At 39.8% G+C, this 72,089-nt stretch overlaps 2 protein-coding genes across 2 annotated transcripts; both read left to right on the top strand.

The window, feature by feature from the left end:
- The first annotated feature begins 35,929 nt into the window (after positions 1-35,929).
- LOC138899942 (uncharacterized) lies at positions 35,930-36,640 on the top strand. The gene is made up of 2 exons (XM_070186643.1): positions 35,930-36,295; positions 36,380-36,640. The coding sequence occupies exons 1-2, from the start codon at positions 35,930-35,932 to the stop codon at positions 36,638-36,640; spliced, it is 627 nt and encodes a 208-aa protein (XP_070042744.1).
- Positions 36,641-37,336: 696 nt separating this feature from the next.
- On the top strand, positions 37,337-37,819 carry LOC138899941 (uncharacterized). Its single transcript, XM_070186642.1, has one exon. It carries the CDS (start codon positions 37,337-37,339, stop codon positions 37,817-37,819), a length of 483 nt encoding a protein of 160 aa, XP_070042743.1.
- Positions 37,820-72,089: the final 34,270 nt, after the last annotated feature.

The following is a 72,089-nucleotide window of genomic DNA, read 5'->3' as shown; positions in this document are numbered from 1 at the left end:
GGAAATTCATTCACAACAGGCACAGACTCAAGTGTAGGTGCCTCAGCATCCAGAAATACATCCCTTGTTGATCATCTTTGTGGCCTTGAGGTAGGAAATAAACCTACCCTTTGGCACCACATCATCACTCTTCCACTCAATAACTGGCTCACTTGGAAATTTGAACCTAACAGTTCTGGTTCGGCAATCAAGCTTGCCAAAACATGAATAAAGCCAATCCATCCCCATTATCACATCAAAATCGACCATTCTCAATTCAATAAGATCGGCCACGGTGTCTCGACCATGCAATGTGACAACACAATCCGTATAAACCCGCGTGGCTAAAATAGACTCACCAACCGGGGTAGATACAGAGAACGGCTCATAAAGTTGTTCTGGTTCTATCCCAAATTCCATAGCAACATAAGGTGTGACATATGAAAAAGTGGAACCGGGATCAATAAGAGCATATACATCATGAGATTGGACAATTAATATACCTGTGACAACATCTGGAGAAGCCTCTAGCTGCACCACCCCTAGCTGGATAGCATAGCATAGCATAAAATTTGTTGGGTCCTCCCGAATTCTGTGCACCACCCCTAGCTGCACCATGCCCTACGGGTGCTGGGGTGTCTCGAGCTGGAGGTGTTGTGGATGTAGTAGCTGCAGAATTAGCTGGTTGTGCCGCACCTCTGCCCATATTTTGGCGGGACGAGTGGCAATCTCTCTGAATATGGGACGAGCAGCAATCTCTCAAACCACGCCCATAGCATACTGGTAGGTCCATGAAATATGACCCAAAGTGCATCCTCCCACACTTAGGGCATGGAAGCCTCCGCTGCTGAAACCTTATGTCGGGCCGACCCTGCTGGTGGGGTCCATTGTTGCCCTGACTAGGTCCAGATGATTGTGCACCCATCGAAGACTGGGCGAATGATTGGGATGGTCCTAATGACGCTCCCCTGAATGCTGAACTACCACCACTACCACCGGAAGAACCACCAAAGTTGCCCGCAGACCGGGCTTGCTGCTACTCTGACGCTCCATTCTATTCTTTAATTTGTGGGTCTCTGTTGCTTGAGCAAATGCCACCATCTTACCATAGTTCATATCGGAATTCAAGGCAGTTGTAGAGGCCTCATTGATAACCAAGGGGCTAAGGCCCTGTACAAACCGGCGTACTCTAGTCTCCATAGTGGGCAACATGCGAATAGCATACTTGGACAGGCGCACAAACTTCATATGGTACTCCCACACATTCATACTACCCTACTTCAGGCTTTCAAACTCAGCGGCACGAGATGCCTTAGTTTTGGCAGGCAAGAAATGATCCATAATGGCATCTGTGAACTCACCCCACCTTGCCGGAGGGCTTCCCTCCTCACGGGATTCCTCCCACAACTCAAACCAAGAATAGGCCACCCCTTTCAGGCGGTAGGAGGCCAACTCTACTCCCTCCGTCTCTGTAGCATGCATAAACCGGAGAGTTTTGTGCATCTGATCAATGAAGTCCTGGGGGTCCTCCTAGGGATCAGTACCCGTAAACATTGGGGGATCTAACTGAAGAAACTTCTTCACCCTGGAACTAGTAGATTCCCCTGGATGACTAGAAGAAGTAGGCCCAACACTCGATCTCTGGGCCTGAGAAGTCACTATCTGTGTCAACATTTGTATGGCTCCCCTAATATCAATATCAGACACACCAGAATTGGAAGCTGGAGCTGGAGGTGGAACTGGAATATCAATTGGAGGAACCATTGCACCTTCTGTAGGTGTAGGGACAAGTGCGGTCTGATCAGTTGTAGTAGAGTCAGGCAGTGTAGTAATTGGAGGAATATTCTCACTCCTCGGATGCTCACCCGCATCATCAATTATAAGGTCAATTGTCACTCCTGGGTGACATTGACTCTTTGGCCAGTTCTTGCCTTCTTCTTAGGTGACATGTACTGAAAATTAGAGCAACGCATGAGTTAAAGGAGGAACAATCTTACAACCAGCTTTCTCACACGATCAAGAACATAAAAGAAGGGTATTATTCCTAAATGCCCATGTAGCATCCTAATTATAGATGTGGTCGACAACACACCGATAATAAGGACTCTACTAGACACGGCTCTGAGACATCATAAGATACTTTAAAACCTGGCTCTGATACAAAGTTTGTCACGCCCCAAAACCGAGGAGTGCGACCGGCGCTCAACTGAGTGAACCCGGCTGAGCAAGCCTATTAGATTTCCTTCTACCCAAACTCATTCATGAATAAAGAGAATATATATGTTTTCGTTAATCAACCAATAAAGTGATCATGTTGCAATACCAATTTCTTACCATCAGTTACTTTATTTTAAAGTCTCAATTCCTAATACATTTTTTCATAATCTGAAGTGGAAATAATAATTCAAGCACAACACACGAGTTTGACTTTTCCAGCACCATTATACAACCCACACTATGTCTACGGAGCCTCTATAGATAAGGATGAGTGCAATGATAATGCCGGCAACAAGGCCCTGGCTATACCTCAAACAGAATACACAAAGAATAAAAGATACATGACCCCGGGATGAAGTGGGGCTCACCAAGTCAGTTGGGAAGAAGGTGTGCTGCTATCACTGATCAATATCTCCTATTGTGGAACCACCTGCATCCATTAAAAAGATGCAGCACCCCTGGCAAAAGCGATGTTAGTACCGTCGAATAGTACTAGTATGAAACTAAACGCTAATTTAAGAATTCAAAAATACAAGATGGATATGATGAACCAGTGCAGCAATAGAATAATATAGATAACCGTTTAAACCATAGAAAGCTTATTAAAAGCTATAAATAACATCTATAGGATTTAAGATGAGATCCTCTATTACCATCTTCACACAAAGCGGCCTCGGCGCCTCACCCGATATATGCAGGTGGAAGTGTACGTACAATACCATAACTCTAATCAAGCAGCCCTGCCGCCTCACCCCAATATATGCGGGTGCATATATAACCACAATACCAAGAACCTACACAAAGCGGCTATGCCGCCTCACCCCAATGTATGTGGGTGGAAATGCATCAACAATACCAATCCCAACACAAAGCGGCTATGCTGCCTCACCCCAATGTATGCGGGTGGTGGTGCCACAACAATACCAAAACTATACACAAAGCGGTCGTACCACCTCACCCCAATGTAAGCGGGTGGAGGTGCAGTCCCACAATACTATAATCCCTACACAAAGCGGCTATACCACCTCACCCCAATATATATGCGGGTGGAGGTGTATCACAATCACAATCTCAATACCATAATCCCCACACAAAGCGGTCATTCTGCCTCACCCCAATGTATGCGTGTGGAGGTGTATCACAATCACAATCTCTACACAACTTGGTATACTAACTTTCACATAAATCACGACTAGAAATTATAACATGTGGATACATAATCCATAGTTTGGGACACATCCTCAATTTATAGTGTAATATGATAAGAGCATTTGAAACAGGAATTGAACATATATCTTCATCACAAAACTTATCGGAATACTCCATTTATAATCAACATCTCGAAACTTACAAAGATATTGGGAATTCCAATTCTTAAAGAAGAGTTTAGCCAACATACCTCACTTGAGCTTTCTTACACTCTAAATGTTCCGGAATTCTTAGCAACTTCAATCTATTTTAGAAATATAACAAATTGAACCAAAATTAGGAAGATGATCATGGTTCTAGCCCATTTGAGCATTTTATCAAACACAAGGTGTGCATAAGGTTTCAGGGCCCTTTTTATGGAGAATTCCATCATCCCACAACCCAATATTTACCATGCCTAGTTCAAAAATCTTCCTACACCCCTTGATATTACATGCATGTAAATAAACAACACTTCTGCCCAGAAATTATCTTGCTAATTATCCAATTCTACACAAAATTCAAAACTGAGGGTTAGGGTGTAGAATCTTACCTCTAGGATGAAGAACTAGTGAGTTTCCCTTCTTAATCTTCCAAAACTTGGGCAAGAATTGAAGAACAATTATTGAAGAACACCTTTTCACTCTAGGGCACTCTTTCTCACTCTAAAATATCAGATTATAGTTCAAAAATGACCCAAATAGTATATTTAATAAAATAGGGTCGGGTTTTAAAAATCTCAAAATGGAGTTCCAGAACGGTTCTGCGGTCGCATATGCAACCGCATAATGGATATGCGGACCGCATATCGGTCGCATAGTTGCTGACAAAAATGATCAAAAATTTGTCTGTGTATGCAGTCACTATGCGGTCCGCATAACTGTTTTGCGGTCGCATAATGCACCGTATAATAGTTATGCAGTTATATAGTCGACTGCATAGCTGCTTTCAGAATTGCCCTCTCCTGCTTACTTCTGCGGCCATTATGCGGCCTGCGGAGTGATTATGCGGTTGCATAATGGACCGCATAAACGCGGTTTTCTCCCAAATATTTTCCTTTACTTTCCGGTGCATTTTTCAACCCTAAAAGTTCGAGCCGCGGTGAGCAAGCTCGCCGCGAAGAATTTCTACAATCCTTAAACATGTAATCCTAGTCTGGCACCATGAAACATTACTTTCTTTGCAAATTTTACCGGGCTTTACACTTAAGTACTTCAAAATTTTTTGGGGTGTTACAGATCACTCCATAATTCAAAGTACATTGGGAGAAAAGCTCATCTACATTTGACCTAATTCTTAGCATATTTATGAAGAATGAAACTTGTGATGACTTTTGCCAACTTTTGTTCCACAACTCGCTTTACTTCAAAACATAACACACGACTATCATACGACTAAAATAACTCATAAAATAACCTCCTTATCATGTTAAGCACCCTAGTCTCACCCCAAAGTATATGTTATAACATTCCCAACTTGTCGACTTTCGACGAAACTTATTTTCTTCAATTCGTTTAGTTTCTAAGCCTTTCAAACCTCTTGGTACTTGTTATCCATGATCTTTAATATTTGTAACCTCCAATGTAACATTATTAACTTACTTTATGTACTTTAAAATATGATCTCATTTATGAGCTTACATCAATTGACTTACGATGTACTTTTACGTACGAAAATATGGGGTGTACCATTTTTCTCCAATTTGGAACATTCATCCTCGAATGTTGACTGATGCGCTTATCGGTCTCATAGCCGGATTTTATTATTATCGAGGTCTGCTACCCAACTCCAGGTTACTCTCTCACTGCTTATCCTACATGTATAAATCTAAGTCCTTTAATGCTTCCTCGTTTATCTCAAGTATGACAGCCTATTCTTTTCTCATACTTTGAAACTTTTATCCATCTATTGGTGATTCACCTGAATGTTTATCTATAATCTACCAATGATAACTTGAAACCTCTTACGTAACACATTGTCACTAGGGCTCATGTCTTATCGGGGACCATCTGAAGGGATTTGCCTAATCCACCTAGGGGCGATATTATACTTCAATAACCGTATTTCATAGCATCCTAACGTGGTTCAGCTTATGGGGTATTCTAATCCCGTGAAATTCATGAACTCCCTTCTCTCTGAATCATTACTCAATCGAAGGCCTAAATGTCATTCTCTTATCATTTATCACTATTACACTTTCATTATACTACTAGGGAAGCATTCTATCTATTCTAAATGCTCATAGTGTTAGACTCCTCAGAGTTCATGCAGGCTATACTGAGCTTTCTATAACTTACAGAAACCAACAGCTCTCTTGTTTTCATGGGCTTAATCCCAAGGACTTACCAATTCTCGTTACATTCTCACTCTCATTTTCTTATCCTTACTCCTGTCTTCCTAAAACCTTGTCTCTCTACCATACTTTAGCTTGCGAGCTACATATATTATTTTTATAATACTCGTAACCTTCTTTTAACTTGCTTGTACCATAGATTTCCTTATGTTATTCTGGAACCTCAAGCGAGACATCACATCATCTCCAACTCTTCTTTACTCTCTTAACTAAACCTCTTGGTACGTAGAAACCATAGGTTAGAAGACATTCCACTGACGACACTGTTATCATTTCTGGATAATGAATCCCAGCGCTTTGAGCCCTTTATCTAAAGTATGGACTATTCACAATCTTCTGTACTTGAGTATCTCGTGCCTTCTTCACCTTTACCTTACTTACCTTAAAATCTTGCATCTTATCTTATATATATTCCATAAACTTCCTTCCACATACGTATAATTCACATCCACAACTTGAAGCTCTACTATAATACTTGCTCCTCGGGTACATACATAATCTAGTAAGAGCTTCATACTGCCTTCTTATGAGGCTGGTACTCTTCTAACTAGCTTTATCATAGAGTTATTATAGAATATGGTTGTTGTACTATCTCTCTTGTACCTCTGATATTAAGAGTGATTCTGCAATGTTCTAAATCATGATTTCTATAATTATCTGGGTCTAATAATCAGACTCATGATTTACTTAGTTGATGTAACTATTTAGTTTCCTCTTCTCTCTCAGCCTTTATGTAGGCTTAAGTTGTCTTCCATTCTGCGGCTCAGGTTATTAGTTATTACTTTAGCCTTTCATGGACGCTATGGAATATCCATGATATAATCTTCTAACAATTCAATCCTTTGTCTATGACCTAGACTAAATTCTTTCTTTTAACTTATACCAGAGTCTTGTACAGCTGTATGAATTTCAATATATATGCTGCATAAATAATACTCTAAATCTTATGTGCGTTCATAACTTAACTAACTCTGGGTCATTGATCAAATAATTTCTTTCGTTCCTTCTCAACTTTCTTTAAATGTAAGCAATTACCTTTCCTGGCCTTTCTGCAACTTGTTGTGTGAATACTTGGCTTATCTTAGTTCCCACGCATGCCGGAGTTTTTGTGCAAATCACATGATCTCGAATATTACTTTTGATTTTACTTCCCATTCAATAGCCACGATAGGAGCCACTTTCTTATGGAGTGCATATAATGTTGTAGTGAGACTGCTGTTACAAGACCATTTCTTCTTCATGTTACTATGCTTAGGTTGAAGCCTTCTTCCTTATTTTCTTAGCTAGTCTTTTGTTGTTGTACTTAAGGGAGGCCCTCTGACTCTTATAAAGCTACTAGCCTATTACCTCGTATACCCGATGGAATTTTTGATGTTCTTACTCGCCCATAATTATCCTTAGATACTTACGTTCGTGCCTTTTTGCTCGTAGGGTTACTTCTGAACTGAAATTTTTAACTGTCTCCCGAGTGGCATTCTCTGTTATTTTCGTAACACTTATACGGTACCTTTAATTACCCCAACTCCTATTTGAATATTTCTCAAGGATTATGATGTCGTATCTACGAGACTGAATTTCCTATGCTAGGTTTCACTACGTTTATCTTGCATGATCTACTTCTTTATGTGAGACCTCTTGTCTAGCCATAACTAGGCTATTCCTGAATCAACTACTAACTACTCGTCAGTCCATGCTCATATCTATATTCTGCGTAACCTCTTTTGGGTTATGTATTTTGTCTTAACTTACCTTTCACACAAGCTCCTAATGTATTAAGTGTCCATTCACACTTATTTACTAATTAAAATCCTGGCTGGGAACCCTTACTGCCTATTCTCAGCATCGTCCTTACATAACATTCTGCTCTCATAACATATCTGTAGGATCCCAGTAAATGAAATCTCATCCCTTTCGAATTTTTTCTGCATTCTTCCTTTACCACTTCATAGTTACCTGAATGTCACGCCCCAAACTCGGGGAGCGCGACCAGCGCTCAACCGAGTGAACCCGGCCGAGCAAGCCTATTAGATTTCCTTCTACCCAAACTCATTCATGAATAAAGAGAACAATATTTTCGTTAATCAAACAATAAAGTGATTATTTCTACAATACCAATTTCTTACCATTAGTTACTTCATTTTAGAGTCTCAAATTTCACACACATTTTTATGGTCTAAAGTGGAACAAGTAATTCAAACACAACATAACATTGTTTGATTTACCCAACACCAATATACAACCTACACTATGTCTACAGAGCCTTTAATAGATACAGAAGAGTATTATGATAATGCCGGCAACAGGGCCCCGGCTATACCTCAAACACAATACACAAGGAACAAAAGATACATTGACCCCGAAATGGAGTGGGGCTCACCAAGTCTGCTGGGAAGAGAGTGTACTGCTATCACTGATCAGTGTCTCCTGCTGTGGAACCACCTGCATCCATTGAAGATGCAGCGCCTCCGGCAAAAGAGACGTTAGTACATATGGAATAGTACTAGTATGAATGACAAAACACCCTCTCAATAGAATGATAAATAATACGAGAAAGTACAATCATAATATCAGTGAAGCCTCAAACAACATCTAACCTCAAATTAGGATCAAGGCAATGTTCAAATAAATTTCCATATTTTTAGTTGGGAGGTCTTTAGTACCAATATGGAACCATTCACAATTCCAATATTCACAATACCAATACCACCATAATTTTAGCACGGAGTCCGATCACGACCCGATCGGCTAGGCCATCTCATTAGAGACACCAACCATATTCATAATTTCCAGCACAATCACCAGCATGTGTGCGGTATGGCATCCGATCACGACCCGATCGGCTAGGCAGTCTCAATAGAGACATCATCCTTCTTATACCAATCAGCTCATTTCATACGCATCTTTTCATTTTATTGGCACTAGTGGCCACAATTATAAATTCATTATTGGCACGTCGGCCGTATTTAATATTTCATGCTCACCTTTTTCACTTTCAAACATCATCATTATCATCCACAACAAGGCATTTCAAATTAATGTTTCTAGCACACATGTGAACAATTTAGACTCTTAGTCACATAGAGGGTTTTTACAAAATTCGGCATAATAGCCTTCGTTTGAACTTGACTTATAGTCGCAACATTATTAATACACAGCCCATACCTTGAACATACTCTCAAATGATAACATAACATGATAAAAATATTTTGGGGATGCATATTGAACATATATCTTTCAACACAAGCTTATTCGGAATAGCCACTTTTATAATGAACAACTTGGAACTTACATAAATTACATGAATACAGTGGGATTCAATTCTAGGAGAAGAGTTTTGCCAACATACCTCAATGGAGCTTCCTTAAACTCTACAATATTCCAGAATTCTTAGCAACTTCAATCTATTTGAGAAATATAATAAATTAAACCAAAATTAGGAAGAGGATCATGGTTCTAGCTTATTTGAGCATTTTATCAAACACTATGTGTGCATTAAGGTTTCAAGGTCCTTTTATGGAGGATTCCATCATCCTACAACCCATTCTTTACCATTTTTAGTTCAACAATCTTCCTACACCCCTTGATAACATATGCATGCAAAATAACCAACTCCCATACCCAAGAATTATGTTACTAATTACCCATTTCTAGTTAACTTTCGAAATTGAGAGTTAGGGTGTAGAATCTTACCTCTAGGCTGAAGACATTATCAATTTTCCTTGTAAATTTCCCCAAATCTGGAGCAAAGATTGATGAAAATTAGCCTAGGGTTTCCTCTCTTTCTAAAACACTCCCACTTCTCTCTAAAACATCAGATTTTAGCTCAAATGGTTCATTGCATGCATTTAACAAAGTAGGGTCGGGTGATAAAAATCCAAAAATGAACTTCCGGAACAGGATTTGCGGTCGCATATGCGATCGCAGAAGTGATATGCGGTCCGCATATCGGCCGCAAAAATTGGTGCCCAAAAATGGATGTCGCTTGCCTGGGTTTGCGGTCACTATACGGCCCGGAGACCTATTCTGCGGTCGCATAATGAACCGTAGAACAGTTTTGCGGTCTCATAGTCGACTGCAGAATGGCATCCAAAACTGCTCCTTTCCTGCCTCACTCTGCGGCCATTATGCGGTCCGCGGAGTGATTCTGTAGCCGCATAGAGGGCGGCCGCATAAATGCATTTTTCTGCCCAAATTTTTTATTTACTCCCAGTGTATTGTTCAACGTAAAAAGTTCGAGTCGCGGCGAGAAAGCTCGCCGCAAAGAATTTCTACAATCCTCAAATATGTAAGCCTACTTCGGCACAACGAAACCTTAAATTCCTTTGCGAAATTTTACGGGGCCTTACATTGAACCACTTAACTTCGACTTAATACCATATCACATCATCTTTCCATTCTATTGCTGATGGAATATGGTCTCTAAAATTCTCACGATGTCGACTATTATCAAATCCTCTAGTCTCTAAATTGATCCTGTTTACTAGCCCATGCTAATTTTTATTTCTCCAGGGGTCTACTTAGCCTTCTAGTAATGAGTTGGAATCACCAAACTCATTTCTCGAAATAAGGATATAACTTTATGGCTTATACTCTTTTATAGTCTCAAATCATGTCCCTTTTTGTATTTTCTTTCACTTGACTATAGACTCTGTCATCATGTCATATTTTGATTTACCGTTATCACCCATTTATCACATCTTACTCATAATGCTTCATTTACTCTCTTCTTATTCTCCTACTAATATCGCTGTCTATTACCCTATTCTGAAAATTTCAACAAAACATTCTCACTTTTAGCTCCCCTTGCTCCATCTCACTAACTCTTTGGGTCGCCTAACATTCTCTTTTTACTAAGGGCGGGAGTCATACTATGGTAAATATTTATCCCTTTTAGGATTCCACTGCATATCTTCTGAAATTCCTGAACGTTCTAGTATTCATATTTGAATGTACTATTCTAGAGTGCACCATATGGGTGTCAGCTAACACTAACAATTCGTCCACCGTTTTGGGTTACTTTAACCCTAGCTAGATCCAGATATCCCGTCCTTCACTTAAACTATATCGGTTAGCTCCCATAGGGCATAACTGAGATGGGTGTGGCCAATTGTACATAGCTCTATTACTATTGAATGTAACTCATAATGCTTATATTTCTCATGACCCATATTGCGTCAAATTTCTTATAAGTCCGTGGGAGCCCAACAACGAAATCCATGGTAATACGCTCCCACTTCCACTCGGGAATCTCAAGTCTCTGAAGAAAACCGCCAGGCCTCTGATGCTCATACTTTACCTGCTGATAATTCAAACACCGAGCCACATATGCAACTATATCTTTTTTCATTTTTCTCCACCAATAATACTACCTCAAATCCTGATACAGCTTGGCGGCACCTGGATGAATGGAATACCGCAAACTATGGGCCTCTTCAAGAATCAACTCACGAAGCCCATCCATATTGGGCACACAAATCCGAACATGCATCCGCAACAGCCCATCATCTCCAATAGTAACCTGCTTGGCACCATTGTGCCGCACCGTGTCCTTAAGGAAAAGCAAATGGGGGTCGTCATACTGACACTCTCTGATGCGCTCATACAAAGAGGACTGAGAGACCGTGCAATCTAGAACCCGACTAAGCTCCGAAACATATAACCTCACGAACGGATTGGCTAAGGCTTGCACATATGATGCTAGAGGTCTCTTACCAACTGGACTATATGCAAGGCTACCCTTACTCACAGCCTTTCTACTCAAGGCATCAGCCACTATATTGGCCTTCCTAGGATGATACAAAATGGTAATATCATAGTCTTTCAATAGCTCCAACCACCTCCGTTGCCTCAAGTTGAGATCCTTTTGCTTGAACAAATACTGTAGACTCCGATGATATGTGAATACCTCACACGACACGCGGTAAAGGTAATGCCTCCAAATCTTCAATATATGAATAATGGCTACCAACTCTAAGTCATGAACAGGGTAATTCTTCTCATGAACCTTCAATTGCCGCGACACGTATGCAATCATCCTGCTATCTTGCATCAATACTGCACCGAGCCCAACACATGATGCATCACAATACACAGTGTAGGATCTTGAACCTGTGGGCAACACCAACCCGGAGGCTCTAGTCAAAGCAGTCTTGTGCTTTTGAAAGCTCAACTCACACTCATCGGACCACCTAAATGGGGCACCTTTCTGGGTCAATCTAGTCAATGTGGCTGCTATAGATAAAAACCCCTCCACGAACCAGCGATAATAACCCACCAAACCCTAGAAGCTCCGAATCACTATAGCTGGAGTAGGTCTAGGCCAGTTCTAAACTGCCTCAATCTTCTTAGGATCCACTTTAATGCCCTCGGCCTATCCAACATGCCCCAAAAAGCAACCGAGTCCAACCAAAACTCACACTTTGAAAACTTGGCATATAATGGACTATCTCTCAGAGTCTGAAGTTCAACTCGAAGATGCTGCTCATGCTCCTCTCGACTGCGGGAGTAGATCAATGTCGCGCCCCATTTTTTTTGCGAAAGCGGGTTTCGATGTGTGACAACTCTTTTAAATGGGTATTAGAAGAGAAGAGTCACCACCTAACGATTTTAAGGTGTGTTAGGTCACCTATTTGCAAATAATTTTGTTTTAACTAGTCAACGTCACCAAAGATCGGGTAAGAGCTCACGTTACTTCAAAGAGAAGGTGTTAGGCACTCTTCGAGGTCCACAACTGTGGTTCCCGGCCAAAGTTTACACTATACGGATTATAGGATTACAATTATCCTAAGCGATCATATAAGTGAAGGAGGACATGAAATTTAAAGGTTCTATTATGAACATGTGCAAAGAAAATTGGGCAATAATTAGACTATATAGATAATCAATACAAGTCTTTAGAGGTTAAACAATACAACTTGATTAGTATATATTTCTTACCTAAGTGTTAACAACAAACATATAAAGAAAAGGGGGGATCCTAAGTTTTTTAGCCTAAAGGATCACCCCGTGCAACATAAATAATACTTCGTAACTCCCTTGAGGTAAGGGTTGCTCAAATTATTGAATGGGTACATACTATCATCTCCTGCTACCCGATTAATATGTTAAAGTTATTTACCTAAAGTCTCTCTAATTCAATTCTAGGTCGTGTTCTATGTGTGCATTACCCGTCCCATACCTATGGTCCAGGAGGCTTTGGACCTATTATTAGGTGGTTCTAGACTCTACTTAGGATGCTCAAAAATGATAAAACTAGCGCGCATTCAAAACATATAGGACTACACATAAATGCCAGAAAAGGCTCAAGTTAACCTCAACACATAAACAACAAATTGCACGCATGCAGATTCAACAATAGACAGTTCTTAGAATTAAGACGCATTAGAGTCGCTAAGTCCTACAGGCATGGTTTCTATGTGATTCTGATTTCTAGTATTGTACAAGTGGTACTGCATCTTTAGACTAATGCGTAGGCAGATTAAAAGCGTTGCAAGTCCTATAGGCATGATCTCTAATTGTTTGCGCGAGGCAGTGAAACAATCCCAGAATTCTGAATTACCAGTGCTGATTTTTTATAGACATGCTTCTTAGGCAGGTGACAGTATCCTATATGTAGGATTTTTAATATGCAAAAGGGCCAAAAATGCCCTTAACGTATTAGAAATGGCTCAAAAATGCCCTCTTTTTACCTATGGGTTCAAATTTGCTCTTAATATTATTTTTAGGCTTAAAAATGTCCCTCTCTTAACGGAAAGATGACATGGCATTGATGCGTATTTTAATTGAAGATGTGACATTTATTTAGTGGTCCACATAGATTTTTTCTAACCCAACCCAAAAGATTCGACTCATCTTCTAATAACCCGATGGGTCCGATCAATGTCATATTTTTACTTTCTCCTTTTGCAATAATCCATGAAAAGTTTTCACATGCACAATAAAAATATCCTTTCTTGCCGCAATAATGAGTAGATGAACATTCATCTTGTTTTCACCAGCAAAAGTTTCGGTATCCCAACCCAGCATCTCTTGTTTCAAATAAGGTTTTTACTTTGCTTTTCTTTCTTCCTTCATTTTTCATTAGCATAATAGAACACAAATTAAACACAAATCAGTCTATCAATTTTCCATACATTAAATGCAAATTAACCAACACAACAACTGCCACAATTAAGCAACATTAATATTAGAACTAAAAAAGAAAATTATAAGAATTGAAATCACAAAATTAACTTAAATCAGAGAATTAAAAGAACTAAGATAAAGAGTTAGTATCAAAACATTAGAACTAAAATATATAAAACCTGAACTCAGAAAGCATATGGACAAACAAGGAAGGGAGAAGAAGAGGAAAAAACTCTACTTGGAACAAAAGAGACGAAAATAATGCCAATGGTTTTCCAGAAACTTGAGTTAATTTAAAACAAATCGGGTTATTAGAAGATGGGTCGAATCTTTTGGGTTGAGTTAGAAACAATCTATGTGGAGCACTAAATAAATGCCACATATTCAATTAAAATGCCCATCAATGCCATGCCATCTTTCCGTTAAGAGAGGGACATTTTTAAGCCTAAAAATAACATTAAGGGCAAATTAAACCATAGGTGGAAGGAGGGCATTTTTGAGCCATTTCTAATAAGTTAAGGGCATTTCTGGCCCTTAACGTTACATTAAGGGCAAATTTGAACCCATTGGTGGAAGGAGGGCATTTTGAGCCATTTCTAATACGTTAAGGGCATTTCTGGCCCTTTTCCATTTCTAATAACTGAAATTGATTTTATGATACTTTATCCCTATAGGCATATCATCTAAATGTGGCAATACAATGAAGCATGGGCAGTATACTAAAAGCAATAGAAGTGGTTGACCAATTGATTAGTGGGAGTCCTATAGGCATGTTATCTAGATTAACAAAGCATATGCTATTACATCCTATAGGCATGCTGTCTAAATGCACACTCGTAACATGTAAACAAGTATGGCAAATACTTGGACTAACGTGCTTGAACAGTGTACATGTGAGGTGTGCATGATTTCTATAGGCATGATTTCTATGAGTGTGTAGAATAGGAGCATGAACAAAGTAGCAAACAAAGCACGTAAACCCCTATAGGCATGCTCTCTACTCGTTCATGTAGAGATTAAAGGATACCCGTTCCTCATTCCACTAATTACCCAACTGTCTCGTTTATAAATTATTACAGACCCAAAATAATGAATATGAGTATAAATATTACACACTGAACAACTGATGGCCCAAGAGCAGGCTCAAATGAAAATAACCCATCACTGCCTGGGCCTTTAACAGGTTCATTCTTACTTGAATAACAGACCTAGATCAAAACGCATCTCAAACACGAGAGTGTGTCCATTTGCACAACCCAGGGCCACACGTGAACTCATACCAAAACCAGCACCCAACAATTACAGATAAACCACTTAAACATATATAAGTTAACGAACCACACATAGCAATCAATTAAACAGTCCTGAAGCAATACCTTATAGGGACAGGATTACATGACATTTAGCAGGTTCACATAAAAGCATATTGGCACTTGCATTTTAGAAGCTAGGATGACAGGATTGGTCAAACAAGGGCTTAAACATGAAACTAAGAGAACCAATAGAACTTAGTCTCCACATGGTGAGTCTGACATGAAAAACTAACAACATAGTTTCATAACAAGTGAAAGAGTATAACATGCGCAATATTAGCATAATTGGGGAGGCATATTACTTTGATTAACATGGGAAGCACATATACATGCTTAGTTTTTCAGAACAACAAGTTTATAGTAAAGCATGAGCTAGAATTAGCCTAAAAGATACTCAAAAACTAGGAGTCTAAGGCATGAAGGTCTGATAGAGTCATAGTCAGAGGATGACAATTACACATAGTAAATAAACAAGTAGGCATGGTTTACAATAGTCAACAGGCAGCCCAACATGCTGAGTATAACACACACAGATTTCAAGGTCTAAAGAATTCATGGTAGGCATACATATCCACTTAAGGTTGAAAGAAACAGGCAGACCCTAGGGCTTATGCCAGTTAACTATGCATGGTAGAAGAAGCTAAGTATATTGAAAGTCAATTAGAAGTTTTAGGCAACACTAAAGAATACAGTATTGAACAAACACAACATCAGGGAGCAATATGTTTGGCTAAACACTAAGATAGTAATTGGCACATAAGGCTCATGTAACCAGGAAAATAGTAGAACATACATGAAGTATTCATCAGAAAGAAATTCACTCAAGCAAGTTCTGGGCAGGAGATAATCTGCTTAAGAATGCAAGAATCCAGGGCAAGGCATGAGAAAGGGTTCTTGAAGAGTAATAGGTAATCAGAATAGCAGAGCAAGCTGAAAGTAATCAGAAATCATTCAAATTGGACACATATAACAGGCATGCGTCGAAGCTCATAATTCAAGCAAGTTCAGATACTAGAAAACCACAAGGGTACAGGATAATATTAAGGCAAACATGAATACGAACATAGGCAAATAATATCATATTGATTCATAAAGGCCTGAATGACATGAACACAAGCAAAAGAGAATAAAATTACAAGAGTCTCACTACTCACCAAGTTGTAGAATTAGCGAGCTAATAAGGTACAAATTAAGAGACAACAGCTTGCTTATCAATAACAAGGAGAGAACACCAGAAACCCCAAAATTCTCAGTGTGTCAGAGTTTCAAAGGGTCTCAGATGAACCCCGGACAGTGCTCACACTGAGAGAGGTCTAATAGTCAAGTTTTGGTGGCCTTGGCTTTCAGCCGGCCAAAATCAAAGTCTCATTATAATGTAGAATGAGTGAGAGTGAGAGAGTAGTGGTAGTAACAGTAGTCAAGCGATGGTTGTCTAGCCTAAGAAGGGGAACGAGGAAATGAGAGTTTATATAGTAGTAGAAATGGAATGAACAAACATGGAAAGCAATCAATCAAGCACATATAAGGAAAGAAGATATCACATGCAATCAATAATAGAACCGGTAAAGGATAAATAGAAATTCAAACCCTAGTTGGGTCCAATCAACTGTAAATCGAACTAGGAGTGCAAGAATCGCCTCCTTTCAGGTGTATATAGACGTAATACCGTTTGAATCCTCGAAGATCAAAATCAATCGGGCCTGATTTTGAAAGGTAGCTCTTGCCAAAAATAGGGCAATAACTAAGTAATACCACAGACGTATACACAATAGCAAAGTACCACAAAATAGGTAAGTGAATTAATGATTGATTCTATTGTAGGGCCGAATTTGGAGAGGGTGTAGAGATACGACGGCTAGGGTTCGCAAAGAATAAGAAAGGAGTAGGGAGAATGCAAAGGCGACAGGTTTTGGGGGAATGATCTTTAGGGTTTGGGAGGGTGTAAGTAAAAATGGGAGAATACTTGTGGGCCGTTGATCATTTGAGATCAACGACCAGGATTAGAGGAGAAGCGAAGCGAGTCAAATAAACGGGTCGCGTCCGGGTTAGGTTAATGGGGTCATTTGGTTTGGGCCAAGGCAGATAAGCTAAGGTTTGGGTTAGCTTAGAGAGTGGGCTGGTGGATTGAGTCTGAGACTGTGGCCTATTTTGGCCAGATTTTAAATAAAAGAAATTAGGGGGAAAATAATTTAATAAAATATCTAAATAAATATAAAAAATACTATTTATGAAACTTAATGTTTTAAAAATAATAGTTGAAGGTTTTAAAAATATAAAAAAATATTTGGACCCTGAATAAAATGATAAATGCAATTAATTGTAAAATATGGGATATTATTGCAAAAATTGTGTAAATAGCTCAAAACTGCAAATGTAATTATATGAAATGAAGTAAAATGTTATAAAATATAAATGTGTGTGTAAATAATAAATTTAGATGATTAAGTCATCACAATGTAATTTGAAAGGATAATTAATAAATATTTGAACAATTTAAATGCAAGAAAATCAATTTTAAAGCACTAAAAATTATGAAAAACTAGTTATGTTGCCTGCGCTTCACGTGGTCAGACATATCTCTTTGTAAATTTTGTTGATATAGAAAGATAAAAAAACTTATCGAAAAATTCTATAAAACAAATATACTTATAATAGAAGACATACATACGTAATAGTAAAAAAAGCCCAATATGTAAGAAAAAATTACATAGAAAAGAATAAACACAAAAATCCAACTGAAAGTATCACATAGAAATAAGTATTCGACTTATTCTTCTTTTTCTGAGTGTTCTGGTACCAATACATTAGTGTTCGATATAAAAATGAAAATTAATAACCATGCCAAATCAGTTTTACATCAAGTGCATAATAGGATAATATGAGAGTAATTCTTTTTCCTGTATAATATCTGCAAAAGAGAACCCAAGAACACTGTGTAGCTCTAGGCTATTTAGTACAATCATAACCAACTATTATTAGATATAATACCCAAAAAAATATGAAACATGTGTATCTTCAAGCACAACACAATTACACTTTGTCTATTATTTGACCAGTTTAGTAGTGAGCCTTTGTCATTCCAAATCAACAGCATAGACGAAGTTTATATTCCCTTCACTTCCAATATATTGCATTGTGTAACATGGTTCACATTATCCATATTTTGAAATATGCTGAAATCAAAAAAGGAAACTATAGTTAAAGCTTCTCCACACAAATGTCATATATCATTGATAGACATAAACCATGGATCCTTCACACTACTCAGATTTAACCATAGAAGCATTTTTAGTGTCGTTGTACCTCTCTATGCAAATCTTCCCTTGTTCCCTTTGGAGTTGTTAACTTGCATACACCGTTCCCTCTGATATCATAAAAATTATGGCATTTATGACGCTGTGAGAGCTTTAATACTTGAGTACGGGTACTCCTATCCGCTCTTAACGCTTATGTTTTCAAGGCAAAGGCATATGTTAACTCGTCAGCTGTTGCCTGGGATGGATGGGGACTTATAACTCAATTTTCTGAAAAAGTAAGAGAAGACGTGTTATACGGGGGACTTTAAGAAATAGAGCACTAAGAACATTTTTATAATGAAAAGAAGTTGTTACTCATCACCATTATGTTCATAGGTTCTAATAAGATCATAACCGATTTATTTGCTTTGCAAAACATCTTGATCAGAACTTAAACAGTATTCAATAGGAAATAGATGTCAAGTATCTTGATATCGACATTCAGTAATAGACAGGGTACTGATTCATTAACTTCTTCAAGGTTACAAAACTCATGTGCTCCATGAAAACTCATGTGCTCCATTGAATCATGGTGTGGGTAGCACGACAGTTGAATACCAGATGAATGCAAGTTCAAATATTTAAATGAAATGAGGTAAAAATAAACATTTAATAAGATTTAATCTACTTTGCCGATTCACATTAAGGATGAATCATGAATGTAAGATCAAACTGTATTTTGTTACTTCATGCAAGAACACTGGAACTCTGCTTGATAACAGGTTTAATGAAATGATATAGGCAAACGGGACATCATCTGAAACTACGAGATAAGGTGACCTTATTTCATCGTGCTTCTTAATTATGTTTTCGTCATAAAAGTTGCTCAAAATAATGAATCAAATTTGACCTGGTCACATGAAGCATTTTCGCAATCCCTTATGGCGATCAAGTAATTTTAGTACATCTAATAAATTTTATTATCATACATTCAAAGGAAAATAATTGTCTTGAGATTTTCAGGGAAAGAAGTTAAGCCCATAGCAGTAACTTGTTTTTCTCTTTTGATTAAGCCCATGACAGTAAATTAAGACAAAATGATCTTCAAAACAATCCCATACTAAAAATATCAAATGACCCCTTTGGAAAATATATATTGGTGATGTAAAGAAATACAATGATAACTCCCAAGGATCTGATCTAGGCTAAAATGTTAGACTATCATTTTAACCTTCAAAGTCTGAGATGGTGATCGGAGCCTCCGTGAAAGACTCAATACAAACAATACTTTCGCAACCAAACCAAGTAAATACATCAGTTTATAAAGGAATTTAGTTGTTAGAACTTCTGCTTCTTAAAATCATGTCTAAAAGTTTCTGTTTCAAATGTAGGTTTTTTCCTCTATTTAAAATAAATTGTGCCAAACTTGTATTTGTTTTTTAGTTTCTAAAGTTAGGGGAATTTTGTACTATGGTTATTCACAATACACTAACAGAGAAGCATGGTCACTGATCACACAAAAACCTAGGAACTTCCAATTTGCTAAACCATTACATGATTGCCATAAAACCGGAAGAACAAAGACTTCCAATTCATAGACATTAAAAAAATGTCATCAAGGTTATTTCATACGGAAACTAATGATTGTTAAGAGAAGATCATAGTTTTTACTATATTTATTCAGAGAATGTCAATAGCTGATGCCGAGGTAGCAAACGTCTTATGTCTATAAGGTTCTTTAAAGGTAAGAAAAATATGGACTGCTAACAACAATATTGATCATAGAATAATGAAGGAAAAGAATTAAACTTAGTTTATTGCTTACGTGAATGAGTGTCCTGAATCACTTTCCCCTTGTTTTTGTACTACCAACTTCGCTCCAATTAAACCTGTTTGTTTCAACAACACAAATCGAATCAGCATTTATTTAAGTATGTCTACAGAAGATTGGAATATAATCCTAATTAAATGATATACAAAAAGACAGTCAGATGGAGCAAATGTAAAGACCTTAAGATAGTTCAAAGAGGAAAACCTAAGGTTCAGGAAGAAAAGCTTCAGAGAACAGAAGAGGAGAAGTTCCATCTTCTGTATACTTCAAATATTCATTGTTTAGTTATAACAAGTTGTCAGTTCCCTTTACTGTATCCCTTTGATCATTTCCCTTCGATTTGTCATCATTATGTGCAGCATTCCATCATTTATTACCACATGAAAAGGGAATCCTCTTACAAGGAAAATTGATCTTTCGCACATATTTGGAGTTGGTTTTCTACGAAGGGACTTTAGGGCTTTTGATAGCGACTTTTCAACTGCTAAACGATTGTGAATTACTCAAATACATAATGGGTTTTGTAAACGGTGTGACTTTTCACCAGGAGAAGATATATGTTTTTAAAAATTTTAATGCAAAAAAAGGAGGAATTAGATAAATTATCATTCTAATTGAAGAGATGTGCCACGTCCCTTGTCAATGGCCTTCAATATATATATATATATATATATATATATAGAGAGAGAGAGAGAGAGAGAGAGAGAGAGAGAGAGAGAGATTACTGAAAGTCCTTATATTACTCTTGTAAATTGGTGATGATGTATAAACGATATTTTGAAAGTATATATGATATTTATAAAAATGAGTTCAAAATTGGGTATCAACAGGTGCCCCTCTTTACCCGGGAATGATGAAAGAGTTGTCGGGTAAAAAAAATGACGACAAATTTTGTGTGAAATGAGTGGGGATGATGCGTTTTTGAATAAATGGGGGTTGAACCCTGGTTTCTGAGTTGCCTACATATCCCTGGTGTTACGTGAATCAGGCCGTGTGTAGTTCTGGATCCAACAACGAACGAGACCGATGGAGTTGTTATAAGAGTGGTCGTGCGCTTCGAAAAAGGATCTCTTGGATAGGATAGCGTTGTGACTGATAATTTCAGGTGGAGTTACGAATGCGAATTTGAACGTTACGGATGTGTGAGGCAAGTATTTGAGCGGTTATGGGATAAAGGGTAATCAATTGCTGATCGTCGGTTACGTTTGAGATGATCGAAAGATGTGAATGTTGTCAATGGAAACTAGAGCGAGGATTGCTCATGTTCGTAGAACGGTTACCTTCCGAGTTACCTGCAAAACTTAAAAGACGATGCATGCAAATATACGGGTTATTGCAAAAATTTAAACATGACACAAATTCCCTTCGGACCATGAGAGTTGTCTTTGGACGATGAGGATGATGTCCTTAGACCATGACATCCTGGGCCATGAAGCGTATGATAAGGGATTTGCAGGCCATGAAATGGTGTCCTCGGGCCAGGAGGATGGTGCCTCTGGACTATGAGGCCTTTGAATAATGATATGCAATGTCGAGAGATCCTCCGACCATGGCATGATGTCTTCGGGATATGAGGATGATTCCCTCAGACTATGACTTCTTTGGACAATGTGGCGATGTTTCAGCCCATGAAATGCAACGATCCAGAGATATCGGTCATTTGATAGAGGAAATAGGCAATGCTTAGCCACGTGCGAGAATGAAGGAAGGCAGTGCTTAGCCTTGTGTGAGATGAGGTCAATGCTTAGCCCTATGCAGATAATGAGGGCAATGATTAACCCTATGTGAATGAAGACAATGTTTAGCCTTATGCAATGACAGAGGAAGTGCTTAGCCTCATGCAATATATTGAGGGCAGTGATTAGCCCGATGCAGAGAAAGGCAATGCTTAGCCTTATACAATGATGGGGCAATGCTTAGCCCCGTATAATGTGATGGAGATAATTCTTAGTCTCATGCAAGGGGAGGCAGTGCTTAGTCTTATGCAATGATGGAGGCAATGCTTAGCCTCATACAAAGAATGGAGACAATGCTTAGTGTCATACAAGAAAAGGTAGTGCTTAGACTTATGCAATGATGGAGGCGGTGCTTAGCCTCATGCAAAGAATGGAGACAGTGCTTAGTCTCATGTAAGGGAAGACAATGCTTAGACTTATGCAATGATGGAGGCAATGCTTAGCCTCATGCAAAGAGCTGAGACAATGCTTAGTCTCATGCAAGGAAAGGAAGTGCTTATCCTTATGCAATGATGGAGGCGGTGCTTAGCCTCATGCAATGTAGTGGAGATAGTGCTTCATCTCATGCGAGGAATAGAGACAGTGCTTAGTTTCATGTAAGGGAAGGCAGTGCTTAGCCTTATTCAATAATGAGGGCAGTGTTTAGCCCTATGTGGGAAGAGCAATGATTAAATGTGAGAGGGAAAAATGATTCTTTGTTTGACGCATTTAAGCTTGGTGACTTCTGTTAGTGTGAAGATAGTGATCTTATTTGTATGTATATATTTGTGGACATGTTTGTTATGTCGACAATCACCAACCTTAAATTCCAGATCACGGCGTCGGACATCGGAATAAGACTTTTGCCTTCTTTGTGTGATCAGTCGTTCTTGTATCACTTTCACCTTCTCGTACGGGGTCATTTTAATACTAGAATGGTAGCTATCATTATAGGCGAATTCTATGAGTGCTAGATGGTCATCCCAATTCCCCTTTAAATCTAGAACACATGCTCGTAGCATATCTTCAAGTGTCTGAATGGTACGTTCAGCATGTCCGTCAGTATGCGGATGGAATGCAGTGCTGAGATTCACTTGTGTTCCTAAACCCTTCTGAAAAGACCTCCAAAAGTTAGCCATAAATTGAGCTCCTCAGTCTGATATAATAGATACCGGCACACCATGAAGCCTAACAATCTCCTTGATATACAACTTCGCATAATCTTCAGCCGTGTAAGTTGTCTTAACTGGCATATTTTGTAAGTCGATCAACTATCACCTAGATGGAGTCAAACATAGGATAAGAGTGAGGTAATCCAATAATGAAATCCATATTAATCACCTCTCATTTCCAGGTCGGAATCTCTATATTCTTTCATAGATGATAAACTCTTAGCATTTTCATAGAACATAACTTTATAAATACATGGTTATTCAAACAAATGAGGGTATTTCTTCTTCATTTCTTCCTCGGCCTCCCAGGTGGCCTCTTCAATCTATTGGTTCTGCCATAGTACTTTCACAGAGGCAATTTCTTTATTTCTCAACATAAGAACTTGCCTGTCAAGAATGGCAACTGGAATTTCTTCATAAGTCAATTCTTCATTAACCTCAATAGTCTCAACCGAACAATAAGTGACGGATCTCCAACCACCTTCTTCAACATGGATACATAAAATACCGGGTGCACTAAAGACATCTCTGGAGGTAGTTCTAGCCCGTAAGCCACCTGACCAATCCTCTGAATGATTCTGTAAGGTCCGACATACATCAGACTCCATTTCCCTTTCTTACCGAACCGCATTATACCCTTCATAGGGGACACTTAAAGAATACCCAATCATCCTTTTTGAACTCCAAATCCCTACAACGAACATCTGAATAGGACTTCTGATGACTCTGAGTAGTTTCCAACCGTTCTGTAATGATCTTAACCTTTTCCATAGCCTACTGCACGAGGTCTGGCCATTTCTACTCCGCCTCACCAATTTCGAACTACCCAATGGGAGATCTACATCTCCTACCATATAAAGCCTCGAACGGTGCCACCTGAATGCTAGCATGATAACTGTTGTTGTAGGCAAACTCTATGAGCGGCAAATGATCATCCCAACTACCCTTACGGTCAAGAATACCAGTGCCCAACATATCCTCAAGAATTTGAATAGTCCGCTCTGCCTGCCTGTCAGTCTGCGGGTGAAAGGCTGTACTAAGATTCACCTGAGTACCCAAACCTTGCTGAAATGTCTTCCAAATATTAGCCGTGAATTGTTCCCCTCGATCTAAGATAATAAAAACTGGAGTGCCATGCAACCTGACTATTTCCTTGATATACAACTGAGCATAATGTTCTGCTATGTCGGTAGCCTTAACAGGTAAGAAGTGTATTGATTTCATGAGTTGGTCCACAATCAGCCAAATCGAGTCGAACTTGCGAGGCGTACGAGGTAGTCCCACCACGGAGTGCACGTTGATCATCTCCCACTTCCACATTGGACATCTTGCCACAAAGTCTGCTACATTCCTCTTCATATCATTCCACCAGTAGACTTCCCTAAGATCATGATACATCTTTGTAGAGCCCGGGTGTACGGAATACCTAGAAGTGTGAGCCTTGGTCATGATTCTTTCCCGGAGACCATCTACATTTTGAACACATAGTCGCCCTTGGTACCTTAGTTTACCATCATCCCCGCCAAGAGAAAAGGCCATGGTCTTATATTTATGAATCCCCTCCTTCAATTGTACCAACAATGGATCGTTGTATTTCTTCTGCTTGACTTCCACCACAAGCGACGATTCAGCCCTGTTTTGCACAATCACCCCTCCTTCACTAGAGTCCGCAAACCGAACTCCCAAACTAGTCAACCGATGAACCTTCTTGGCCAACCACCTTTGATATGCCTCCAAGAGAGCCAACCTACCCATAGATTTCCAGCTAAGAGCATCCGTCACAATATTTGCCTTCCCTGGATGATGTAAGATATCGATGTCGTAATCCTTGAGTAACTCAAGCCATCTTCTCTGCCTCAGATTCAAGTCCTTCTGCTTGAAAATATATTGAAGGCTCTTATGGTCCGTGAATATATACACGGACCCCATACAAATAACGACGCCAAATCTTCAACGCAAACGCCACCACTACAAGCTCTAAGTCATGTGTTGGATAGTTCTTTTCATGATTTTTGAGTTGCCTAGAAACATAAGCTATCACCTTGCCATGTTGCATTAATACACACCTAGGTCCGATTCTTGAAGCATCATAATATACCACAAACCCATTTGTACCGTCTGGTAGAGCCAATATTGGTGTCGTAGTGAATCTCGATTTCAACTCCTAGAATCTCCTTTCACAAGCATCTGACCATTGGAACTTAATCGCCTTCTGCATCAATTTATTCAACGGAGAGGCAAGGGTAGATAACCCCTCCACAAACTTCTTGTAATATCCAGTTAAGCCCAAGAAACAACGAATCTCAAATAGGGTAGTAAGTCTAGGCCAATTCTTAATAGCTGCAATCTTATGAGGATCAACCTTAATTCCTTCTCTAAAGACAACATGACCCAAAAACGTGACAGATTCAAGCCAAAACTCACATTTTGAAAACTTTGCATATAACTGGTGCTAATACAGGTTTAAGGTCCCGTAAAATTTTTCCTAAAAATCTGATTTCTGTGATGCCAAAGTACGCCACGGTTGGTGTTGTTATGAGTTATGTTACATCATTGGTTTCTATGCATATCAGACTTTTTGGATTGAAAAGTGCGCCGGGATTTGAAGGAAAATGTTGGGCAAAAGTACACATTTTTGTGGCCGCAGAACCACTCTGCGGACCGCAGACTGGTCACAGAGTGGGGCAGATTTCTGGGGCATTTTTGATGCCATTATGCAACCGCATAACCGTTTCTCATGCCGCATTCTTGTCATATATCCCGCCTTGGGATTTTTCGGAGGGAGGTACTACGGTGCATTATGCGACCGCAGAACCGTTCTGCAGTGCATTATGCAACCGCAAAACAGGTCTGCTGGCCGCATAGTGACCGCACACCATGTCAGTTTCTTTCTAGCTCTAGCACCCATGTTTGCGGTCATTTCGCGGACCGCATGAACACTATGCGGTAGCATATGCGACCACAGAACCTATTCCGGAGCTTCATTTTTTGTATTTTTAAACCCGACCCTATTCCGTTAAAACACATCCCTTAAACCATTTTGGTCATATTTTCTGATATTTTTAGAGTGAGAGAGAGAGTCCTTGAGGGAGAATTGCTCTTCAATTCTCACTTAAAACCTTGAAGATTATCAAGAGAGGCACATAGGTCTTCTTCCTAAGAGGTAAGATTCTATCACCCAAACTCTTAATTTCAAAATGTAACTAGAATGGGCCAATAGTAAGGTAATTCATGAGGATGGGAGTGCTTACCTTGCATGCATGTATCCTTGTAGTATGTGGGAAGATTGTGAGCTAAAAATGATAGAGAATGGGTTGGGAAATGATGGAATCTTCCACAAAAAAGCCTTATAACCTTAATGTACACCTAGTGTTTGATAAAATGCCCAAATGATCTATAACCATGATCATCTTCCTAATTTTTAGTTCTACTTGTTATATTTCTAAAATAGATTGAAGTTTCTAAGAATTCTGGATCATTCTATAGTTTGAGAAGCTCAATTGAGGTATGTTGGCTAAACCCCCTTCTTCTTTAGAATCGAATTCCGTGGTGTTCATGTAATTGGAGTAAGTCCTTGATCATTATTGAATTGGCTATTCCTAATATGGTTGTGTTGAAGGGTGTTTGTTCAATGTTTACTCTAAATGCTTCATCATGTCATCTTTCCATTTGAGAATATGTTCAAAATGTGGAATATGTGTTAGGAATGTTAAAACTTCATGTGAAGACCGAAATAAAGGTTGTTATGCCAAATTGTATGAAAGGCCTCTATGTGCCTAAGATTTGCCAAATTGCTCATATGTGAATTAATGTCTTGAATGGGAAGCCTTGTTGATGTTGATAATGATAATGATATTTGACTGTGGAAAAGGGAACTGGAATTATAAAATACGGCCAAGTTCCAAGAATGACTTTGTAATTGTTAAGGAGTACGATGTGAGATAATTGACTGAAAAAGGTAATGTCTCAAATGAGATGGCTTAGCTGATCGGGCCGAGATTGGACTCCGTGTAAGAAGACGGTGGTATTGTGGATGAAATTATGAAAATGGTTGATGTCTCAAATGAGATGGCCTAGCCGATCGGGCTGTGATCGAACGCCATGCCGCACAGATGGTGGTACTGTGCTGGAGGTTATAATGAAATTGTGGTAATGTCTCAAATGAGATGGCCTAGCCGATCGGGCCGAGGTCGGACTCTGTGCAAGAATAGGTATTGTGAATTGTGGAATATCGGTACTAAAGGTCACCCAACCTAATAATACGGAAATTGACATGAAAATGTATATGATCCTTAACATTGTTGCTTCTATATTATTTGAAGCCCTTGTTGAATTCTTGATTGTTCCTCTTGTATTATTATTCATTCTATTGAGTTGGTGGTTAGCTTTATATACTAGTGCTATTCGACGGTACCAATGTCCCTTTTGCCACGGGCGCTACATCTTTAAATGGATGCAGGTGGCTGCATAGCACACTTTGTTTATCATAGATAGTGCTGCATCCTTTTCTCAGCGGACTCGATGAGCCCCATTTAATTCCGGGGTCATGTATTGTACCTTTTGTTTATATTGTGGTCACTTTTGAGGTATAGTCGGGGCCTTGTTGCCGGCACCATCTTGACTCTCTTTTGTATCTTTAGAGGCTCCGTAGACACTATGTGGGTTGTACATGGGTGCTAGAAAGGTCAAACGGATTATGTAGTATTTTGGATTTTTGTTCCACTAAATCACAAAATGTATGCCTTTTGAAACTTAACAAGAAGTAGCAAAATGAAATGGTCTATACATATGGTCCTTCTACTATTTAGCTAATAAAAACATGCCTTCTCTTATCATGGGTAGAAAGTTAACAGGCTTGTTCAGCCGGGTTCACTCGATTGAGTGCCGGTCACGCCTCCCGAGGTTGGGGGTGACAACAGGGTCTGCAAAACTTCCCTAAGATGATCGACATGGTCTTCTCGACTTTGAGAATATACAAGGATATTGTCAATAAACAATATCATGAAGGAGTCAATAAAAGTCTTGAAGACTCGATTCATAAGATCAATGAAAGTTGCGGGGGCATTTGTTAGCCCAAAAGACACTACAAGGAATTCAAAGTGCCCATAGCGGGTCTTGAAAGTTGTTTTCGGAATATCCTGCTTCCTAATCTTCAATTGGTGATACCCGGATCTTAAATCAATGTAGAAGAAATACTTAGCACCTTGCAATTGGTCAAACAAGTCATTTATCCTTGGCAGTGGGTACTTATTTTGGACTGTAACCTTGTTGAGCTGTCGATAGTCAATACACATTCTTAGCGACCCATCCTTCTTTCTTACAAATAGAATCGATGCGCCCCAAGACGACACACTCGCCCCGAATGAAGCCTTTCTCTAGCAAATCCTTCAATTGTTCCTTTAGCTCCTTCAATTATGTCGGTGCCATTCTGTAGGGCGGAATATATATAGGTTGCATGCCCGGCATCACATCAATCCCTAAATTAACCTCCCTATCTAGTGGAATCCCAAGGAGCTCATCCGGAAAGACATCCGGAAATTCACTCACACAGCACGGATTCAAGTGTAGGTGCCTCAACATCAATGTCCGTAAGATGGACCAAATGGTAAATATACCCTTGTTAATCATCTTCGTGGCCTTAAGGTAAGAAATAAACCTAACCTTCGCCACCACATCATCCCACTTACATTCAATCACCGACTCAATTGGAAATTCAAACCTAACAGTTCTGGTTCTACAGTCAAGCTTGGCAAAACATGAATAAAGCTAGTCCATCCTCATTATTACATCAAAATCTACCATCCCCAATTCAATGAGAATGGCCATGGTGCCTCGACCACGCACCGTGATAACACAATCCCTATAAACATGCGTGGCCACAATAGACTCACAAACTAGAGTAGATACATAGAACGGTTCATGAAGCTGTTCCTGTTCTATCCCAAAATTCCATAGCAACATAAGGGGTGACATAGGACAAAGTGGAATCGGGATCAATAAGAGCATACACATCATGAGATTGGACAGTCAATATACTTGTGACAACATCTGGAGAAGCCTCTTAACTCTGGCTACCTTTCATAGCATAGAAACGGCTGGGTCCTCCCGAACTCCGTGTACCACCCCTAGCTAAACCACGCCCTGCAGGTGCTGGATTGCCTCGATCTGGAGGAGGTGCTGCGAATGTAGTAGCTAAAGAACTGGCTGGCCGTGTCGTACCCCTGCCCGCACCCTGGTGGGACGAATGACAATCTCTCTGAGTGTGACCCCTCAATCCACACCCAGAGCATTTGGGTAGGTCCATGTAGTAGATTCCCAAGTGCATCTTTCCACACCTAGGGTATGAGGGCCTCTGCTGCTGCTAGAATCTCCCACCAGGTCGACACTGCTGGTAGGGTCCCTTGTTCCCCTAACCGGGCATATAACGACTCTGCTAATGCTGACTGGGCCCAAATGGCAGTGCACTGACTGAGGACTGAGAAATAGACTAGGATGGCCCTGATGACCCTCCCCTAAATGCCGGCCTACCATCACCACCACCCAACGAACCTCCAAGATTGTTCGCGGACCGGGCCTTGCTTCTACTCTCTCGCTCCATCATATCCATCAATTTACGATTCTCTAAAGCCATCTTCCCATAGTTCATTTAAAAAATCAATGTAGTTGTAGCAGTCTCATTAATAACCAAGGGGCTAAGGCCCTGCTCAAACTGACGCACTCTCGCCTCCATAGTGGGCAGCATGTATACAGCATACTTGGATAGGCACGCGAATCTCATATGGTACTCCTACACAATCATGCTATGTTTCCTTAAGCTCTCAAACTCAGCGGCACAGGCTTCCTTAGTCTTGACAGGCAAGAAATGATCAATGAAAGCATTGGTCAACTCATTCCACCTCGCCAGAGGGCTCCCCTCCTCATGGGACTCCTCCCACAATTCAAACCAAGGATATGCTACCACTTTCAGGTGGTAGGAATCCAACTCCACTGCTTCTGTCTCAGTAGCATGCATAACTTGAAGAGTCTTATGCATCTCATCAATGAAATCCTGGGGGTCCTCCTCGAGACTAGTACCCGTGAACACTGGAGAATCTAACTGAAGAACCTTGTTCACCCTGGAACTAGCAAATTCCCCTGGCTGACTGGAAGAAGTAGGCACAACATTTGATCTCTGGGCCTGAGAAGCCACTATCTTAGCCAACATCTATATGGCTCCCCTAAGATCCTCCTTACAACATCGGGACCGGAAGATGGGGCTGGAGGTGGAATTGGAATATTAGTTGGAGGGATTGTTGCACCCTCAGTAGATGCAGGAACTGGCGCAGTCTGATTTGGTATAGTATAAACAAGCAGCGTAGTAGTCGGGGGGATTTTCTCACCCCTCGGGTGCTCACCCGCATCATCAAGTAAAGAATTAACTGCTACTCCTAGGGTGGCATTGGCTCCTTGGTTAATTCTTGCTTTCTTCCTAGGCGCCATATACTGAAAATTAGAGCAATGCACGAGTTAATAGAGGAACAATCATACAATCAACTTTATTGCACGATCTAGAACATCAAAGATGGTATTATTCTAAATGCCCAAGTAGCCTCCTAATTATAGATGTGGTCGACAACACACCGATAAGAAGGGCTCTACTAGGCACGGCTCCGAGACATCCTAGGAAACTTTAAAATGTTAGGCTCTGATACCATTTTTGACACGCCCCGACCTTGGGGAGCGCGACCAGTGCTCAACCAATATACCCCGATCAAGCAAGCCTTTACAATGCCTTCTACCCATCTCGCCCATGAATAAAGAGAAGATATATTTATATCATTAATTAAACATTGAGTGGATTCCATGAACAATGCCAATTCCATTGCCGTTAGTCACTTCATTTAGTAGCCTAAAAAAACATACACAATCATAGTTAAAGTGCACAAGTGATTCAAATACAATAAGGCTAGTTTGACTTTCCCAACACCCATATACAACCCACACTGTATCTACGGAGCCTTTATGGATACAAAATACTATGATAACTTAGGCAACAAGGCCCCGGCTATACCTCAGAACATAATACACGTGGGACAAAAGATACACGATCCTGAAAAAAGTAGGGCTCACCAAATCTACCGAGAAGATGGTGTACTGCTATCAATGATTGATGCCACCTTCTGTGAAACTATCTGCATCCATTAAACATGCAACGCCCCCGATAAAAGGGACGTTAGTACATATGGAATAGTACTAGTATGAATGACTAAACACCCTCTCAATAGAATGAATGATAACGCAAGGAAGGACAATCATAAAATCAATGGGAGCCACAAACAATACCAAAACATCAAATTAGGAGCAAGACAAGTTTTCAAGTATATTTCCATATTTTAAGTTTGGGAGATCTTAGCACCGATATACCACAGTAATCTTGAGCTCGGAGTCCGATCACGGCCCGATCGGCTAGGCCGTCTAACCAAAGATATCAACCACAATCACAATCATTATCTCAGTCTCAATCGCTGTTTTAATCGTAATCTCAAGCACAATCACCACCGTGTGTGCGGCATGGCATCCGATCACGACCCGACCGGCTAGGCGTCTCACCACAATTCCATGTGGATCGACATCACCCTTTGTTAGCAATCATCTCATCACAATAAAGGGGAATATTTTCATCACATCAATCTCATCCCCATAAAGGGGTACAATCACAGTTCGCTCCTACACCGACACGTGTAGTTTCGGGGTTAGGTTATTTCAACCTACCCTTCCTCGGTGACTTACGATACTCCCAGGGTGTTTATTTATTTAAATAATTGACAACTCATTTCATTATCTTTTGTATATCATTCATTTCATTGGCACCAATGGCCATAACACAATGTCATTTTTGGCTCATCAACCGTATTTCATACTTGATATTCATCTCTTTCACTTTAAAACATTATCATGAATCATCAACAACAGAGCATTACTATTCAATACTTTAAGTCCACATATTGAGAAAATAAGAATGTTAAACACATTGAGATTTCTTACACAATTTGGCATAATAGCCTTCATTTGAATCACGGCTTAAAGATAAAACATTTGGATATGTAACCCATGCTTCGAGCACATTTTCAAATAGAATATAATATAATAAGAATATTATAATACATATTGAACATATTTCTTTTGACACAAGGCTTATTCGGAATAATCAATTCATGATGAATAACTCGGGACTTACAAGGATATTGTGGGGTTCAATTCTAAATTCTAAGAGATGAATTTAGCCAACATACCTCGCCTTGAGCTTTTTAAATTACTACAATGTTCCGGAAACTCTTAGCCTCTTCGATCTATTTAGAAATATAGCAAAATAGAACACAAATTAGGAGAGAATTTATGGTTCCAGCTCATTTGAGCATTTTATCAAACACTGGGTGGGTATTATGATTTCAAGGTCCTCCTATGGTGGATTCCTCCATCCACTACCCAAAATCTACCCAATTTAGCTCACAATTCTTCCCCCAACCCTTGATAGTACATGCATGCATAATGGACAACTCCCTCACCCAAGAATTGCTTTTCTCATTACCTATTTTCAGTAAAATCATGAAATTGAGGGCTAGGGAGTAAAATCTTACCTCTAGGATGAAAACCTAGTGAATTTTCTTGTGAATTCTTCAACTTGGAGCAAGATTTAATTATTAATAAGCTTAGGAGCTTCTCCTCTCACTCTATGGTAATCCCTCTCTCTAGAAATATCATATTTTTGCTTCAAAAGTGGCCCTTTGCTTCAATATATCGAATTAGGGTCACGTCAAAATTAGAAAAAATAAAGCCCCGATGCAGATCTGCAGTCGCATATGCGACTGCATAACATTTCTACGGTCCGCAAAATGGACCGCAAAATGGCCCTCTAGAACTGGGCACTCCTGCCTCAATATGCGACCGGTCTACGGTCCGCTGGAAGTAACGACCCGACTTGTCATTTTGAACATTTATGCTCCTTTCAATTATTGAAGTCTTGAGTAGCTTCATATGATGTATTATGACCAAGTTTGAGTTTGTTATTGTATTCGACCTCGGAATGGAGTTTTGATAATTCTGTTAGGTCTAGATGGTGATTTTGGACTCGGGCGTATGCCCGAAATTTAATTTGGATATTTCTAGGATGTTTCAATGTCGTTTCATCGAGTATAAGTGGTATCACATTAAGAAAATGAGCTACAAATTCAGTTTTGATTAAAGCATTATATCCGTATGGAAATTATGGAGCCATAGCAAAAAGAATCGTCGAATTCAGACATCGTATGAGTGAGTTATGCCCATTTCCGAGCGAAATAGAAATGATTTTCCACCGCCAGTGCCCAGGGTAGCATGGGGCACTATCCCTGGCACCGGGAATCTTGGTGTTCTGGAATCAGCGCCACAGGCAGCTCCCCATGCCACCTGTGGCGCCCGAAACACTATATACTCAATTCAGGGTTCATTTTTCCCCATTTCTCTTGGCTGGGGTTTTCCTCCTCTCTCTCAAGACCTCCAACTCCCCTAATTTGGTGTTTCATTCCATCAATTCCACCCTAAAACTAACTCAAACCTCCATTAAATACATATATTTTCAAGAAATTTCTTCAAGATCTCAAAGGAAGGTTTTGCAAGATTTCTTCCAAAAGCTAATCCTACACCCTTAGACTTACATGCATGGATATATTATGGGAATATGAGTATGAATTAAGTATTGGAACTTATGGTATGGTGATTATAAGTCATAAGTTCCCAATTTAAATATATAACCACTATAGAGATTGAAAGGTGATTATTTGATGGAATTTTGTTGGTTGGGTGTGGATGGATGGTCATGTATGTGATGTTGGAAGTTATGAATTGTTTAAGAATGATGGTGGGATAAATTATTGGTAAATGATAGTAGTTGGATGAACTAATTCTATGGTTAAGAGGTGTAGAGATTTATGCCTACTAGGTGTTTGATAAAATGCCTAAATGGCCTAAATTATTGAATTTGTTACTAATATTGGTCCCATTGGATATTGTTATTGTAGCTTGAAGTTGCTTGGTGTAGTGGATCATTGCAGTATCGTTAGGGGACGAACTTGAGGTATGTTGGCTAAACTCTTCTCTTAAAACCCCCACACTATTCTTGTAAGTTTCAAGTTGCTCACAACAATTCAATTATTCAGAATAAGCATTGTGACAAGAGATATATGTTCCGTACGTGTTCCAAATGTTATTGTTGTGTTGTGTTACTGTCGTGTTCAAAGAATGGATTGAATATCTAAATATTATAACTTTAAGTCGTGTTTCCAATGAAAACTATGATGTTAAATTGTGTAGGGATTGTGATTGGGATTACACCTCCACCACACATATATTGGGGTGAGGCGGCAAGGCCGCTTTGTGTCTAGTCTTGGTATTATGGAATACACCTCCCCCCGTATATATTGGGGTGAGGCGGCAAGGCCGCTTTGTGTAGAGTCTTGGTATTGGGGAATACACCTCCACCCGCATACATTGGGGTGAGGCGGCGGGGCCGCTTTGTGTAAAGTTCTAGTATTGTGATTGCACCTCCACCCGCATATATTGGGGTGAGGCGGCAAAGTCGCTCTGTGTAAAGGTAGTTGTAGAGAATCCCCGACTAGAAAATTATAAATGTTATTGGAAGTTCTTAACAAATCTGTTTAACTTTTATGGCTATCTAAGCCCTATAATTGTACCATAATTCATCATATTCATGTTGTATTTTCAAGTTCTTGAATAGATGTTTAGGTTCGACATGTAATAACGTCCTTTTTTCCCGGAGGCGCTGCATCTTTAATTGATGCAGGTGGTTCCACAACGGAGGATATTGACCAGCAATAGCGATGCTCATTCTTCCCAGCTGACTTGGTGAGCCCCATCTCATTCCGGGGTTGTTCATCTTTTTTTCCATATGTGTTATCGTGTTTTGAGGTATAGCCGGAGCCCTGTTGTCGGCACTATCATTGTACTCTTTGGTATCTTTAGAGGCTCCGTAGACTTAGTGTGGGTTGTATATGGGTGTTGGGAATATTAAACAAGTTGTGTTGCGATTGAATCACTTATTCCACTTGGAACCATGAAGGTGGGTGTGTGTGTGTTTTGAGACTTATTAAATGAAGTAATTAATGGTAATGAATTTGGTATTGTCTACATGATCTCCTTGTCGGTTAATTAAAGAAGTTATGTATACTCTTAAAATCATGGGTGAGTTGGGTAGAAAGTATTCAATAGGCTTGCTTGACCGGGTTCACTCTATTGAGCGTCGGTCGCGCTCCCCGAGTTTGGGGGTGACAAACTTGGTATCAGAGCCTAAGATTTTAAAGTATCCTAGGATGTCTCGGAGCCGTGTCTAGTAGAGTCCTTCTTATTGGTATGTTGTCGACCACATCTGTAATTAGGATGCTACTTGGGCATTTAAGAATAACACCCTTCTTTCATGTTCTCGATCGTGTAATAGAGCTTATTGTAAGATTTTTCCTCCTTTAACTCGTGCTTTGCTCTAGCTTTCAGTACATGGCACCTAAGAAGAAGGCAAGAACTGGCCAAAGAGCTAATGTCACACCAGGAGTGGCAGTGAATTCTATATTTGATGATGCGGGTGAACACCCGAGGGGTGAGGATATCCCTCCAGTTACTACACTGTCTGATTCACCTACAACTGGTCAGACCACACCTGTCCCTACACCTACTAAGGGTGTAACGGTCCCTCCAACTGATATTCCAGTTCCACCTCCAGCTCCAACTTCCGATTCTGGTATTTCTGAAGGGGATTTTAGGGGAGCCATATAGATGTTGGCTCTGATAGTGGCCTCCCAGTCCCGAAGATCAAATGTTGCACCCACTCCTTCCAGTCATCCAGGGGATTCTGCTAGTTCTAGGTTAAATAGATTTCTCCAGTTGGATCCTCCAGTGTTCACAGGTACTGATCCTGAGGAGGACCCCCAGAAATTTATCGATGAGATGCACAAGACTCTCCGAGTTATGCACGCTACTGAGACAAAGGGAGAGGAGTTGCCCTCCTACCGCCTGAAAGGGGTGTCCTATTCTTGGTTTGAAATGTGGGAGGAGTCCCGTGAGGGGGGAAACCCTCCAGCGAGATGGAGTGAGTTTACTGATGCCTTTATGGATCATTTCTTGCATGCCGAGACTAAGGCGGTCTGTGCCGCTGAGTTTGAAAACCTGAAGCAGGGTAGTATGAATGTGTTGGAGTACCATATGGAGTTCACGTGCCTGTCCAAGTATGCTATTCACATGTTGCCCACTATGGAGGCTAGGGTGCGCCGGTTTGTACATGGCCTTAGCCCATTGGTTATTAATGAGGCTGCTACAGCTACCTTGAACTCCGATATGAACTATGGTAAGATGGTGGCATTTGTTCAAGCCATAGAGACACGCAAATTGAAGAATATAATGGAGCGTCAAAGTAGCAGCAAGGCCCAGTCCACGGACAACTTTGGTGTTCTTCTGGTGGTGGTGGTGGTAGGTCGGCATTCAGGATAGGGTCATCAGGACCATCACAATCATTCGCTCAGTCTTCGATGAGTGCACAGTTATCTGGACCCAGTCAGGGCAACAGGGGACCCCACCAGCAGGGTCAGCCCGACGGAAGAATTCAGCAGCAGCGGAGGCTACCATGCCCTAAGTGTGGGAGGATGCACTTCGGGGCCTGCTTTGTGGACCTACCTATATGCTATGGGTGCAGTGTGAGGGGTCACATTCAGAGGGATTGCCGCTCGTCCCGTCGGATCATGGGCAGAGGTACAGCGCAACCAGCTAATTCTGCAGCTACTACATCCACAACACCTCCAGCTCGAGGCACCTCAGCACCCGCAGGGCGTGGTGTAGCTAGCGGTGGTGCACAAAATCCAGGAGGACCTAGGAAATTTTATGATATGTGGAGGCGTCACGATTCAGAGGCTTCTCCAAATATTTTCACAAGTATACTGTCTATCCAATCCCATGGTGTATATGCTCTTATCGATCCCGGTTCCACTTTTTCATATGTCACTCCTTATGTTGCTATGGAATTTGGGATAGAACCGGAACATCTTCATGAGCTGTTCTCTGTATCTACTCTGGTTGGTGAGTCTATTTTGGCCACACGGGTTTATAGGGATTTTGTTGTCACGTTGCGTGGTCAGGACACCATGGCCGATCTCATCGAATTAGGGATGGTCGATTTTGATGTAATTAATAATGGGGATGGACTGGCTTTATTCATATTTTGCCAAGCTTGATTGCCGAACCAGGACCGTTTGGTTTGAAATTCCAAATGAGCCAGTTATTGAGGGGAAGGGGGATGATGTGGTGCCGAAGGGTAGGTTTATTTCTTACCTTAAGGCCACGAAGACGATTAACAAGGGATGTATCTACCATTTGGTCCGAGTTACGGACACCGATGTCGAGGCAGCTACACTTGAGTTTGTGCCTGTTGTGAATGAATTTTTAAGAGTCTTTCCGGATAAGCTCCCTGGGATTCCCCTAGACTGGGAGATCGATTTTAGGATTGATGTGATGTCAGACACACAACCTATATCTATTCCACCCTATAGGATGGCACCAGCAGAATTGAAAGAACTAAAGGAACAATTGAATGATTTATTAGATAAGGGTTTCATCCGGCCGAGTGTGTCGCCTTGGGGTGCACTGGTTCTCTTTGTAAGGAAGAAGGATGGGTGACTACGAATATGTATCGACTATCGGCAGCTTAACAAGGTCACAATCAAGAATAAGTGCCCAGTACCAAGGATAGATGACTTGTTTGACCTGTTGTAGGGTGCTAAGTATTTTTCCAAGATTGATTTACGATCTGGGTATCACCAATTAAATATCAGGAAGCATGTTGTTCGGAAAATAACTTTCAGAACCCGGTATGGGCACTTTGAATTTCTGGTAATGTCTTTTGGGCTAACAAATGCCCCGGAAACTTTCATGGATCTTATGAACCGAGTTTTCAACCCATTCCTCGATTCTTTTGTGGTAGTGTTTATTGATGATATCCTTGTATATTCACGCAATCGAGAGGACCATGCCGATCATCTCAGGGTAATTCTACAAACCATAAATCAACACTAGTTATATGCAAAGTTTTCAAAGTGTGAATTTTGGCTTGAATCTGTCACATTCTTGGGTCATATCGTCTCTAGTGAATGAATTAAGGTTGATCCTCAGAAAATTGCAGCTGTGAAAAATTGGCCGAGGTCTACAACTCCAATAGATATTCGTAGTTTCTTAGGCTTAGCGGGGTATTACAGAAAGTTTATGGAGGGGTTTTCTACTCTTGCCTCTCCGTTGACTAAATTGACGCAGAAGGCAATTAAGTTCCAATGGTTAGATGCTTGTGAAAGGAGTTTCTAAGAGTTGAAATCAAGATTGACTACATCATCGGTGTTGATCCTACCAGTAGATATAGATGGGTTTGTGGTGTATTATGATGCTTCAAGGATCGGGCTTGGATGTGTATTAATGCAACATGGCAAGGTGATAGCTTATGCTTCTACGCAACTCGAGAATCATGAAACGAACTATCCAACACATGATTTAGAACTTGCGTCGCTGGTATTTGCATTGAAAATTTGGCTTCATTATTTATATGGGGTCCATGTGGATATATTCACGGACCATAAGAGCCTTCAATATATTTTCAAGCAGAAGGAATTGAATCTGAGGCAGAGAAGATGGCTTGAGTTACTCAAGGACTATGACATTGATATTCTATATCATCGAGGGAAGGCTAATGTTGTGGCGGATGCTCTTAGTCGGAAATCTATGGGTAGTTTAGCACACTTGGAGGTATATCAAAGGCCATTGGCCAAGGAAGTTCACTGATTGGCTAGTTAATGAGTTCGTCTTGCGGACTCTAGTGAAGGAGGGGTGATTGTGCAAAATAGGGCTGAATCATCACTCGTTGTGAAGGTCAAGGAGAAGCAATACAACGATCAATTGTTGGCACAACTGAAAGAGGGGATTCATAAATATAAGACCATGGCCTTTTCTCTTGGAATGGATAATGGTACACTAAGGTAGTAAGGGCGGTTATGTGTTTCAAATGTAGATGGTCTCCGGGAAAGAATCATCACCGAGGCTCACACTTCTAGGTATTTCGTGCACTCGGGCTCTACAAAGATGTATCATGATCTTAATGAATTCTATTGGTGGAATGACATGAAGAGGAATGTAGCGGACTTTGTGGCGAGTTGTCCGAATTGTCAGCAAGTGAAGGCCGAACAGCAACGGCCTGGTGGGTTGGCACAGAATATAGAAATTCCAATGTGGAAGTGGGAAATGATTAATATGAACTTTGTGGTAGGACTACCTCACACTTCTCATAAGTTTGACTTGATTTGGGTGATTGTGGGTCGTTTCACGAAACCAGTACACTTATTGCCAGTTAAGGCTACCGACATAACGGAACAATACGCTTAGTTGTATATCAAAGAAATAGTCAGGTTGCATGGCACTCCAGTTTCTATCATTTATGATCTGGGGGCAAAGTTCACGTCTAATTTTGGGAAGAAATTTCAGAAAGGTTTGGGTACTCAGGTGAATCCTAGTACAGCCTTTCACCCGCAGACTGGCGGGAGGGCAGAACGGACTATTCAGACACTTGAGGATATGTTGTGCGCTTGCGTTCTAGACTTCAAAGGTAGCTGGGATGATCATTTTCCACTCAAAGAATTTGCCTACAACAATAGCTATCATGCTAGCATTCAGATGGCACCGTTCGAGGCTTTATATGGTAGGAGATGTAGATCTCCCATTGGGTGGTTTGAAATTGGGGAAGCAGAGTTGATAGGGCCAGACCTCGTGCATCAGGCTATAGAAAAAGTTAAGATCATTAAGGAGCAGTTGAAAATTACTCAAAGTCATCAGAAGTCCTATTCGGATGTTCTTCGTATGGATTTGGAGTTCAAAGAAGATGATTGGGTATTCTTGAAGGTTTCCCCCATGAATGGTGTAATGCATTTGGGTAAGAAAGGAAAATTGAGTCCGAGGTATGTTGGTCCGTATAGAATCATTCAGAGGATTGGTGAGGTGGCATACAAGCTTGAGCTACCACATGAGATGTCATTAGTGCACCCGGTATTTCATGTGTCTATGTTGAAGAAAGTAGTTGGAGACCCGACGCTCATTATTCCGGTAGAGACTATTGAGGTTAATGAGGAATTGACCTATGAAGAGATTCCAATTTCTATTATTGATCGGCAAGTCCGAAAGTTGAGAAATAAAGAAATTGCCTCCGTGAAAAGTGTTATGGCGAAACTAGCAGGTTGAAGAGGCCACATGGGAGGCCGATGAAGAAATGAAGAAGAAGTACCCTTATTTGTTTGAATAACTATGTAATCGTTCTACGAAATTGCTCCTTATGAATTACGTATCATTTGTACAACTTATGCTAAGGTTGTTCTTTTTCTGGTAATATATTTTGCCTATGAGGCCACAGTTTGTGTTGTTTTCATGTTATATTCCTTCATCAGATTATATATATGTTGTTAGGATTGGTGTCACGCCCCGAACCTGGGGGGCGAGACCGGCACGTGGTGCCTCACCTATCCCTGCGTACCAACGTGCGACTATGGGACTCTGAACATATAAGGCCATACTTTGGCCATGGGCCACATTGCAAGACAATTGTGGATGCTGACTAAACATCAATATAATGCTGGGCCGACAAGGCCGTCATAACTACTACAACTGCAAACCAACAAAATATACATAAAAGGCCTACAAGCCCAAAATACTGCACTAACTGACAGCATATGTCTACAAGCCTCTACTGATGGATATACTGTAATCGGAACAGGGCCCCGACCTACTCATATCATATGTATATATACACAAGATGTACATAAATCTCTAGACCCGACAACTCTGAAGGGCATGGAGCTTACCGATCAAGCCGAACTCGGGCAATACCTAATGAGGAGGTCTACCCGTCTGTCTGTTTGAACCTGCACACATGAAATGCAGCGCCCCATGAAAAGAGACGTCATTACGAAATAATGTACCAATTTTAGGCAATATACTAAAAGCTAAAACTGAGCTGATAATATAATAACTGAAAGTAACTTGTTGTCCGGCCTTATAAGACACAGTATAGTAGTTGACTCAACTCTCTCAATATAGTAAGTAAAATAGTTGTCCGGCCTTATAAGACACAGTATATATAACTTCTCTGCCATAGTAGGCTCGCTCATAGTCACTCGGCCATACTAGGCTGTGTATCTCGACCATGCTGGGTTCGCTCATAGGCGTTCGGCCATAGTAGGCTTGGTATATGACTTACCATCTGATCAGATGTTGCCAAATAGGGGCCTGCCCATTGATTATAGCTCGATGGTAATGAAAATACTGTAATACTGTATATATAGGCTCTCTGCTCTCTTGACTGGTAGAAGACAATACTCAATTAAATATGAAGTCCCGATAAGGAGAATACTGTAATTTTTGAGACTAGGATGATGTATATAAATTTGGGAGTATGAACTTCTCTTTATGCCTCGTTATCAAACACCTGTAATTACGAGATCATGCCAAAATGAAGGAATGACTTAGCCTTAACATACCTAAGCCTCTTCTCTTGACAATCCCTTTAATACACGTCAATTGCAACAATATGTAATCGGCAAGATCAGAGTAGGGAAGAATCCGTATGATATTCTTGAGAAAGATTGCACCGTACTCCCTTAAAATTACAACACCTCACGTTGCTAAGATGCTAAGAGATCTTGTTTTGAATTTTGTTTCAAGAACATTACGTTATTAAGATGCAAACGATTTGTTTTAATTTGCTGAAGCCTTCATTTCTCACGTTATAGAGACATCAACATCGAACTTACTAACTTAGGAAGATCTCTTATAATTTTGTGGGTTGTGGGCCCCACTTATGCATGACTTGGCCACTAATAATTCTTCCAATTTTGCCACCTTTCAATGTGACTTAAGAGTCACTTAAATGATCATATGTTGCTTCCACGTTTGGGATTCTTAAGCTTATCCACTCATTTTCTTAATTAACTAGTTAATTCCCCACTAATCCAATAATTACCCAATTATCCACATAATTAATAATTATCACAAATTACTTAAAATACTACTCACTTTTAACACACTTTGTACACCTTACTATTATGGTCATGTGGTACCTTGTATGGCACTAGTCCATAAATATCAGGTATTATAGCTCGGACCGTATTTTATCCCAAATTGTCAAATTTCAACGAAAATCATTTTCCTCGATTTTCTTACCCTCTCACCTTCACGAATTTACTTATCCCTTGTTTGAAATAGCATAATACTTATAATCCCAAAATAATCTCATTCCCGAGCTTACATCGATTAACTTATAACGAAACTTTAACGTACAAAAATGCGGGATGTAACATCTCATTTCCGAGCTTTCATTAATTTATTTATGGCGTACTTTCACGTACAAAAAATATGGAGTGTAACATTACTCCCCCCTTTTGAAAATTTCGTCTTCGAATGTTGATTGATGCACTTATCATTCTCATAACCCATAGTTATTGCAAATACTTTAATATTCTCCTTGTCATTTAGGCAACTGTTCTTTGAATAAATCCAAAGCCAGGGCATTCCCCCTTTTAGTCCTCTTTCTTATACCACGACTTTCCTCTAGCTCTTAGCCAATCTCTAGGCCTCACTTTGTGAACATATACAAAATTATGTCAAGCTGTCCCTCTTGGTGTCATTAGCTTTACTACATCTAAGTAGGCCATACTATACCATAACTCTTACTTCGATTTATTGTTACTGAGGTCTGCGACCAAACTCCAAGTTTCTCTCGTTGCTTATCCTATATGTATAAAGCTAAGTCTTTTAATGCTTCCTCATTACTGTTCATCTTAAGAATGACGACCTAATCTCAGCTCATACTTTGTGACTTTTGTCTATCCATTATGATTCGCCTCAATATTGATCTACAATATACCACTGATAACTTGAAACTTCTTACGTAATACATTGCCACTAGGACTTATGTTGCATCGAAGAATATTTGAAGTGATTTTCCTGATCCACTTAGGGGCGATACTGTACTTCAATAATCATATTTTATAGCATCCCAATGTGATTCACCTTACGTGGGTATTTTAATTCCGTACAATCCATGAAATCCTCTTCAAATCATTACTCAATCGAAGGCTCAACCGTCATCCTTTATCTATCACAATTACACCTTTATTCTACTACCAGGTAAGCATTCCATCTCTTCCAAATGCTATTAGTCTTAGATTCCTTTGAGTTCATTCAGGCTATACTGAGCTTTCTATAACTTAGAGAAGCTATCAGCTATCTTGTTTTCATGGGCTTAATCTCGAGGACTCATCCGTTTCTCGTTGCCTTCCCACTTACCCTTTTTTTTGTCCGTACTCTTGTCTTCCTAAAACCTTGTCGCTCTATCATACTTTAGCTTGCGACCCATACATATCCATTTATACTACTCGCAACCTTTCTTCAACTTCCTTGCACCATAGATTTTCTTGTGGTATTCTGGAACATCAAGCAAGACATCGTATCGTCTCCAATTCTTCTTTACTCTCTTGAATAGATCTCTCGGTGCCTAGAAACCATAGGCTGGAAGATATGCCACTAATGACACCGCTATCATTCCTGGATACTGAATCCCAACGCTTCTAGCCCTCTATCTGAAGTATGGATTAATCACAACCTTCTGCACCTGAGTATCTCATACGTTGTTCATCTTAAACCTTGCTTACCTTAAAATCTCGCATCATATCTTCTATCTCTTTCATAACCCCACTTCCACATAGGTATGATTTACATCAACAACTCGAAACTCTATTATAATACTTGAACCTCTGGCGCATACGCAATCCGGTGGGAGCTTCATACTGACTTCTCATAAGGCTGGTACATTTTTAATTGGCTTTATCGTAGAGCCGTTATAGAATATGGTTGTTGTGCTATCTCTCTTGCACATCTGATATTAAGATTGATTCTGCTATGTTCTCAATCATGATTTCTATAATTCTCTGGGTCTAGTAATCAGACTCCTGATTTACTTAGTTGATTAAACTCTTTAGTTTCCTCTTCCTTCTGATCAGCCTTCATGTAGGACTAATCTATCTTCCGATCTGCGGCTCCTGGTATTAGTTATTACTTTAGCCTTTCATTGGCGCTATGGAATATCCATGATACAATCTTCTAACAATTCAATCCTTTGTCTATGCCCTGGGCTCAATTCTTTCTTTTAACTTATACTGGAGTCTTCTATGAATGTCAACATATATGCTGCATAGATAATACTCCGAACTCTTAAGTGTGTTCATAGCGTAACTAAATTTGGATCATTAATTGAATAATTCTTTTCGTTCCTTCTCAACTTTCTTTGCAAGCAATTGCTTTTCCTGGTTGTTCTGCCACTTGTTGCGTGCATACTTAACTTATCTTAGTGACCATACATCTTGGAATTCCATACAACTCATATAATTTTGAATATCACTTCTGATTTTTACTTTCTGTCCATTAGCCACGGTAGGTGCCACTTTCTTATGGAGTGCATACAACGTTGTTGTGAGAATATTGTTATAAGATCACTTCCTCTTTAGGTCACTAAGCTTAGGTTGAAGCCTAGGTTGAAGCCTTCCTCCATACTTCCTCAGTTAGTCTTTCATTGTAGTACTTAGGGAGGACCCTCTGACTTTTGTAATGTTGCGAGCTTGTTATATTGTATACCCGAAGAAGTTTTCAATGTTCTTACTCGTCTATAAATATCCGTAGTTACATACCTCTGTGCACTTGTGCTCGTGCGGTTGCTTCTGAACTGAAGTTTTGACTATCTTCCTAGTGGCATTCTCTTTTATTTTCATAATACTCATACGATACCTTTAACTACCCCAACTCTTATCTGAATATTTCTCAAGGGTTCCGATGTCATATCTGCGAGCCTGAATTCCCCATGTTGGGGTTCACTATGTTCATCTTGCATGATCTGCTCATTTGTCGGTAACCTCTTCTCTAGCCATGACTAGGCTCTTCCTGAATCAATTACTAATTACTCGCTGACCCATTCTCATATCAATATCCCGCAAAATCTTTCTTGGTTTATTTCCTTTTTCTTAACTTACCTCTCACACTGACTCCTTATTTATCAATAATATCCCAGGCAGGAACCTTTACTTTCTTTCCTTGATGTCGTGTTTGCATAATGTTCTGGAATCGTAGCATATCTGTAGGATTTGAATAAGTGCAATTTCATCCCTTTCTCATTTTTATCGCATTCATTCTAGACCATTCCATACTGATTTCGATTACTCTGGGGTCTAACGTTTACTTTTGGTAATCACGTTAGAGTCACAAATGTTTTTCTCAAAATGAGGATATGATTGTATGGCCTATACTCTTTTGTTGTCTTAAGGCCTATCACCTCTCGTCTCTTCCTTCACCTGACTATGGACCTTGTAATACAGTCATCTTTTTGATCATCCGTTGTCATCCATGCATCACATTTTACTCATAATGCTTCGTTATCTCTCTTATCATTTCCCTGCTAATATTTCTGCCTATCCATTTCTTGTGAAAACTTCAACAAGACATTCTTTTGCTTTCAGCTCCCCTTGCTTCATTCATCGGCTTTTCGGGTTACTCAACGTCCTCGCTCTACTAGGGACGGGATCCATACTAAGGTAATATTTATCCCTTCCAGCCTTTCAGTGCCTATCTTCTGAATTTTTTTGATCATGCTAGTATTCACATCTAATTGCAATATTCTACAGTGCACCATCTGGGTAGCTCGCAAGGAGATCTATTAGCATATTTGTAATATCCTTCGAAAATGTCAACTAACACAAACAATCTATTCACCATTTTGGATTACTCTAACCCCAGTCAGATCCTGATGTCCTGTCCCTTTCTTAAACTACACCTATTAGCCCCCATAGGGCATAACTGAGATGGGTGTGGCCAATTATACATAACTCTGTTACAATTGAAGGTAACTCAAAATGCTTATCTTTCTCTGCTTGAATTGTAAATATTAATAATCTTCATTAACTGGGCGCCTCCTACCCTTATTTATCTTGCTTCTATTACTTGTTTAAACATGTACCTATCTTCTGAATATCACATTATTATTTTTTTAATCATAAAAGTGGATATTCTTACCTTAAGGCTCCTTATCAAGAAGCTTACACACATGTTCGACTGAAAACTTTACATTTACTCATCATAAGCATGATACAAAATCGAGTTCCTCCGACTCAATTATTCCACAGCTATCTCTCTTACCAACCGTCTTTCTGGATGTAGGTATCGTTGTATTACGAATAAGATAGAGTTTAGGAAATTGAGTTCTTACAACTTAGCTCTACCAAATGATCTAGAGTAAGAAGAAAGAGTGACGGTCCTAAATTCCCTGTAGCTTCCTGCTTTTAAGTGTGGTACACAACACACCCATAAACAAGACTCTACTAGACACGGCTTGTAGACTTCCTAGGACAGAACTGCTTTGATACCACTTTTGTTACGCCTCGAACCTGGGGGGCGAGACCGGCACCCGGTGCCTCACCTATCCTTGCATACCAACTTGCGACTAAGGGACTCTGAACATATAATGTCATACTTTGGCCATGGGCTATATTGCAAGAGAATTGCGAATACTAACTAAATGATAGCATCAAGGACAAGGATAGAGTTTTGGAAGCTCCAAGGCCATTTACAAGATCTCAAACTAAAGAGTTGCACTCTAAGGTTGCTGGACTTCAATGGCAAATGAAGAAGCTTTTAATTGTAGAGGAAGAGCTCAAGCCCAAAGTAGATGAATTATCTAAGTTTTATAATTATTTGGTGATCCAAATTGAAGTCCAAGAGGAGGAAGATTGGACCACCAAATCAACCCTTGAAGTCCACCAAAGGGGCTCAAAATGAGCTTAAAAGAGGTCTAAAATGGGGTGTTTCAAAGGGAGCCCAATTGGAGTCCAAATCAATGGCCCAAACTAGTAGTTTTAAGGTCCAAATCTGCCCCAAAGGGATTTGGCCGCCCCCCACCTAATTGTAATAACTTTTCTTACTCCTTAGCAATCACCCTACCTAATTGTAATGACTTTTTATGCCTTAGAAACCACCCTACCTAATTTTAAGGACTTTTTGTGCCTTAGTACTCCTATAAATAAGGAGTTCTTCTCATTCATTGAGACACTTCATTATTGATTAAGTATATCATACTTTGAGAGTTCTTTTGAACCTTTGTTACTTGTGCTTTGAGATTTATCATTCAACCTTTACTAGTTCATAGTTCAAGGTAGTAAGATTACTTCTCTATTGTGGTATCTTTGAATCCTTTGTAGTATTCTTAGAAGGCGATTAATACTAGTTATTAATTGTTGTCTCAAGTTATTCGTAAAGCGGTCAAGATCTGAATCTATTATTTTGATTTGCTTTTAAGTAAAGGCGTTTGATTTCTTCAATAAATCAAGACGTTGTTGCTTTGATCTTGTCAAGGCTATAGAACTTGCGTTCTTGGAAGTTCTTGGAATTCTTTCCTTGAATCTTCCCATATCCTTTATTTTCTGCCCTTTAGTTCTAGTTGCTCAATTCCTTATTGTTATTGCTTCCGCATTTACTTTTTAAATTCTTACTCTAGTTTGGATTCCCGACCTTGTCGTTATCAAGTGGTATCAGAGCGGTTCTATCAAAGTTTCGTTCTTGATAATTCTGGGGATTTCTTGAATACTAAGAGCGGAAAAAAAAAGTTAAAAAAAAAACAAAAAAAAAAAACGAAAATAAATTTTTTTTTAAAAAAATTGCTTGCTCTCTAGGAACTTTCTTTTGTATCTAATTTGTTTCCAAAAACTATCAAAGGAAACAAGAAGAGGGGATCCCAGATTTCAAAGATAAGACAAAAATTCAATTCTTCTTACTCTTTCTAATCTAAATATATAATCATTTCCTTTTTGTTTCCTCTTAACAGACTAACACAAGAGAATATATATTACTTTTGACACTAAGTAAAGAATACATATCAAGCAAACCTAAAGGGCTGATTTCAGAACATATGTAGATGGAAAATGAAAGTTTCATATCATACTGTTGTAGATATGAAACTTGCAATATTTAATCATCAACACATAGGCGGGGTAAGTTAGGTAGTGACCTCATATAAGCAGGGAAACTTTGCAAATTATAGAACTAATTACAGAATCAAATCAACATGTTAGTGAAGAGAGGAAATGGAAAATATTGTATCAAAACAAATTCAACTCAAACATAAGTTTAGCTTAGTATATAAGTACGAAGTGACCATGTTTCAGCTCCTAAATTCATTATAATAGTATGTCTGAGTCCTACTTTCATGAAAGACAAGTTGATGATAGATGCATGCAAGCTTTATAGAATCAGCAGTGGCTCAAAGATATTGAGGACAATGATATACTGTACAAGTTTTGAATTACACATGTATATGAACATCTCAACTACATGGACAAGCAAGCTGTGTTATACAGTAATTACTTGTTGACTTTATTCAAACAAGATCATGACCTATTATATGAAAATGAAAGAAGCTTATCCTTAACATAATGTGTACAATAAAGGTTCATGAAAAAAAGCAGGCAATTTAGTTCAAACAGGATAGTTTCCAACAAATTCATTTAATAGTTTGGTGTGATCATGAGAATATCATGGTGACAGTCCAAAAATTACCCCTCAGGGTTGGTAGATACAACTATATAGAAGGAGAGTATCTAAACATCTAGATTCTTTCACCTTAGTTAAGTGATATGGACTTGTTGAACTTTCAGATGTATCTCAGTTAGGATAATCAAATAATGAACTCAAGCATAAGGCAAATAAGATGCAAAGAACAATATGAAGATCACAACAAAATCATCAGTGAAGGAAAAAGCATGAAGTTTAGGTAAGCATGATTGGTTTAGCAATAATCGCTAAATAAAGTAAAAGACTATAGTAGTAACTCAGAAAAACAGTTGGATAAACACAAGCAGAGACACTTCAAGTTTAGACTCAAGGTTAAAAGGCAAGGGGATATAAGTCATCTAAGTTATTATAAGCTATTAAACTCAACTTAAAAGCTCACAAAAAATAACAGAGGTGCAACAAGACAGAGATGAGCTTACTGCAAGTCAATGAGAACTATGAAGGTTATATTGAACATAAACACATAAGAAACTAAGCATGGAGATTGTTAGAAAACTCAGAGCAAAAATCAACAGGTATCAATTATGGTTTAATCAACTATCAGTTAAAGACTCTTAACTGAATAAGCTAAGCATAAGAATTCATTAAACTAACAAAGCATGAATATCAACATGTCAAACATATATAGACTAATTGTAATCTACAGAACCTATCTAGGCATACTTGTGTCATTCGGAGAGAGGCGAACAAAAGAGAAACAATGAGAGAGATACTGACCTTCTTAAGGGCAAGCAAACCAAGCGAACTCTTTTGTTATTCAAAATCCCAGAACCCTCGAGTTTAAACCAGCAATAGAACTCAGCAAAAGAGATGGAGACAGTTTGAAAACTAAGATTCGAACCCCTGAATTTCTCAATGTCTTTTTGTGTGATTAATGTGTGTTCATATCTGTCTGTTAGTTGAGAGCGTTGAAGACCCCTTTTTATAGTGCCATATAAGGCCTTAGGGTTTCCAATTTCAAACTAAGATAGTGGAGAGTGACGATGAATTGGTGATGTAATCATAGTCAGGTAAAATCAGAGAGAACAGAGGGAGAATCGTTGAAGATTTTTAGCTGAGAGGAGAGAAGTCAACCATTGAAAGCATGGAGCGCTGGATAAAGCTTCAATGTCCAGAGGTCACTGCATTTGACCTCTGGACCTCGAATAAGCATGATTGAGCTCTAAGATATGCCCATGCATGTCGTAGATTTAACAAAACAGAGGAGATTTAAGAGATTTAACCCTTGCACGATTTGGTCTAGGCTTTTTGGATTTGGGGTTTTAAACATTTATCAACAAAAAATGAAAGAGAACAACCTTCTTCATAACCTAGAGACAAAACGTGGTCTATGAGTTTGATTTGAAAGCCAAAGACGGAATGATGTTCCGAGTTTGGGATGTTGAACGTTAGTGTTACGGATTTAGTTGATAAAAGAGGAAATAACAGCGGGATTCTCGTATAGTGAAGCAGGAGAGCACGATTTGGTGAGAGGTTTCATGACCTTGTATGAATTTGTGCAAGGTCTGTTGATTGACATTCATGAGAGACTGAGAGAAAAGAGAAGGAAAGAGGAAAGGGGGCGGCTGAGAAGGTGGCAAATGAATTAGGGTTAATATGTTTGGGGGCCGTCTCTGGGGGTTAAGCTTAGTAGTTATGATACTAACCGTTGGATCTGGTGATTAACGACCCTAAATTTTTGTGCATTTAGGGGTTTTTAGAAGGAATTTTAATGGCCATTGGATCATGAGATTTAAACGGTTGAGATAAAACCTCTGAGTGTTTTGAAAATTAAAGGGGAAAGTAGAGTAAAATCGTGGGCCATTGATAGAAAATGAACGACCTATATGTCTTTGTGTTTTGTTTGTGAGTGATAGAGATGGATGACGTGGTGTGCTCTAATAGCTTCTCATGGAGTGGCAAGGATTGCCAAAGTGGACAGAGGTGAGTGTTTGGGCTAGGTGTATTTCGGACTGGCTGTGTATTTGGACTAAAATAATTTAAGAAAAGGTCATCTGGTGTTTAATTAAGGAATTACAATTGTAGCCTTTTAGTTTTTAACCCTTTTAAAATTAATTTAAATAAATTTAATAATTTCAATAAAATGTGATAAAATTATAATTACTATATATGCTAGTAATTATTTTGATCAATTATCTATAAATAACACATATTTTGAATTATAGCACTAATTTCAAAATATTAGCATAATAACCTAATTCACTAGAAATTAAGGATTAATTCGTCAAATTAATTATAAAACCTATGTAATGTATATACAAAAATTATTTTAATAATCTTAAGATAGTAAATACATTTGTAATTACATAATATTAATACTATATTTTTTAAGACTAGTACTTAATTAATTTATAAAAAATAGATATTCATTAATAGAAAATACTTTTAAAGTATTTATTATAAATTATTAAGTATGAATAAATTAGTTTTTAAAAGGAGGGTCAAAATTGGCCGTCAACAGATACTACCATTGTTTCATCCCTACAAGATCTAACCTAGGTAAGAAAACCATCTCTTCTTCATTTATTTGAGTTTATCTAAGTTCTAGCTAGGTTGTTTGGAGAAGGACTTGTGAAGTAGGGGTTGAGAAGTGAGTTGATGTTGTTGAGGTATTATGGACTGTTTGGAGTAGTTTCATGTTATTATATGGTTGCCACATGTGAATATTTTCTTGGACATGTTGTTTTTAAGCTTATTGGTGCCTTAACTAAGTTGTGAGAGTAAGAATTGATGAAGTAATAATATGAAAATCACTTTTGAGTTGCTGTAATTTGTGGACTACTATGAGACTGTATTTATGTTGTGTTGTGGCTTAAAAATCAGTATGTATAACCTGAGTATATTTTGGTTGTCAGTATTGAAGTGTATTCAAAATTTCTAGCTAAAATTTAGGGATGGAAAAGTGCAAAGTAGCACTAGGTTGTTGTGTGAGATTGTGTGGACTATTTTGGTGATGTATTACGATGGATTTTAAGGTGGGATATTGATGTAATATGTTTGTTGACATTCTGGGCATGTTGGTCTTGTTGTTTGATTTGAGGAAAGGAAAAGAATAATGGGAGGTGCTATCCAATTACTCGTAGATGAGCTAGTCGCTCATTTGTGTTGAAGTCTAGCTTCCATAAGCTTAACAATGTTTCCATATCGTTGTTGTATATTGAAGCACTAACGGGTTGAACCATTTCCATGAGGTTAAGTAAACGACAAAGGTATGTTATGGCTATCCCTTCTTTCCTTTTGGCATGATCCATATGATACAAACGAAACGAGCAAACGCGCAACTTTCATAAATGACTTTATTCATAGAAGTACTAGGGGGAATATGTTCTTGATTTTCCATGTGTCCGATTATTATATCCTCTGTTCATGGGTCTCAGAAAATACATAAGGATAAAGTTTATCTGAAGGCATATTGATCTTATGACATTTCGAGAGATCTTATTGACTTACTTCATTATGCATTGCATTTAAATACATGTACATTGACCCATGATCAGATGGCACTATATACCTATATTTTATATGTATATGGGGTATGGGAAAGGTTACGGCGTTATATACGTACCACCACCTGAACAGCTGGCATACGTTGATGATTTTGCCCACTGATGATATGATATGATGGGATGCCCTCTACGACTTCATGATGTTACGTATGTATACCTATGCATGATATGACATTTATACGCATATACATGACACTATAAATTTTTCTTGATTCACGGAGCTATTCAGACGTACAGGTTGAGTCCTTTACTCCATGTTTCTTTCATGTCTTTTATATACTACTTTTCATGCCTTACATACTTAGTACTTTATTCGTACTAACATCCCTTTTGCCCGGGGACACTGCGTTTCATGCCCGCAGTCCCAATAGACATGTTGACAGTCCTCCTAGTAGGTTATCAACTCAGCGGATGGTGTTGGCGCACTCCACTTGCTCCGGAGTTGCCTATTTGGTCGGTATGCTTAGGACATGTAATGATTGGTATGGCCAGAAATTTATGACGTTTATGTACTCTTAGAGGCTTGTAGACAAATGTCATGCATATGAAAGATTGTATGGCCGTGTCGGCCTATGCTTTGAGTGTACAAGTGATCACTTTGGTCTTATAGAACGTATGTCACATGTGTAGGTTTGTATTCTATGTTGGGTTGTCCTATGTCGAGTATTCCATTATGTTTTATTCTGGCTATATCATGATAGCCCTTCTGGCCCATTTACCCATGATGGTATGATAAGAAAGATACATTATGTTGGTACTCGGTTGGTTAAGGCACCGGTGCCCGTCGCGGCCCATTGGTTTGGGTCCTGACAATAGTGGTATCTGAGTAGTTATGTCATAGGGAGTCTATAAGCCATGTCTAGTAAACTCTTGTGGGTGTGTTGTCAATCACACTTATAAGCAAGAGGCTACAGGGCATTTAGGACTGTCACTCTTTCTTCTTACTCTATATCATGTGGTAGAGCTCAGTTGTAAAAATTCAAACTCCTAAATTCTATTTTATTCATAATACAACGATATCTACATCCAGAAAGACAGTTGGTAAGAGATTGAATGTAGCTGTGGAAGAGTTGAGTTAGAGGAACTCGACTTTGCATCATGCTTATCATTAGTAAATGTAAGGTCTTTAGCAGATCATTTGTGTACTAAGATGTGTAAGCTTCTTAATAATGAGCCCTAAAGCATGAATATCTAATCCACCCATATGGTAAAAAGCAACAAAATAATCAGAAGGTAGATATAAGTTTCAACAAGTAAAAAAAGCAAGGTGAAGAAGGGTACGAGGTACCCAGTTAGTGAAGATTATTAGTATTTACAATTCAGGCAGAGAAATATAAGCATTTTGAGTTACTTTCAACAGTAACAAAGTTATATACAATTGACCACACTCATCTCAGTTATGACATATGGGAGCTAACATATATAGTTTAAGAGAAGGATGGGACATCAAGATCCAGCTGGGATTAGAGTAACCCAAAATGGTGGATGGATGGTTAGAGTTAGCTGACATTTCCGAAGGATATTACAAGCGTGGTAATAGTTCTCCTTGTGAGACACCCAGGTGGTGCACTTTAGAACAGTGTAGTTGGATATGAATACTAGAATGTACAGCAATTTCAAAAGATAGGTACTTGAATCCTAGAATGGATAAATATTTACCTTAGTATGACTCTCGTCCCTAGTTAAGAGAGAATGTTAGGTGACCACTCGATGAGCTAGTGGATGAAGCAAGGGGAGTTAAAAGCGAAAGAATGTTTTATTGAAGTTTTTAGAATAAAGTGACAGACATAAATATTAGCAGAAGAATAAGAAGAGAGTAAATGAAGCATTATGAATAAGATGTGATAAATGAGTGATAACGGTAAATCAAAATATGACAGGATGAAAGAGTCTATAGTCAGTGAAGGGAAGACAAGAGGAGACGTGTCACGACCCAAAAACCCACCGCAAACATCGTGATGACACCTAGTCTCTAAGATAGGTAAACCGATTACTAATAACGATAAGGCAAATTTTTAACAATGATAATTTGGAACAGAGTCTAATATGAATACAGAAACAAAAGTGTAATAAGCCTACGCGGTAATAACCATAACAACCTCCCAAGATTTGGTAATACAAAGTCACGAACTCTATCTAAGTACATGGAAATATCTCAAAGATCGAAATACAATACTATTCAAATAACAAGCTGACAGTACAATGAAAGGAAAGAACTCCAAGGGAATGCGATGACCAAGCAGCTCTACCTTAAATCCTCGTACACAATATGCTATCTCTACCCGAGTCTGATATCTCCAATACCTGGATCTACACAAAAATGTGCAGAAGTGTAGTATTAGTATACCACGATCGATACCTAGTAAGTATAAACACTAACCTCGGTGGAGTAGTGACGAGGTACAAGTCAGGACACTCACTAGACAAAATAACATGTGCAGTATAGAAATATAATGTTAATAATGAAAGCATAAATCAGAATCTGGCAACAAGAATCAACACGTGATATAAATAGTAAAGCAATAAGAACACTGTGAAGTATCGTTAAAACCAAATAAGGTACACAAAGGATAACCAATTAATCAAGCCGTTCTAACACAAGTTTCACAACGAAATCACTCTATCATACCTCATCTCATAATCATAAGTCACAGGTCTCAACCCACCATCATATGCTCACGGCATCTTGTGCCCACATTTCAAATCACAGCCCCGCGGACAACTCACGTGCCAATATCTCAATCCGCTCGGCATGATCACGGGCTCACATTCACAATCTGCCCGGCGTGGTCACAGGCTCATAATCACAATTCGCCCGGCATGGTCATAGGCTCACAATCACAATCCGCCCGACATGGTCACAGACTCATAATCACAATCCGCCCGGCTTGGTCACATGCTCAATATCAACATGAAAACCGATAATACAATAACACATGGGCATGATTAATAAATGTCAAGTTTCATACTCCCGAGCTAGTATAAGTGGCTTGCTACGGTGTATGCTTGTGTGAATGTACTACTGTAGCCCAAGTCAACAAGTAATATCAAAGACATCGAGTAGCTCATCGAAGCAACACAACAAATCATGTAAGGTGTATGACATACACAAGGAAAAGCACACCATCACATGAAAATCACCAACACAATGTCCCTAAGCTATCACACATCATCCCTGACATTGCCACCCTTATCTTTCTGATAGCCACCCGTATCAGTCCGCCATGACAATATCATTAGCAACCCATATCACTCTGATAGCCACTCGTGTCACTCCGTATAATAGACACCCGTATCACTCCGCCCCGACAATATTATTAGCCTCCCGTATCACTCTGATAGCTACTCGTATCACACCGTATAATAGCCACCCTTATCGCTCCGCTCGGACAATAACACAATAGCCACCCATATCACTCCGTACATTCAACAACATTGAGATGCCACCCTTATACCCTGCATAACAACAACGGTGAAATTCCACCCTTATACTCATCAAAACAACAACCAACCCACACAATAATTCTGTCACGCCCCAAAACCGAGGAGCACAACCAGCTCTCAACCATGTGAACCCGGCCGAGCAAGCCTATTAGATTTCCTTCTACCCAAACTCATTCATGAATAGTGAGAATATATATGTTTTCGTTAATCAGCACATAAAGTGATCATGTCTGCAATACTAATTTCTTACCATCAGTTACTTTATTTTAAAGTCTCAATTCCAAATACATTTTTCATAATCTGAAGTGGAAATAGTAATTCAAGCACAACACACGAGTTTAACTTCCCCAGCACCATTATACAACCCAAACAGAATACACAAAGAACAAAAGATACATGACCCCGGGATGAAGTGGGGCTCACCAAGTCAGCTGGGAAGAAGGTGTACTGCTATCACTGATCAATATCTCCTGCTGTGGAACCACCTATATCCATTTAAAAGATGCAGCGCCCCCGGCAAAAGGGATGTTAGTACCGTCGAATAGTACTAGTATGAAAACTAAACACTAGTTTAATAATTCAGAAATACAAGATGAATATGATTAACTAGTGCAACAATAGAATAATATAGATAACCGTTTAAACCATAGCAAGCTTATAAAAAGCTATCAATAACATTTATAGGATTTAACATGAGATCCTCTGTAACCATCTTCACACAAAGTGGCCCCGCCGCCTCACCAGACGGGTCACTGAGAATGTGTATTGACTATCGGCAACTTAATAAGGTCACAATCAAGAATAAGTACCCACTAGCAAGGATAGATGATTTGTTTGATCAATTGCAAGGTGCTAGGTACTTCTCCAAGATTCATTTAAGATCCGGGTATCACCAATTGAAGATCAGGGAGCGGGTTGTTCCGAAAACAGCTTTTAGAACCCGGTATGGGCATTTTGAATTTCTGGTGATGTCTTTTGGGCTAACAAATGCCCCAGCAGCCTTCATGGATCTTATGAATCGTGTTTTCTAGTCATTCCTCGATTCTTTTGTGATAGTGTTTATTGACGATATTCTTGTATATTCACGCAATCGAGAGGACCATGTCGGTCACCTCAGGGCAGTGTTGCAGACTCTGTATCAACACCAGTTGTATGTGAAATTTTTGAAATGCGAATTTTGGCTCGAGTCTGTCACATTCTTGGGTCATTTTGTCGCTAGTGAGGGGATTAAGGTTGATCCTCAGAAAATTGCGGCTGTGAAGAATTGGCCGAGGCCTATAACTCCAACAAAGATTCACAGTTTCTTAGGCTTAGCTGGATATTACAGAAAGTTTGTGGAGGGGTTTTCTACTCTTACCTCTCCATTGACTAAATTGACGTAGAAGGCAATCAAGTTCCAATGGTCAGATGGTTGTGAAAAGAGTTTCCAGGAATTGAAAGCAAGATTGACTACGGCGCCGGTGTTGTCTCTACCAGAGGGTATAAATGGATTTTGTTGTATATTATAATGCTTCAAGAATTGGGATTGGGTGTGTATTAATGCAACATGGGAAGGTGATAGCTTATGCTTCTAGGCAACTAAAGAATCATGAGAAGAACTATCCAACACATGATTTAAAACTTGCGGCAGTGGTATTTGCATTGAAAATTTGGCATCATTATTTATATGGGGTCCATGTTGATATATTCACGGACCATAAGAGCCTTCAATATATTTTCAAGCAGAAGGAATTGAATCTGAGGCAGAGAAGATTGCTTGAGTTACTCAAGGACTACGATATTGATAATCTATATCATCCGGGAAAGGCCAATGTTGTGGCTGATGCTCTTAGCCAGAAATCTATGGGTAGTTTGGCTCACTTGGAGGCATATTAGAGGCCATTAGCCAAGGAAGTTCACCGATTGGGTAGTTTGGGAGTTTGTCTTGCGAACTCTAGTGAAGGAGGGGTAATTGTGCAAAATAGGGCTGAATCATTGCTTGTTGTGGAAGTCAAACAGAAGCAATACAATGATCCATTATTGGTGCAGTTGAAAGAGGGGATTCATAAACATAAGACCATGGCCTTTTCTCTTGGCATGGATGATGGTACACTAAGGTACCAAGAGCGACTTTGTGTTTCAAATGTGGATGGTCTCCGGGAAAGAATTATGACTGAAGCTCACACTTCTAGGTATTGCGTGCACCCAGGTTCTACGAAAATGTATCATGATCTTAAGGAAGTCTATTGGTGGAATGATATGAATAATAATATGGCGGATTTCGTGGCAAGATGTCCAAATTGTCAGCAAGTGAAGGTCGAATACTAAAGGCTCGGTGGGTTGGCACAGAACATAGAAATTCCAATGTGGAAGTGGGAAATGATTAATATGGACTTTGTTGTAGGATTACCGCGCACTCCGCGCAAGTTTGACTCAATTTGGGTGATTGTGGATCGACTCACAAAATCAGCACACTTTTTGCCGGTTAAGTGTACCGATACAGTGGAGCAGTATGCTCAGTTGTATATCAAAGAAATAGTCAGGTTGCATGGCACCCCAGTTTCCATCATTTCTGATCGAGGGGCACAATTCACTGCTAATTTTTGGAATTCAGTAAGGTTTGGGTATTCAGGTGAATCTTAGTACAGCCTTTTACCCGCAGACTAACGGGCAGGCAGAGCGGACTATTCAGACGCTTGAGGATATGTTGCGCGCTTGGGTTATAGACTTCAAAGGTAGCTGGGATGATCATTTACCACTTATAGAATTTGCATATAACAATAGCTATCATGCTAGCATTCAAATGGCACCGTTCGAGGCTGTATATGGTAGGAGATGTAGATCTTGTGCATCAGGCCATGGAAAAAGTTAAAATCATTAAGGAGCGGTTGAAGACTGCTCAGAATCGCCAGAAATACTATTCGGATGTTCGTCGTAGAGATTTGGAGTTCCAAGAAGACGATTGGGTTTTCTTGAAAGTTTCCTCCATGAAGGGTTAATGCGATTTGGTAAGAAAGGAAAATTGAGTTTGAGGTATGTCATACCGTACAAAATCATTAATAGGATCGGTGAGGTGGCATACAAGCTTGAACTACCACCTGAGATGTCATTAGTACACCTGGTGTTTCATGTGTCTATGTTGAAGAAAGTAGTTGGAGATCCGACACTCATTATTCCGGTTGAGACTATTGAGGTAAATGAGAAATTAACTTACGAAGACATTCTGATTTGTATTAATGATCGGCAAGTCCGAAAATTGAGAAATAAAGAAATTGCCTTTGTGAAAGTGTTGTGGCGAAACCAACAGGTTGAAGAGGCTACTTGGCAGGATGAGCAAGAAATGAAGAAAAAGTATCCTTATTTGTTTGAATGACCATGTATTTATAAAGTTGTGATCTAGGAAAAAAAATTATAAGACTTACTTTTTATGAATTTTGTATCATTTGAAGAATTGGCGTTAAGGGTGTTCCTTTCTGGAAATATATTGCTTATGAGGCCACAATTGGTGTTGTTTTGTATTATGTTATGTCGTTGGAATATGTATATGTTGTTAGGATGTGTTTTTGGGTCTCTCTAATAGGTGGATAAGCCTAATTACAAAGGAAACTCTAGTGAAATTTTTGGAAATTTAGGGAGTTAGTCAAATTTGGGGCTGCTAGTTTGTGGTTTAAAACAAACTAAGTTGCATAAGATGATAATGACGGATTGTTTTTACCCTCATTCGAGGACGAATGATCCTAAGCTGGGGAGAATGTAACACCCTAGAAAATTTTGAAGTACTTAAGTGTAAAGCCCGGTAAAATTTGCAAAGAAAATAATGTTTCATGGTGTCGGACTAGGCTTACGTGTTTGAGGATTGTAGAACGGCTCAAACATTTTGGGTTGAACAATGTACCAGAAAGTAAAGGAAAATTTTGGAGGAAGAGCGCATTTATGCGGTCCATTATGCGACCGCATAATCACTCTACGGGCCACATAATGGCCGCAGAAGTGAGCAGGAGAGGGCCAAATCTGGCAGCAGCTATGTGGTCGACTATGCGACCGCATAGCAGTTATGCGGACCGCATAGTGACCGCATACACAGACATATTTTTGATCATTTTGTCAGCAATTATGCTACAGCAACACCGTTTCGAAGCTTCATTTTTGGGTTTTTAAAACCCGACCCTATTTCGTTAATTACACTCTTTGGTCCATTTTTGAACCATAATCTGATATTTTAGAGTGAGAGAGAGTGCCCTAGAGTGAGGAGGTATTCTTCAATAATTGTTCTTCAATTCTTGCCCAGGTTTTGGAAGATTAAGAAGGGAAACTCACTAGGTTTTCATCCTAGAGGTAAGATTCTACACCCTAACCCTCACTTTCGAATTTTGTGTAGAATTGGATAATTAGCAAGATAGTTTCTGGACAGGAGGGTTGTTTATTTACATGCATGTGATATCAAGGGGTGTAGGAAGATTGTTGAACTAGACATGGCAAATATTGTGTTGTGGGATGATGGAATTCTCCATAAAAGGGCCTTGAAACCTTATGCACACCTTGTGTTTGATAAAATGCTCAAATGAGCTAGAACCATGATCATCTTCCTAATTTTGGTTCAATTGATTATATTTTAAAAATATATTGAAGTTACTAAGAATTTCGGAATATTTAGAGTGTAAGGAAGCTCAAGTGAGGTATGTTGGCTAAACTCTTCTTTAAGAATTGGAATTCCAATATCCTTATATGTTCCGAGATGTTGATTATAAATGGAGTATTCCGATAGGTTTTGTGATGAAGATATATGTACAATTCGTGTTTCAAATGCTCTTATCATATTGCATTATAAATTGAGGATGTGTCCCAAACTATGGATTATGTATCCACATGTTATAATTTCTAGTCGTGATTTATGTGAAAGTTATTATGCCAAGTTGTGTAGAGATTGTGATTGTGATACACCTCCACCCGCATAATTTGGGGTGAGGCGGCATGACCACTTTGTGTGGGGATTATGGTATAGAGATTGTGATTGTGATACACCTCAACCCGCATATATATTGGGGTGAGGCGGCATGACCGCTTTGTGTAGGGATTATAGTATTGTGGGACTGCACCTCCACCTGCTTACATTGGGGTGAGGCGGTACGACCGCTTTGTGTATAGTTTTGGTATTGTTGTGGCACCACCACCCGCATACATAGGGGTGAGGCGGCAATGCCTCTTTGTGTTGGTATTGGTATTGTTGATGCATTTTCACCCGCATTCATTGGGGTGAGGCGGCATAGCCGCTTTGTGTATGTTCTTGGTACTATGGTTATACATCCACCCGCATATATTGGGGTGGGGCGGCAGGGCCACTTTATTAGAGTTGTGGTGTTGTACGTACACTTCCACCTGCATACATCGGTGTGTTGTCGATCATATCTATAATTAGGATGCTACATGGGCATTTAGGAATAATACCCTTCTTTCATGTTCTTGATCGTGCGATAAAGTTGGTTGTAAGATTGTTCCTCCTTTAACTCATGCGCTGCTCTAATATTCAGTACATGGCACCTAAGAAGAAGGCAAGAACTGGCCAAAGAGCCAATGTCACCCCAGGAGTGACAGTTTATCGTATAATTGATGATGCGGGTGAGCACCCGAGGAGTGAGAATAATCCTCCTGTTACTACACTGCTTCACTCTACTATAACTGATCAGACCGCACTTGTCCCTAGACCTACAGAATGTGCAACGGTTCCTCCAACTGATATTCCAGTTCCACCTCCAACTCCAGCTTCCGATTCTGGTGTGTCTGATATTGATATTAGGGGAGCCATACAAATGTTGACACATATACTGCTTCTCAGGCCCAGAGATAGAGTGTTGGGCCTACTTCTTCCAGTCATCCAGGGGAATTTGCTAGTTCCATGGTGAATAAGTTTCTTCAATTAGATCCTCCAGTGTTTACGGGTACTGATCCCGAGGAGGACCCCCAGGACTCCATTGATGAGATGCACAAAACTCTCCGGGTAATGCATGCTACAGAGACGGAGGGAGTAGAGTTGGCCTCCTACCTACTGAAAGGGGTGGCCTATTCTTGGTTTGAGTTATGGGAGGAATCCCGTGAGGAGGGAAGCCCTCCGACAAGGTGGGGTGAGTTCACAGATGCCTTTATGGATCATTTCTTGCTTACCGAAACTAAGGCAGCTCGTGCCGCTGAGTTTGAAAGCTTGAAGCAGGGTAGTACGAATTCCTAGCAAGCCTATTATATTTCCTTCTACCCAAACTCATTCATGAGTAGTGAGAATATATATGTTTTCGTTAATCAACACATAAAGTGATCATGTCTGTAATACCAATTTCTTACCATCAGTTACTTTATTTTAAAGTCTCAATTCCAAACACATTTTTCATAATCTGAAGTGGAAATAGTAATTCAAGCACAACACACAAGTTTGACTTCCACCAGTACCATTATACAACCCACACTATGTCTACAGAGCCTTTGCAGATAAAGATGAGTACAATGATAATGCCGGCAATAAGGCCCCGGCTATATCTCAAACAGAATACACAAAGAATAAAAGATACATGACCCCGGAGTAAATTGGGGCTCACAAAGTCAGTTGGGAAGAAGGTGTGCTACTATCACTGATCAATATCTCTTGCTGTGGAACCACCTGCATCCATTTAAAAGATGCAGCGTCCCCATCAAAAGGGACGTTAGTACCGTCGAATAGTACTAGTATGAAAACTAAACACTAATTAAAGAATCAAAAATACAAGATGAATAGGATGAACCAGTGCAGTAATTGAATAATATAGATAACCGTTTAAACCATAGCAAGCTTATTAAAAGCAATCAATAACATTTATAGGATTTAAGATGAGATCCTCTATAACCATCTTCACACAAAGCGGCCCCGCCGCCTCACCCGATGTATGCAGGTGGAAGTGTACGTACATTACCACAACTCTAATCAAGCGGCCCTGCCGCCTCACCTCAATGTATGCGAGTGGATGTATAACCACAGTACCAAGAACCTACACAAAGCGGCTATGCCGCCTCACCCCAATGTATGCTGGTGGAAATGCCTCAACGATTCCAATACCAACACAAAGCGGCTTTGCCGCCTCACCCTAATGTATGTGGGTGGTGGTGCCACAACAATACCAAAACTATACACAAAGCAGTCGTACCGCCTCACCCCAATGTAAGCTGGTGGAGGTGCAGTCCCACAATACCGTAATCCCTACACAAAGCGGTCATGACTCCTCACCCCAATATATATGCGGGTGGAGGTATATCACAATCACAATCTCTATACCATAATCCCCACATAAAGTGGTCATGCCGCCTCACCCCAAAGTATGCAAGTGGAGGTGTATCACAATCACAATCTCTATACAATAATCCCCACACAAAGAGGTCGTACCGCCTCACCCCAAAGTATCCAATTCTACACAAAATTCAAAAGTGAGGGTTAGGGTGTAGAATCTTGCCTCTAGGATAAAGACCTAGTGAGTTTCCCTTCTTAATCTTCCAAAACTTGGGCAAGAATTGAAGAACAATTATTGAAGAATACCTTCTCACTCTAGGGCACTCTCTCTCACTCTAAAATATCAGATTATGGTTCAAAAATAGCCCAAAGAGTGTATTTAACGTAATAGGGTCGGGTTTTAAAAATCCAAAAATGTAGCTCCGGAACAGTTTTGCGGTTGCATATACGACCGCATAGTGGTTATGCGGACCGCATACATCAGTCGCATAATTGCTGACAAAATGATCAAAAATCTGTCTGTTTATGCGGTCATTATGCGGTCCGCATAACTGTTATGCGCTCGCATAATGCACCGTATAACAGTTATGAGCTCGCATAGTCGACCGCTGCTGCCAGATTTGGCGCACTCCTGCTCACTTCTGTGGCCATTATGCGGCCCGCAAAGTGATTATGCGGTCGCATAATGGACCGCATAAACGCGCTCTTCCTCCAAAAGTTTCCTTTACTTTCCGGTACATTGTTCAACCCAAAAGGTCCTAGCCGTTCTACAATCCTCAAACACGTAAGCCTAGTCCGTCACCATGAAACATTATTTTCTTTGCAACTTTTACCGGGCTTTATACTTAAGTACTTCGAAATTTTCCGGGGTGTTACATTCTCCCCCGCTTAGGATCATTCGTCTTCGAATAAGGGTAAAAATCTGTCATTAGCATCTTATGCAACTAAGTTTGTTTTATACCACAAACTAGCAGCCCTAGAGTTTCCTTTGTAATTAGGCCTATCCACCTGTCAAAGAGCCCCAGAAACATATCCTAACAATATATACATATTCCAACGACATAACATAATACAAAACAACACCAACTGTGGCCTCATAAGCAATATATTTCCAGAAAGGAACACCCTTAACGCCAATTGTTCAAATGATACAAAATTCATAAAAAGTAAGTCTAATAATTTTTTTTTCCTAGATCACAACTTTATAAATACATGGTCATTCAAACAAATAAGGATACTTTTTCTTCATTTCTTGCTCAGCCTGCCAAGTAGCCTCTTCAACCTGTTGGTTTCGCCACAACACTTTCACAAAGGCAATTTCTTTATTTCTCAATTTTCGGACTTGCCGATCATTAATAGAAATCGGAATCTCTTCGTAAGTCAATTTCTCATTTACCTCAATAGTCTCAACCGGAACAATGAGTGTCGGATCTCCAACTACTTTCTTCAACATAGACACATGAAACACCGGGTGTACTAATGACATCTCAGGTGGTAGTTCAAGCTTGTATGCCACCTCACCGATCCTCTGAATGATTTTGTACAGTCCGACATACCTCGGACTCAATTTCTCTTTCTTACCGAATCGCATTATACCCTTCATGGGAGAAACTTTCAAGAATACCCAATCGTCTTCTTGGAACTCCAAATCTCTACGACGAACATCCGGATAGGATTTCTGATGACTTTGAGCAGTCTTCAACCACTCCTTAATGATTTTAACTTTTTTCATAACCTGATGCACAAGGTCTGGCCCTATCAAATCTGCTTCCCCAATTTCAAACCACAAAATGGGAGATTTACATCTCCTACCATATAAAGCCTCGAACAGTGTCATTTGAATGCTAGCATGATAGCTATTGTTATATGCAAATTCTATGAGTGGTAAATGATCATCCCAGCTACCTTTGAAGGCTATAACACAAGCGCGCAACATATCCTCAAGCGTCTGAATAGTCCACTCTGCCTGCCCGTCAATCTGCGGGTGAAAGGCTGTACTAAGATTCACCTGAGTACCCAAACCTTGCTGAAATATTTTCCAAAAATTAGCAGTGAATTTTGCCCCCCGATCAGAAATGATGGAAACTGGGGTGCCATGCAACCTCACTATTTCTTTGATATACAACTGAGTATACTGCTCCACTATGTCGGTAGACTTAACCAACAAAAACTGTGCTGATTTTGTGAGTCGATCCACAATCACCCAAATTGAGTCAAACTTGCACGGAGTGCGCGGTAATCCTACCACAAAGTCCATATTAATCATTTCCCACTTCCATATTGGAATTTCTATGTTCTATGCCAACCCACCCGGCCTTTGGTGTTCGACCTTCACTTGCTGACAATTTAGACATCTTGCCACGAAATCTGCCACATTCCTCTTCATATCATTGCACTAATAGACTTCCAAAAGATCAAGATATATTTTCGTAGAACATGGGTGCACGAAATACCTAGAATTGTGAGCTTCAGTCATAATTCTTTTCAGAAGAACATCCACATTTGGAACGCAGAGTCGCCCTTGGTACCTTAGTGTACCATCATCCATGCCAAGAAAAAAAGGCCATGGCCTTATGTTTATGAATCCCATCTTTCAACTGCACCAACAATGGATCGTTGTATTGCTTCTCTTTGACTTCCACAACAAGCAATGATTCAGCCCTATTTTGCACAATTACCCCTTCATCACTAGAGTCCGCAAGATAAACTCCCAAACTAGCCAATCGGTGAACTTCCTTGGCTAATGGCCTCTAATATGCCTCCAAGTGAGCCAAACTACCCATAGATTTTCGGCTAAGAGCATTAGCCAGAACATTGGCCTTTCCCGGATGATATAGAATATCAATGTTGTAGTCCTTGAGTAACTCAAGCCATCTTCTCTGCCTCAGATTCAATTCCTTCTGCTTGAAAATATATTGAAGGCTCTTATGGTCCGTGAATATATCAACATGGACACCATATAAATAATGATGCCAAATTTTCAATGTAAATACCACTGTCGCAAGTTCTAAATCATGTGTTGGATAGTTCTTCTCATGATTCTTTAGTTGCCTAGAAGCATAAGCTAGCACCTTCCCATGTTGCATTAATACACACCCAAGCACGATTCTTGAAACATCACAATATACCACAAATCCTTCTATACCCTCTGGTAGAGTCAACACCAGCGTCGTAGTCAATCTTGCTTTCAATTCCTGGAAACTCTTTTCATAAGCATCTGACCATTAGAACTTAATTGCCTTCTGCGTCAATTTAGTCAATGGAGAAGAGTAGTAAACCCCTCCACAAACTTTCTGTAATATCCAGCTAAGCCTAAGAAACTGCGAATCTTCGTTAGAGTTATAGGCCTCGGCCAATTCTTCACGGCCGCAATTTTCTGAGGATCAACCTTAATCCCCTTACTAGAGACAACATGACCCAAGAATGTGACAGACTCGAGCAAAAATTCGCATTTCAAAATTTTCACATACAACTGGTGTTGATACAGAGTCTGCAACACTGCCCTGAGTTGACCGGCATGGTCCTCTCGATTGGGTGAATATAGAAGAATATCGTCAATAAACACTATCAGAAAAGAATTGAGGAATGGCTTGAAAACGCGATTCATAAGATCCATGAAGGTTGATGGGGAATTTGTTAGACCAAAAGACATCACCTTGGATCTTAAATCCTGGTCAGAATATCCTGGTCCCTGATCTTCAATTGGTGATACCCGGATCTTAAATCAATCTTGGAGAAGTACTCGGCACCTTGCAATTGATCAAACAAATCATCTATCCTTGGCAGTGGGTACTTATTCTTGATTGTGACCTTATTAAGTTGTCGATAGTCAATACACATTCTCAGTGACCCATCTTTCTTTCTTACAAAAAGGACCGGTGCGCCCCAAGGCGACACACTTGGCCGGATAAAACCCTTTTCTAACAAATCTCTCAATTGTTCCTTTAGCTCCTTCAATTCTGCTGGTGCCATTCTATAGGGTGGAATAGATATAGGATGCGTGTATGGCATCACATTAATCCCAAAATCAATCTCCCTGTCTGGTAGGATCCCAGGGAGTTTATCCGAAAATACTCCCGGAAATTCATTCATAACAGTCACGGACTCAAATGTAGGTGCCTCAACATCGGTGTCCGTAACCCGGACCAAATGGTAAATACATCCCTTGTTGATCATCTTTGTGGCCTTAATGTAGGAAATAAACCTACCCTTTGGCACCACATCATCACCCTTCAACTCAATAACTGGCTCATTTGGAAATTCGAACCTAACAGTTCTGGTTCGGCAATCAAGCTTGGCAAAACATGAATTAAGCAAATCGATCCCCATTATCACATCAAAATCGACCATTCTCAATTCAATAAGATCGGCCACAGTGTCTCGACCATGCAATGTGACAACACAATCACTATAAACTCGCGCGGCCAAAATAGACTCACCAACCGGAGTAGATACAGAGAACGGCTCATAAAGATATTCTGGTTCTATCCCAAATTACATAGCAACATAAGGTGTGACATATGACAAAGTGGAACCGGGATCAATAAGAGCTTATACATCAAGAGATTGGATAGTCAATATACCTGTGACAATATCTAGAGAAGCCTCTGATTCCCGACATCTCCGCATAACATAAAATCTGTTGGGTCCTCCCGAATTTTGTGCACTACCCCTAGTTGCACCACACCTTACGGTTGCTGGGGTGCCTCGAGCTGGAGGTGTTGTGGATGTAGTAGCTGTAGAATTAGCTGGCGGTGCCGCACCTCTGCCCATATTTCGGAGGGACGAGCGACAATCTCTCTAAATGTGACCCCTCAAACCACACCCATAGCATACTGGTAGGTCCATGAAACAGGACCCAAAGTGCAACTTCCCACACTTAGGGCATGGAAGCCTCCGCTGTTGAAACCTTCTGTCGGGTCGACCCTGCTGGTGGGGTCCCATGTTGCCCTGACTAGGTCCAGATCATTGTGCACCCATCGAAGACTGGGCGAATGATTGGGATGGTCCTGATGGCGCTCCCTTGAATGCCGACCTACCACCACTACCACCGGAAGAACCACCAAAGTTGCCCGATGACCGGGCCTTGCTTCTACTCTGACGCTCCATTCTATTCTTCAATTTGCGGGTCTTTGTGGCTTGGGCAAATGCCACCATCTTACCATAGTTCATATCGAAATTCAAGGCAGTTGTAGAGGCCTCATTGATAACCAAGGGGCTAAGGCCATAGTGGGCAACATGTGAATAGCATACTTGGACAGGCGCGCAAACTCCATATGGTACTCCCACACATTGATACTACCCTGCTTCAGGCTTTCAAACTCAGCGGCACGAGCTGCCTTAGTTTCGGCAGGCAAGAAATGATCCATAAAGGTATCTGTGAACTTACCCCACCTTGCCGGAGGGCTTCCCTCTTCACGGGATTCCTCCCACAACTCAAACAAAGAATAGGCCACCCCTTTCAGGCGGTAGGAGGCCAACTCTACTCCCTTCGTCTCTGTAGCATACATAACCCGGAGAGTTTTGTGCATCTCATCAATACCCATAAACACCGGAGGATCTAACTGAAGAAACTTGTTCACCCTGGAACTAGCAGATTCCCCTGGATGACTGGAAGAAGTACGCCCAACACTCGATCTCTGGGCCTGAGAAGCCACTATCTGTGTAAACATTTGTATGGCTCCCCTAATATCAATATCAGACACACCAGAATCGGAAGCTGGAGCTGGAGGTGGAACTGGAATATTAGTTGGAGGAACCGTTGCACCTTCTGTAGGTGTAGGGACAGGTGCGGTCTGATCAGTTGTAGTAGAGTCAAGCAGTGTAGTAACTGGAGGAATATTTTCACTCCTCGGGTGCTCACCCGCATCATCAATTATACGGTAAACTGTCACTCCTGGGGTGACATTGGCTCTTTGGCCAGTTCTTGCCTTCTTCTTAGGTGCCATGTACTGAAAATTAGAGCAACGCATGAGTTAAAGGAGGAACAATCTTACAACCAGCTTTATCGCACGATCAAGAACAAGAAAGAAGGGTATTATTCCTAAATGCCCATGTAGCATCCTAATTATAGATGTGGTCGACAACACACCTATAATAAGGACTCTACTAGACACGGTTCCGAGACATCCTAGGATACTTTAAAACCTTAGCCTCTAATACCAAGTTTTTTACGCCCCAAAACCGAGGAGCGCAATCAGCGCTCAACCATGTGAACCCGCCCGAGCAATCTTATTAGATTTCCTTCTACCAAAACTCATTCATGAATAGTGAGAATATATATGTTTTCGTTAATCAACACATAAAGTGATCATGTCTGCAATACCAATTTCTTACCATCAGTTACTTTATTTTAAAGTCTCAATTCGATACACATTTTTCATAATCTGAAGTGGAAATAGTAATTCAAGCACAACACACGAGTTTGACTACCCCAGCACCATTATACAACCCACACTATGTCTACGGAGCCTCTATAGATAAAGATGAGTACAATGATAATGCCGGCAATAAGGCCCCGACTATACCTCAAACAAAATACACAAAGAACAAAAGATACATGACCCCGGGATGAAGTGGGGCTCACCAAGTCAGCTGGGAAGAAGGTGTGCTGCTATCACTGATCAATATCTCGTACTGTGGAACTACCTGCATCCATTTAAAAGAGGCAGCGCCCCCAGCAAAAGGGACGTCAGTACCGTAGAATAGTACTAGTATGAAAACTAAACACTAATTTAAGAATTCGGAAATACAAGATGAATATGATGAACCAGTGCAATAATAGAATAATATAGATAACCACTTAAAATATAGCAAGCTTATTAAAAGCTATCAATAACATTTATAGGATTTAAGATGAGATCCTCTGTAACCATCTTCACACAAAGCGTCCCCGCCGCCTCACCCGATGTATGCAAGTGGAAGTGTACGTACAATACCACAACTCTAATCAAGCGGCCCTGCCGCCTCACACCAATGTATGCGGGTGGATGTATAACCACAGTACCAAGAACTTACACAAAGAGGCTATGCCGCCTCACCCCAATGTATGCGGGTGGAAATGCATCAACGATACCAATGCCAATACAAAGCGGCTCTGCCGCCTCACCCCAATGTATGCGGGTGGTGGTGCCACCAAAATACCAAAACTATACACAAAGCGGTCGTACCACCTCACCCCTATGTAAGCGGGTGAAGGTGCAGTCCCACAATACCATAATCCCTACACAAAGCGGTCATGCCGCCTCACCCCAATATATATGCAGGTGGAGGTATGTCACAATCACAATCTCTATACCATAATCCCCATACAAAGTGGTCATGCCGCCTCACCCCAAAGTATGCGGGTGGAGGTGTATCACAATCAAAATATCTACACAACTTGGCATAATAACTTTCACATAAATCACGACTAGAAATTATAACATGTGGATACATAATCCATAGTTTGGGACACATCCTCAATTTATAATGCAATATGATAAGAGCATTTGAAACACGCATTGAACATATATCTTCATCACAAAACTTATCGGAATACTCCATTTATAATCAACATCTCGGAACTTACAAGGATATTGGGAATTCCAATTCTTAAAGAAGAGTTTAGTCAACATACCTCACTTGAGCTTCCTTACACTCTAAATGTTCCGGAATTCTTAGCAACTTCAATCTATTTTAGAAATATAACAAATTGAACCAAAATTAGGAAGATGATCATGGTTCTAGCTCATTTGAGTATTTTATCAAACACAAGGTGTGCATAAGGTTTCCAGGCCCTTTTATGGAGAATTCCATTATCCCACAACCCAATATTTACCATGCCTAGTTCAACAATCTTCCTACACCCCTTGATATCACATGCATGTAAATAAACAACCCTCATGTCCAGAAATTATCTTGCTAATTATCCAATTCTACACAAAATTCGAAAGTGAGGGTTAGGGTGTAGAATCTTACTTTTAGGATGAAGACCTAGTGAGTTTCCCTTCTTAATCTTCCAAAACGTTGGCCAGAATTGAAGAATAATTATTGAAGAACACCTTCTCACTCTAGGGCACTCTCTCTCACTCTAAAATATCAGATTATGGTTCAAAAATAGCTCAAAGAATGTATTTAACGAAATAGGGTCGAGTTTTAGAAACCCAAAAATAGAGCTTCGGAACGGTTCTGTGGTCGCATATGCGACCACATAGTGGTTATGCGGACAATATATCGGTCGCATAATTGCTGACAAAATGATCAAAAATCTGTCTGTGTATGCGGTCACTATGCGTTCCGCATAACTGTTATGCGCTCGCATAATGCACCGAATAACAGTTATGCTGTCGCATAGTCAACCACATAGCAGCTGCCAGATTTGGCCCTCTCCGGCATACTTTCGCGGCCATTATGCGGCCCGCATAGTGATTATGCCATCGCATAATGGACCGCATAAACGCGCTCTTCCGCCAAAATTTTCCTTTGCTTTCCGATACATTGTTCAGCCCAAAAAAGTTCGAGCCGTTCTACAATCCTCAAACATGTAAGCCTAGTCCGGCACCATAAAACATTAGTTTCTTTGCAAATTTTACAGGGCTTTACACTTAAGTACTTAGAAATTTTCTGGGGTGTTACAAATTCACATGTGCTAATATCACAACAACACGACATATCAACTCGTATCACAAGTGCCCATAGGCCACAACCTTTCCAAAGATCCAACAATATCAATATTTTCACAACAAATAGCCCACGGCTCAACACAATGTGTATAAAATTTCAATAGCAACAAAATGAACGGGAAAGTAGCTTAACAAGGAACAACACCCCCTTTAAACACAACTTCAATTAAAATAGATTAATGACTTTCGATAACCTCAATCCCAATTAATTGTTTAAGGATAAACTCAATAGGGAATGTATTTCTATGAAATGGCAAACTTCAGATTCTAGTGTATGAATAGGCTAACAATGAAAGTGATGGCACGAACTAGCACTACGTCTAAATACATGAGATTAACTCGGCAACAAAAGGATATCATGTAACAACAATTTCAACTAAGAGTAACTCCACAATAAATTAAATCACATAATGATG

The sequence above is a fragment of the Nicotiana tomentosiformis genome, chromosome 10 (assembly GCF_000390325.3).
Source record: "Nicotiana tomentosiformis chromosome 10, ASM39032v3, whole genome shotgun sequence".
NCBI lineage: Eukaryota > Viridiplantae > Streptophyta > Magnoliopsida > Solanales > Solanaceae > Nicotiana > Nicotiana tomentosiformis.
Note: the sequence above shows the minus strand (reverse complement) of the source record. Positions and strands in the feature narration are given on the sequence as shown.

Coding starts and splice junctions, on each gene's coding strand:
- LOC138899942 (XM_070186643.1), top strand. CDS start 35,930: ATGTTGGCTCTGATAGTGGCCTCCCAGTCCCGAAGATCAAATGTTGCA. Junction 36,296..36,379: donor TGCATGCCGAGACTAAGGCG/GTCTGTGCCGCT, acceptor TGCCTGTCCAAG/TATGCTATTCACATGTTGCC.
- LOC138899941 (XM_070186642.1), top strand. CDS start 37,337: ATGGGGATGGACTGGCTTTATTCATATTTTGCCAAGCTTGATTGCCGA.